General features: G+C 45.8%; 1 protein-coding gene across 1 annotated transcript; it reads right to left on the reverse strand.

The window, feature by feature from the left end:
• Window positions 1-20,498: 20,498 nt before the first annotated feature.
• LOC115466873 (oocyte zinc finger protein XlCOF7.1-like) lies at window positions 20,499-55,351 on the reverse strand. Its single transcript, XM_030198445.1, has 4 exons — window positions 55,245-55,351; window positions 54,980-55,093; window positions 37,269-37,381; window positions 20,499-22,739 (listed from the first exon to the last, which is right to left on the reverse strand). The coding sequence occupies exons 3-4, from the start codon at window positions 37,318-37,320 to the stop codon at window positions 21,118-21,120; spliced, it is 1,674 nt and encodes a 557-aa protein (XP_030054305.1). The 5' UTR covers window positions 37,321-37,381; window positions 54,980-55,093; window positions 55,245-55,351; the 3' UTR covers window positions 20,499-21,117.
• Window positions 55,352-72,089: the final 16,738 nt, after the last annotated feature.

A 72,089-nucleotide genomic window follows, 5' to 3' on the forward strand; every position in this document is an offset into this window, starting at 1 on the left:
CTGGTCTGTAGGGGCCAGATCTCTTACTGGTTGGTGGGGGATCAAATACTTATTTCCCTCTGCAGAATGCAAATAAATTCATATACTTTCCACAATGTGATTTTCCGGATTTAATTTGTGATGTGCTATCTCTCACTGTTACCAATAACCTACCCTTCAATTATGGGCTGCTCATGTCTTTGTCAGTGGGCAAACTTACAAAATCAGCAAGGGATCAAATACTTATTTCCCCCACTGTAAATATGTCAGAATAGATGATACAAATTGCATTAGAGTAAGAATGATCATAGCTTAATGTTGTAGCTTTTAGATTTAGGGATGAGTGTTACAAAATAGGAGTAGTTGTAATATGTATTACTAGTAAAAAAAGGCCCGTTTCTCACAGAAATGAAACGGGCACTAGCAAGGTTATCATGTAATGGCGATTCTCCGAGGACAAGCAGGCTGCTTGTTCTCATGACTGGGTTGACGTCCACGGCAGCCCCCACCAACCAGAAGAAAACTTTGTGGGCGGTCCCGCATGCAGGGCACGCCCACCGCGCATGCGCGGCCGTCTTCCCGCCCGTGCGCGACCGTTCCCACTCAGTTTTTTCCTTTCCGCGCTGGAGAGAGACGTGTTCACGTCTCTCTCTTAGTCAGACCCGGAAACCGGATTGCGGTTTTTCTTTGTCGTGTACGCTTTCGCGTTATTTAAAAAAAAAAACGAAAAAGAGTTTTCCTCATCGTTCCTAGTCGCGAGGGCGCTTCGTCGCAGCCTTGTGGCCGTGCGGTCGTTTCTTTTTCGGGTGTGCTTTTCACCGCCACCATCGACGATTTTGACTTCGCCGACGCGATTTTTCCATCGATGTCCTCGAAGGTCCCGAGCGGATTCAAGAAGTGTGGTCGGTGCAGCCGGCAGATCTCACAGACCGATGCTCACGCTTGGTGCCTCCAGTGCCTCGGCCTGGAGCATAATTCCAAGACGTGCACCTTGTGTCTCAGCTTAAGAAAGCGGACGCAGGTGGCGAGGCAAGTTCTGTGGGACCGTCTTTTTGGAACTTGCGCCGGCCCTTCGACGTCGACCTTGACGGCATCTGTGTTGACGACCGGGTCTTCGGTGCCGGTACCGATGTCGACGGCGCCGACTATGGCATCGACCCCAGGAGCACAGGTACCTTTGTCCCGCCGGCCTGCCGGCGGTGGTGAGCAGCCGCGCGGGCAGTCTGCTCCGGCCACTCCCGCTGCTCAGGGCCATCGGGACCGAACCCTGTCGGATCTGATACCTCGAGGCTGGGGGGGCTCCACCTCCTCCTCGTCTCTTCTGCGGAGCGCTGATGACGGACATTGCAAGAAAGCCAAGAAGCACAGTCATCGGTCGCCCATGGCGCACGAGACTGGCAGCTCCGGGACATCGAGGGACGATTCGACACCCAGGAAGTGGCAGTGCCGGGAGGAGCGTTCCCCCTCAGTCGAAGAGGTGTCACTGCGTGGGTCCGCGGGTATCTTGGTACCGTCTCCTGGACCCGAGCAGCTTCCGGCACCGGCACCCACACCGGCCCCCTGCCTTTCCCGACAGTGGGCCTTGACGAGTGCCTCCAAGCCATCCTTCCCAGGATCCTGGAAGGGCTGATGCGCCAGGCTCTACCGGCACCGGGGGTGCTTGTGCCCCCGGCGCCATTGATGGAGGCACCGGTGGACTCTGGCCCAATGCTAAGGCCTCCGACGCCGACGCCGCTTGCGGCACCGGTGTCAACCGCCACTCAGGTGGAGTTCCCGTTGACGTCGATGGAGGAAGCTTCATCCCCGCCGGCGCGGGAGTCCACCGCTCGATGCCATCATCGAGGACGTGGTTCCTCGCAGTTGAGACGGGCCCGGTTGAGGTCTGAGCTGAGAGAGCTCATGTCTGACACCGAGGAGGAGGCCTCATGGGGGGAGGAGGAGGACCCCAGATATTTCTCCCCAGAGGAGTCTGTGGGCCTTCCCTCCGACCCCACTCCTTCACCGGCGAGGAAGCTCTCGCCTCCTGAGAGCCTCTCCTTTGCCTCTTTTGTCAGGGATATTCCCTTCTCCGTGGTTACTGTGGATGAGCCGAGGGCGGAGATGCTCGAAGTCCTCAACTATCCATCACCACCTAGAGAGTCTTCCACAGTGTCGTTGCACAATGTCCTTAAGGAGACACTGCTTCGGAACTGGTTGAAGCCACTATCTAATCCCACCATCCCCAAGAAAGCGGAGTCCCAATACAGAATCCACTCAGACCGAGAGTTGATGCGGCCTCAATTGCCTCATGACTCGGCGGTCGTGGACTCTGCTCTCAAGAGAGCACGGAGTTCGAGGGATACCGCCTCGGCGCCCCCTGGGCAGGAGTCTCGCACTCTGGACTCGTTTAGGAGGAAGGCCTACCAATCTTCCATGCTCGTGACCCACATCCAATCATACCAGCTCTACACGAGCATCCACATGCAGAATAATGTGCGGCAACTGGCGGACCTGGTCAACAAGCTCCCTCCAGAGCAGTCCAGGCCTTTTCAGGAGGTGGTCAGGCAGCTGAAGGCGTGCAGAAAGTTCCTGTCCAGGGGTATCTATGACACCTGAGATGTGGCATCTTGAGCTGCGGCCCAAGGTATAGTGATGCGCAGACTCTCCTGGCTGCGTGCCTCTGACCTGGACAACCGCACCCAGCAGCGGCTGGTGGATGTCCCTTGCCGGGGGATAACATTTTCGGCGATAAGGTCGAGCAGTTGGTGGACCAACTACACCAGCGGGAAACCGCTCTCGACAAGCTCTCCCACCGGGCGCCTTCAGCATCCACCTCTGCAGGTGGACATTTTTCTCGGGCCCGGCAGGCTGCACCCTATGCCTACAGCAAGCGTAGGTACACCCAGCCGGCCTGTAGGCCTCCTCAGGCACAGGGACAGTCCCAGCGCACTCGTTCCCATCAACAGCGTGTGCCTAAGCAGCCCCCTGCGCCTCCACAGCAAAAGCAGGGGACGGGCTTTTGACTGGATCCATGGGAACATAGCCGCCATCAAAGTATCCGTGCCGGACGGCCTGCCGGTCGGGGGGAGGTTGCAAGTTTTTCACCAAAGGTGGCCTCTTGTAACCTCCGACCATTGGGTTCTCCAAATAGTGCGGTGCGGATACACCCTGAATTTGGTCTCCACTCCACCAAATTGCCCACCGGGAGCCCAATCCTTCAGCTCCCATCACAAGCAGGTACTTGCAAAGGAACTCTCCGCCCTTCTCAGCGCCAATGCGGTCGAGCCCGTGCCACCCGGGCAGGAAGGGCAGGGATTCTATTCCAGGTAGTTCCTTGAGGAAAAGAAAACAGGGGGGATGCGCCCCATCCTGGACCTGAGAGGCCTGAACAGGTATCTGGTGCGAGAAAAGTTCAGGATGCTTTCCTTGGGCACCCTTCTCCCCATGATTCAGAAAGACGATTGGCTTTGTTTCCTGGATTTAAAGGATGCTTATACTCACATCCCGATACTGCCAGCCCACAGACAGTATCTCCGATTCCGTCTGGGGACACGTCACTTTTAGTATTGTGTGCTGCCCTTTGGGCTCGCCTCTGCACCACGGGTGTTCACGAAGTGTCTTGTGGTGGTTGCGGCGTACCTACGCAAGCTGGGGGTGCAAGTGTTCCCCTATCTCGACGATTGGCTTGTAAAGAGCACCTCAGAGTCAGGCGCTCTTCGGTCCATGCAGTGTACTATTCACCTTCTGGAGCTGCTGGGGTTTGTGATAAATTACCCGAAGTCACATCTCCAGCGAGTTCAATCTCTGGAATTCATAGGAGCTCTGCTGAATTCGCAGACGGCTCAGGCCTACCTTCCCGAGGCGAGGGCTCAGAATCTCCTGTCCCTCGCTTCCCAGACCAGAGCGTCTCAGCAGATGTTGAGACTCCTGGGCCATATGGCCTCTACGGTCCACGTGACTCCCATGGCTCGTCTTCACATGAGATCTGCTCAATGGACCCTAGCTTCCCAGTGGTGACAAGCCACCGGGAATCTAGAAGATGTCATCCGCCTGTCCATTAGTTGCCGCGCTTCGCTGCACTGGTGGACAAATCGGACCAATTTACGTTTATTCCAAATTCCGCAGCCCACAAAGGTGCCCACGACGGATGCATCTCGCCTGGGGTGGGGAGCTCATGTCGATGGGCTCCACACCCAGGGGGTGTGGTCCCCCCAGGAACAGGATCTTCAGATCAACCTCCTGGAGCTCTGAGCGGTCTGGAACGCACTGAAGGCCTTCAGGGATCGGCTGTCCTACCAAATCATCCAAATTCGGACAGACAATCAGGTTGCAATGTATTACATCAACAAGCAGGGGGGCACCGGATCTCGCCCTCTGTGTCAGGAAGCCGTCAGGATGTGGCGTTGGGCCTGCCAGTTTGGCATGCTTCTCCAAGCCACATACCTGGCAGGCGTAAACAACAGTCTGGCCGACAGGCTGAGCAGAGTTATGCAACCGCACGAGTGGTCGCTCCATTCCAGAGTGGTATGCAAGATCTTCCGAGAGTGGGGCACCCCCTCGGTGGACCTTTTCGCCTCTCAGACCAATCACAAGCTGCCTCTGTTTTGTTCCAGACTACAGGCACACAGCAGACTGGCGCCGGATGCCTTTCTCCTCCATTGGGGGAACGGCCTCCTGTATGCTTATCCTCCCATACCTTTGGTGGGGAAGACCTTACTGAAGCTCAAGCAAGACCACGACACCATGATTCTGATCGCACCTTTTTGGCTCTGTCAGATCTGGTTCCCTCTTCTTCTGGAGTTGTCCTCCGAAGAACCGTGGAGATTGGAGTGTTTTCCGACTCTCATTTCGCAGAACGACGGAGCGCTTCTGCACCCCAACCTTTAGTCTCTGGCTCTCACGGCCTGGATGTTGAGGGTATAGATTTTGCTTTGTTGGGTCTGTCTGAGGGTGTCTCCCGTGTCTTGCTTGCCTCTAGAAAGGATTCCACTAAAAAGAGTTACTTTTTCAAGTAGAGTCATTGTCGTTTGGTGTGAGAGCAAGCCCTAGAACCTCGTTCTTGTCCTGCACAGAACCTGCTTGAATACCTTCTGCACTTATCGGAGTCTGGTCTCAAAACCAACTCAGTAAGGAATCACCTTAGTGCGATTAGTGCTTACCATTATCGTGTAGAGGGTAAAGCCATCTCTGGAGAGCCTTTAGTCGTTCGATTCATGAGAGGCTTGCTTTTGTCAAGGCCCCCTGTCAAGCCTCCTGCAGTGTCATGGGATCTCAACGTCATCCTCACCCAGTACTACTACTACTATTTAGCATTTCTATAGCGCTACAAGGCGTACGCAGCGCTGCACAAACATAGAAGAAAGACAGTCCCTGCTCAAAGAGCTTACAATCTAATAGACAAAAAAATAAATAAAGTAAGCATATCAAATCAATTAATGTGAACGGGAAGGAAGAGAGGAGGGTAGGTGGAGGCGAGTGGTTACAAGTGGTTACGAGTCAAAAGCAATGTTAAAGAGGTGGGCTTTCAGTCTAGATTTAAAGGTGGCCAAGGATGGGGCAAGACGTAGGGGCTCAGGAAGTTTATTCCAGGCGTAGGGTGCAGCGAGACAGAAGGCGCGAAGTCTGGAGTTGGCAGTAGTGGAGAAGGGAACAGATAAGAAGAATTTATCCATGGAGCGGAGTGCACGGGAAGGGGTGTAGGGAAGGACGAGTGTGGAGAGATACTGGGGAGCAGCAGAGTGAGTACATTTATAGGTTAGTAGAAGAAGTTTGAACAGGATGCGAAAACAGATAGGGAGCCAGTGAAGGGTCTTGAGCAGCTGATGAAACCTCCTTTTGAGCCACTGAATTCTTGCCATCTGAAGTACTTGACCTGGAAGGTCATTTTCTTGGTGGCAGTTACTTCAGCTCGTAGAGTCATTGAGCTTCAAGCCCTGGTAGCTCATGCTCCTTATACCAAATTTCATCATAACAGAGTAGTACTCCGCACTCACCCTAAGTTCCTGCCAAAGGTGGTGTCGGAGTTCCATCTTACCAGTCAATTGTCTTGCCAACATTCTTTCCCAGACTGCATACCCGCCCTGCTGAACGTCAGTTGCACACATTGGACTGCAAGCGAGCGTTGGCCTTCTATCTGGAGCGGATACAGCCCCACAGACAGTCCGCCCAATTGTTTATTTCTTTCGACCCCAATAGGAAGGGGGTTGCTGTCGGGAAATGCACCATCTCCAATTGGCTATAGATTGCATTTCCTTCACTTACGCCCAGGCTGGGCTGACTCTTGAGGGTCATGTCACGGCTCATAGTGTTAGAGCCATGGCAGCGTCGGTGGCCCACTATTGAAGAGATTTGCAAGGCTGCGACGTGGTCATCTGTCCACACATTCACATCACATTACTACCTCCAGCAGGATACCCGACGCGACAGTCGGTTCGGGCAGTCGGTGCTCCAGAATCTGTTTGGGGTTTGAATCCAACTCCACCCTCCAGGACCCGAATTTATTCTGGTCAGGCTGCACTCTCAGTTAGTTGTTCTTCGTAGGTCAATTTCTGTTATGCCCTCGCCGTTGCGAGGTTCAATTGACCTTGGTTCTTGTTTTGAGTGAGCCTGAGAGCCTGTAGCAGGTGTTCTCCGAGGACAGCAGGCTGATTGTTCTCACCTACCCTCCCTCCTCCCCTTTGGAGTTGCGTTTTTCCTCATTCCTTTGCTTGTCATTCAACTGAGTGGGAATGGTCGCGCACGGGCGGGAAGACGGCCGCACATGCACGGTGGGCGTGCCCTGCGTGCGGGACCGCCCGCAAAGTTTTCTTCCAGTTGGTGGGGGCTGCCGTGGACGTCAACCCAGTCGTGAGAACAATCAGCCTGCTGTCCTCGGAGAACACCTGCTATAGGTATGTATCATTTGCTGTATGTTTCTAAGGGAGCCGTTAGGAGAAATGTTCTGTAATGATAAGTAATAATTGGGAAGGGTGGATAATGAGTAGTATGCTCCAGGGTTATGAGATACGGATTGTTTTATCTATGTTTTTTTTTTTAAATCTTTCTTTTTTTGTGATTTTTATTTATAGTATTTTTAAAAGATAAAGAGTAGGCAGACTCCATCCATGTCCAACATTTCTCCTCTCTTCCCTCCCCTCTATTCATGTGCATCTCCTTCCTGACTTCCCTCCTCTCCATCCATCCATGCCCAGCAACTCTCCATTCTCCCCTGCCCTCTTCTCCATCCACCCATATCCAGCAAATTTCTCCTCTCCCCTGCCCCCTCCATTCATCCATTCATGTTCAGCAATTCTCCTCTCTCCCCTGCCCTTTCTTCCATCCATCCATGACCAGCAACTCTCCATTCTCCCATGCCCTCTCCTCCATCCATCCATCCATGTCCAGCAATTCTCCTCTCTCCCCTGCCCTCCTCTCCTGTCCAGCGATCTGTTCTCCCCTGCCCTCCTCTCTAATCCCAGCCATTTCTTCTATCCCCCTGCTCTCCCATCCATGTCCAGCGATTCTCCCTGCCCTCCCTCAGCTCCCTGATCGAAAACCCTCCTCTCTGTTCCTCCCTCCCCCCCCCCGCCCGCCCGCCCGCCCACGCGCGCGTTTAACCCTTTTACTTTCAGGCACAGCGACGGCAGTGAAGCGGACAACACAGCTTCTCCCTTCCCTCACAGTGTCCCGCCCTTGCGGAAACAGGAAATGCATCATCGCAGAAGGCAGGACACTGTGTGAGGGAAGGGAGAAGCTGGAGGCAAGCCCACTGTGTTGTCCTCTTCACTACCGTCGCTGCACCTGAAAGTAAAAGGGTTAAATATGCGCAAGAGGGGGAGGAACGGAGAGGAGGGCTGTCGATCAGGGAGTTGAGGGCAGGAAGGAGCAGAGGGATCATCCGAGAGCTGCCTGGCTGCAGTGCTGCTGCGCCAGGTAGCCCTGCATTTGGGGGGGTGCAGCAGCCAGGAGAAGGTCACGGTTGGGCTCCCAAGCCTCTTAAACAGGGCACCTATGACTGTTCTCCCATCTCATCCATGTCCATCAATTCTGCCCTGCCCTCCCCTTCTCCCTCCCCTCGATGTCCCGCGATTCTCTCCTCCTGACATCATCTCGCCTCCAGCATTCCCTACCCCCTCATTGTTCCACCCTCTGATGTCATTACGTTTTGACGCGAGGGCAGGGCAATGAATGGGAATGGATATTACGAACCCAGGCATCCAGACGTAGAATGTTGGAGGTTCAAATTATTATATAGGATGGTTGTAGGGACATTGTTTAGTGTCTACATAAAGTAATCTGTTTTAGTGGGTTTTCTAACAAGTTAGCCAAAGTAATGTGATGCGTGGAAGAAAGAGACTATGTAGAGATGAAGGCCATTATGATGGATGTTGTAAAAAATGATTCTTTCAGGAAATCATTATGACACTAGGAGGAAATTTTCAATCTGGAAAACAGGGTTAACATTTATGTCTTAAAAATATAAAGAAATGGCTTCTTAGTGAATTGTGAAGTAAAATGCACAATCTCTGTTAGTCCCACTGAAATCAGGAAGAGACCCAATTAATGAGAACAGTGAGCAGAGGGTTTCAAAGTATCGTCAACAATGACTCCTAGATCCTTTTCCTGGTCGGTGACTCCTAACGTGGAACCTCGCATCACGTAGCTATAGTTCGGGTTCCTCTTTCACACATGCATCACTTTGCACTTGCTCACAATAAACATCATCTGCCATTTGGATGCGTAGTCTCTTAGTCTCGTAAGGTCCTCTTGTAATTTTTCACAATCCTTTTGCGATTTAACAACTTTGAATAAGTTTGTGTTGTCAGCAAATTTAATTACCTCACTAGTTACTCCCATCTCTAGATCATTTATAAATATGTTAAAAAGCAGCGGTCCCAGCACAGACCCCTGGGGAACCACACTATCAACCCTTCTCCATTAAGAATACTGACCATTTAATCCTACGCTCTGTTTTCTATCCTTTACCTAGATTTTAATCCACAATAGAACACTACCTTCTATCCCATGACTTTCCAATTTCCTCAGGAGTCTTTCATGAGGCACTTTGTTAAATTCTTTTTAAAAATCAAGATACACAATATCAACCAGCTCACCTTTATCCACATGTTTGTTCACCCCTCCAAAGACGTATAGGAGATTGGAGAGGCAAGATTTCCCTTCACTAAATCCATGTTGGCTTTGTCTCATTAATTCATGATTTGAATATGCTCTGTAATTTTGTTCTTTATAATACTCTCTACCATTTTGCCTGGCACCGAAGTCAGGCTCACCAGTCTGTAATTTCCTGGATCACCTCTGGGACCCTTTTAAAAAATCAGCGTTATATTGGCCACCCTCCAATCTTCCGGTATCATGCTTGATTTTAAAGATAAATTACATATTACTAACAATAGTTCTGCAAGTTCATTTTTCAATTCTATCAATACTCTGGGATGTGTACCATCCAGGCCTGGTGATTTGCTACTCTTCAATTTGTCAAACTGCCCCATTACATCTTCCAGGTTTACAGAGATTTTATTCAGTTTCTCTGACTCGTCAGCATTGAATACCATTTCTGGCACGGAAACTCTCCCATATCTTCCTCGGTGAAGACCGAAGCAAAGAATTCAATTAATCTCTCCGCTATGGCTGTGTCTTCCCTGAGTGTCCCTTTTACCCCTTGATCATCTAGCGGCCAACCGATTCTTTTGCTGGCTTCTTGCTTTTAATATTTTACTTCGCATTTTGCCTCCAACACAATCTTCTTTTCAAAGTCTCTCTTTGCCTTCCTTATTAGTGTTTTGCATTTGATTTTCCATTCTTTATGCAGTTTCTTATTATTTTCAGTTGGATCCTTCTTCCGTTTTCTGAAGGATTTTCTTTCAGCTCTAATAGCTTCCTTCACCTCACTTTTTAACCATGCCGGCTGTCATTTGGTCTTCCTTCCTCCTTTTTTAATAAACGGAATATATTTGGCCTGGGCTTCCAGGATGGTATTTTTTGTACATCATCCATGCCAGATGTAAATTTTTGACCTTTGCAGCTGTTTCTCTAAGTTTTTATTTCACTGTTCTTCTCATTTTATCATAGGCTCCTTTTTGAAAGTTAAATGCTAACTTATTGGATTTCATGTGTGTACGTACTCTAGCGCTTATATTATGATCACTGTTATCAAGAGGCCCCAGCACCATTACCTCCTGCACCAGATCATTTGCTCCACTGATGACTAGGTCTAGAATTGTTCCTCCTCTTGTTGGCTCCTGTAACAGCTGCTCCATAAACAGGGCCACCGAGAGACTGGGCTGGGGCAAGGCCGCCCCCGGGGCCCTGCCGCCGCCACCGGGCCGGACCCCCTGTATTGAAATCACAGCGCCTCACCTGTTCCGCCCTCGCGGAAGTTACGTCAGATGAGGGCGGGACACAGGGAGGCGTTCTAACACTGCCTGCTGCGCTTTCACACGGCGGTGAAGCGCTGTGATTTCTATGCAGAGGGCCTGGCCCGGTGGCAGACGACGGAGCCGAGGATGGGCAGGTGGGACTGTGGCGCCGGCCCCCCCCCCCTCTCGGCGGCCCTGTCCATAAAGCAGTCCTGATTTCATCAAGGAATTTCACCTCCCTAGCATGCATTGATGTCACATTTATCCAGTCAATACTAGGGTAATTGAAATCACCCATTATTATCGTGTTCTCCAGTTCGTTAGCCTCACTAATATTTGATAGCATTTCTACATCTGTCTTTTCATCCTGGCCCGGTGGACAGTAGTACACACCTCTCTCTATCCTTTTCCCCTTTACACATGGAATTTCAATCCATAGGGATTCCAAGATGTGTTTTGACTACAAAATATATACTAAGATCCTCTGCCAAAGACTGGAGTATGCCATCACAGAGTGCATTCACCCTGATCAAACAGGATTCATCTGACATCGATATGGTTCGTATAATATTAAGCGCCTCATTAACATAATTTATCACACCTCTAAGAACACTGAAGACCTGGCGATCCTCTCTTTAGATGTTGAAAAGGCATTTGATAATGTAGAATGGCCTTATCTATTTTGTGTCCTCCAGAGCTTGGGTTTTGGTTCACACTTTTTGTCCTGGATACAAGCGATATACCTAAAACCCTCTGCATCTATTATCGTTAATGATGCTCTTTCCCAGTCTGTTCACTTACACAAAGGGACTCATCAAGGATGCCCTCTTTCGCCAATCCCATTTGCTTCAGTGCTGGAACCTTTAGCTATCTTCAGATGATTGACCCAGATGATTCAGGGTATTAATAGCAAGACCCACAAAATCTCTTCATATGCTGATGACATTACTTTACCTGAGTGACCTTCCAAACTCTAATTTTTTTTCTGTTATAGACAAATTTGGATCTGTCTGGTCTTGTCATCAATTTCAATAACTCTGTCATTATGCCCTTTAACCTGCATTCTAGATTACATCATACCTTTCCTGGTTTGAAATGGACCTCCAACTTTTGATACCATAACTGTTTCAAATCACCTAGATTGTTTATATGATCTTAATTATATGTCACTCTTGCGTTCCTTACAACTAAAAAATCTCTCCACCCAGAACCCCGACTACTTCTTTTCATGGTTGGAAAGAATTAATATTTTTAGAAGCTTTATATTTCCCAAAATTCTTTTTTTTAATTTGTGAGTTTGCCGATTTCTCTTCATAGAAATTTCTTTGTGAAATTAAGATCAAGCACCGTATGTTATGTCTGGTATAAGAAAAGGCCCCTTGTCAAATCTCATCTACTTTTTACACCCAAGCAACTCGACAATTTGGACCTACCAAATCTGCAATGGTATTATTGGTCTGCCTGTTTAAAAGCACTTCATTGTTAGATAAATCCCTTTGCTCAGTCACATTAGGTCCGATTGGAGAAGTCTCTAACCTCCCCTTATACCCTTTTAGCTTATCTTCTTGCCAACACACATATTGGTTATCAGATGATGGTTAGAGAGGGGAAGAACTGAGGCACAGGAACCGGAGAGTGAGCAATTGGAGAAGAAGATAGTGGGGAAACTCCTTGTAACCACTCTTGTTTTGTACATCATTTAATCCATTGAGTACACTTTTAAACTCTTTGAGTCATGGATTTAGCCTTACTCTAGACCTGGGGAAGACCCGGAGGTTACACAATACCAGCTGTCCAATAAAACAGCTTTTCTATTTTTCTAATACCTAGGCCTTGTGTCCTTTCCTCTCAGTGTTTATTATTTGGAGTGTTCTGAATTTGGAGTGCACGAGTGGGAAGTTTGTGATCTAACCCCAGAGTGCTAAGTTACAATTATTTGTCATATTTGTAATTTCCTCTCTTTCCCTGCTCTCTAACGAGGCACGGTAGTTGTGTTTAGTCCCCACAATGCTATACTAAGGTTTCTACTTTTCTTGATGGCTTCATTCAACATTAACTGGTCTTTCATTCTATATGCTCCTCTCTTATTGCCCTTCTGCTCTACTTCCATGATGTAAAAGAACTACCTGTTCCAGAAATGGTTTTCAAAGGTGACGATGCGGAGGACCTGAAAGAAATGTTGGTGAACTTGGAAGTACTAAGCCAAACTGACAAGTTAAAGAGTGATCTTCTATCCAACCAGGATCTTCAATCCAACCAGTGGAGTCCTTTTGTTATCTGAGGGTAATTCTTGATTCTCATCTGACATTTACTCCCCCCAAACCTCTAATATCTGCAGGTTGGGGTTTTTCATTCTCAGGAAGCTTCCTTCAGTACGCCCTTACTTTACTACTGATATTTTTCACTCCCTCATTCTTGAACTGTTGACTTCTCATTTGGACAACTGTAATATTGTATATCTTGGCTGTACCCATTCCAATCTAAAAAGACTACAATCTTTGCAAAACATGTCTATTAGGTTACTCTGCCATGCTCAACATAGGGACCACGTCTCCCCACTATTTCAGAACAGTGTCATAGCTACAGGAGGCCTCAGGGGCCTGCCCCCCCCCCCCACATTGGCTCCAGGGCTCCCGGTTTGGCTGGCAGGGGTACCCAACCCCCGCCAGCTAAGGTATTTGTCCCACACAGGTCTTACATTGCCTGGTGCCCTGTCCTGTTTTCAGCGTCGTGCACACTCATTTTAATGAAATTGAGTACGCTCGCGCAAAATTATTATCTCTTTTACGGCTCCCTCGGCTCGTCTCCTGCGGTCTTTTAATAATCACCGACTTGTATTACCAGGCCCTAAGTTTGCAAAATTGGAGTTCACCAGAAATCACGCCATGTGTTTTTGCTGCATGCTGTTTTTGGAACTCTCCTTCCTCTCCATATCCATGCTGAGACTTCATTTAAGGCTTTTAAACCTGCACTAAAGAGCTCTTCGTTATTTTTGTATGTCAACTTCATTTTCTTCCTATTCTATACTTTAATAGCGAGTTGGTTCTTACCAGCATGTGTTATCTTTCCTAGCCAAATTGTAGTTCCATTCTATTTTCTATTTTTTATATTTTATTTAGTGTAAACCACTGAGACCTGCAAGTTAGCTTTAGTGGTATAGCAAATTTTAATAAACCATAAACCAAATCACCTGGACCAGATGGTATACACCCCAGGGTATTGAAAGAACTCAAACATGAAATTGCTAATCTACTAGTGATCTGTAACCTGTCATTAAAATTATCTGTAGTAACTGAAGACTGGAGGGTGGCCAAAATGATGCCAACTTTTAAAAAGGGTTCCAGGGGTGAACCAGGCAAAAAAAAAAATGGAAACTATTATAAAAAAAATAAAATTGCAGAACACGTAGACAAACATGGTTTAATGTGATAGGGTCAGTATGCGTTCAGCCAAGGGAGGTCTTGCCCCACCAATTTGCTTTGAAGGCATGAATAAACAAGTGGATAGAGGTGAGCCGGTTGATGTAGTGTAGCTAGATTTTCAGAAAGCTTTTGACTTCATGAAAGACTCCTGAGAAAATTGAGGAGTTATAGGATAGAAGGCAATGTCCTTCTGTGGATTAAAATTGGTTATTGGACAAAAAAGAGAGGGTACGGTTAAATGGCCATTTTTCTCAACAGAGGAGGGTGAATAGTGAAATACCACAGGGATCTGCACTGGGACCGGTGCAATTTAACCTATTTATAAATTATTTGGAAATTTAAACGATGATTGAGGTGATTAAATTTGCAGTTGACACAAAACTATTCAAAGTTGTCAAAACACAATCGGATTGTGAAAAATTACAGGAAACTGGGTATCCAAATGGCAGGCAAAATTTAATGGAGACAAATGCAAAGTGATGCAAATTGGAAAGAATAATCCAAATCATAGTTATCTGATGCTAGGATCCACTTTAAGAGTCAGTACTCAATAAAAAGACCTAGGTGTCATTGCAGTTAATACGCTGTAATCTTCTGGCCAGTGTCTGGCAGCAGCCAGAAAAGTAAACAGGATGCTAGGAATAATTAGGACAGGGATGCAAAAAAAAAAAAAAAAAGACCACAAATATTATACTGCCTCTGTATCACTCCATGGTGCGACCTCACCTTGAGTATTGTGTTCAATTCTGGTTGCCATATCTCAAAAAAGATATAGCGGAATTAGAAAAGGTTCAAAGAAGAGCGACCAAAATGATAGAGGGAATGGAACTGCGCCCATATGAGGAAAGGCTAAAGAGGTTTAGGCTCTTCAGCTTGGAAAAGGGATGGCTGAGGGGGGATATGATTGAGGTCTATAAAATCCTGAGTGGTGTGGTGTGGGTGGAGGTGAATCAATTTTTCACAGATTCAAAAAGTATAAAGATTAGGGGACACACCGTGGAATTGAATGGAAATATTTTTAAAACAAATAGGAGGAAATATGGTTGTTTGTTTTTTTTTGTGCAAATTTTTCTTTATTCAAAAATACAAAGAAAAACTGTACAGTGTGACTTTTGTCATCAAATATTACAGTTATGTAACAATAAAACAGTCATCAAACAACATTATCACCCCCACCCTCCCCCCCTAGCTTTACTCCTCTCGAGAAAACATAATACTACGTATTGCAATAGTTCCTCAAGAGATGTCTCTCCATTGACAATATGGTTTCTACATAGCATGAAAATGTCCCATCCGATCATATCTCAAAGCAGTCAGCTTGGACATCAAATATAGATTGTCAATTTTTTGCAGCACTTGGTCTTGGGTGGGAGGCTCTGGCCTTCGCCAAGCAGCCGCCACACAAAGGCGAGCTGCCGACACCACCAGTGCCAACAACTGTCCCTTACTGTCTTCCCATTGAGTTGGATAATCATTAAGCAAATAACTCAGGATCATCGGCAGCTATGAAAGTCCCGATATCTCTTGAAACATTGTAGAAACCATCTCCCAGTATGGCTGAATTTTGGGTCAGATCCACCAAATGTGTGCAAAGGTGCCTTCAACAGTACAACCTCTCCAGCAATACCCTGTCCCGGTACCAAATATATTTTGTAAACTGGCTGTGGTATAATACCATTGGAATAAAACTTTATAACCATGTTCAATATAATTAGATGCAATAGCAACTCAAGTAAGTTGTTTGGAAATTCTTTGCCATTGTGCAGTCGATAAAGCAACATTGATCAATGTCTCCCACCTCTTTTCATATTGTTGGACTACTGGCTTACTAAATAACAGTGCTTGATACAACCTGGAAATTAACCCTGTTCCTACTCCCTTATGAAAAGCAGGCCTTGATCTCACCTTTCTCCACATAAAATCCTACAACTGCCCATAAAGCAATCACCTTCCCTTAAACCATACCTATCCTGGAGCAGAGAAAAAGGAATCACAGTGCTCTTAACCACCAACTGACTTAACGTCCTACAACCTTACTTCTCCCACCTATGAAAGGCTCTGGTGTGGGTTGATGCATCAAATCCAGAGGCATGCACTATTGGAGTAGCTGAAAAATATTGCCGTTTAGGAAAAAGAGCCATCCGGATGGAGTACCAGAGAGCTAAAGTGAATGATGCCCCATAAGGGACCTGCGCCAATCTAGCTTGCAGCTCTGGCAATGAAAGCCATGGTATGTATTGCAGTGGCATCTCCTAGAGCAGCACCTGCTCCAGCGGTACCCAACGCTTACTTGGAAAGGCATGCCATTCAAAAAGGGCTGCAAATTGGGATGCTCTATAATAAGTGAGAAAATCCAGTACCTCCATCCCACCCTGTTCTCTAGTCACATACATATCTCCTCTGCCAGATATAATGAAACACTTTCCTTCATAATTTAATCAAAAACCCCTTAGGGATGGGACATGGGAGGCTGGAGCAATAATATAAAAAGCGAGGTAACACATTCATCTTCACCGCACGAATCCTTCCCACCCAAGATAAGCTAAGCCCCTCCCAGCGGTCCAAATCGGCCAACACCCGATTCAGTAACGGTGGATAATTCAGCGAGAATAGGCGATCCAGATCCACTTGAATAAACACTCCTAAATACCGAATACTGTGAGCAGCCCGCCTAAATGGAAATTGAGAATGCAAGGTCTGGAAAGTATCGCCGGGCATGGTAAGTTTCAAAATCTCGGACTTGGCAGAATTAGTGGTAAATCCCAACACCTGGCCATAAAGAATGGTAAGTCCATAAATGTTTCCAAGGATGTACAGGGGATTCAACAGTGTAAAAAGGATATCATCAGAATAGAGAAAGATCCTATGATCCTGCACCCCTACTGTAATCCCAGGATTATCCCGGATGGAATGGGCCAACGGTTCCATAATCAACACAAACATGAGTAAGGATCGTGGGCATCCTTGCCTCGTACCTCGAGAGATTTGGAAAAGTTTTGTGTATAAAGTTCCCCGAAAAACCAAACCATCGAAGTGTGGCAAACATATACGACCAGGACACCCAATCAAATGCTTTCTTGGCATCTATACTAAGAACCACTGCAGGAAGCGGTCTTCGATGGGCTGCCCAGATCAGATCTAACAAATGTTGTATATTATCTTTGGGTTGTCGCCCTGCAATGAATCTCGATTGGTCACCACGCACCAACTGTGGCAAAAATTGCTGTAGTCTAGCCACCAAGATCCGGGTAATTTGTAATCCACCCCTAACAGAGATATTGGACAATAAGAGCCAGTCAGCTGGATCCTTCCCGGACTTGTGCAGCAAAGTCACTCCTGCCTGTCGAAAGGAAAGCGGCAATTGTGATTCTGTCAATAATTATAGCAATGGGTCAACGGCTCTACCAAAAGCTGAACAAACTCCTTATTAAAAAAAAAAATTGAGAAGCCATCTAAAACTGGGGCTTTATATGTCAGAATGACCCCCTCCACTTCCTCTATAGAAATTGGGGCTGACAACAAGCTAGGTAATGTAATTCTATCTAGACAGCTCTCAACCATAGTATCTAGCACCCCTTGATCTGCGGCACACAATTTTTCATACCGGACAAATTCTTGTCCTATGGCTTCCTCACCCTAAACCACATTGCCATTTGAAGTTTTCATCTGCATTTATCGCATTTCGAGCTTGCTGCTTTCAAATTTTGGCCACCAATAGACATCCTGCCTTATTGCCCCCCTTCAAAATATTCCTGTTGTACCTGCTCAAGAGGCTAAATCTTCCAAATCTAGCTCCTGCAACTCTCTCCAACATGGACTTAATTGCTGACTAACGGCGCAATGGGACGCTCCAGGTCTCCCAAACACTGACAAAGCTGTAAGCGATGCTGACTTTTCACCCTATTACAAAAGGCCTGTTTCGGTATACAAAGACCACGAGCAAAATCCTTAAAGCTCTCCCAAAGACAGACGGGCCCTAAAGCAGTGGTTCCCAGACCTGGTCTACAGTAACTATTGCACAGTGGGTGTGGTCAGAACACTTGCCGGTATCGCTGGTGTTAAACCATTCTCGGGTGCAGTGTGGCTTAAAGTTTTGGCGGCTCAATGATAAGTTGCTGACAGACCCTCAACTTTTTGCGCATTTGGAAACTGAGTTTTGAGAATATTTTTTGAGAAACACGGACACTGTATGGCAGTGGTTCCCAAACCTGGTCCTGGAGGCATCCCAGCCAGTCAGGTTTTCAGGATACCCATAATGAATATTCATGAGAGAGATTTGCATGTACTGCCTCCACTGCAGGCATTAGATAACAAATACAAGTTGATATGGTGGTCAGATAAAGGTACATGCGTTTCAGGTATTGATTTGTCTTTTGTCAGCCTCTACTTTTGTCTACAATGGTACACAGTACCATAAAAGCAAGCGCCAAATCCGGTAGAGAAACAAATACAAGGTGATATTGTGGTCGAATAAAGGTACATGCGTTTTGTTTGCGCCTTTTCGTGCTGCGTTCCAGAGCCCAATCTAACCAGCAGTACTTGCGCAGACAAATCCTCTCAACTGGTATCTTAGAAACCTGGACAGCTGGTTAAGTCTAAATAACAACTAGAAACAAAAAGAAGAAAAAATCCAAAGAAGCTTCTTGGGGTTAACACAAGTTTATTCTTTATCCAAAAATAGGATAAATAATAAGAAATAGAATAGATACAGATCAGAATAGAAAGAAGAGCATTTTACAGAAATGGAAATACAGTGGGAAAGTGGTCAGGACATTCTGTCAGTCCCTGGCTTGGGGCCAACAGAGATGTACGCTGACCACTGGCCCTGTCTTACAAGGAAGTTTAAATAGGGTTTTCTTTATCTTACAGTAAAAGGAAGGGGGAGGTTTCTCTCCCCCCCTTGTCAGCATCTTGTAATTACAGTCAGGATCTTCTTTATGATATCAATAAAGAAATACATAGCATATGTTTACATTTTCTTAGAAGATGCATTTGGTCTGTTGTCCAAATGTTTTGGATCATTATCTCTCTTCTATTCATCTTTACAGCTTTTCTCATAAAAGAATATATTTGTCAGAACCTTTTGGTCTATTGTCTCAGTATTTTCCTATATCTTATTCTAAAGAGAGAAGACAAGAGTTAAACTGTTTCCTTATAGAGGTGTTAGATTTCTCTCTTGCCAGCCCAGACCCAGTGTTTTGTAAACATGTCAGAACATAGATTCTTTTGTGTTCAAGGAAGTACATAATAAAAGACTACTTTTACCTGGCTCCAGAGATCTATTTCTTAAAGTGAGATCCATGCCTTCCTTTTGTGAGATGCAATATTTGATCTATTGTTAAAGGCAGGAAAAGAGTTTCTACAAGTGTTATTCAATTTTCTGTAAATGATGTTTTTCTCATGGTTACAAAAAGGGTCATTCTCTATTGCTTTGAAGTGCTTCCTTACAAAAGACATGGGAAAGACCTCTGTCTGAATTCAATTCCCTGAGGCCTGTCCACACTTATGGGAGAGATCCTGGGCAGTCAGCTTTGCAATTACCTGGTTAAGGGGTGGGGGGGGGGGGGGGGGGGGGGGGGTTGAATGAATTGCTTCCAGCAATATTCATTCTCATGGTCAGAAAGAGAGAAATCTCCATTTCTCCCTGTCTAAAAATGAAACATTAATTCTGTGCATGGAATACTGGAGGCCTTCTTTATGCCTCCTCTAACAGTTTCAGGTAGAATGGGGACCAGGAGAGGGAAGGTTATGTGGAGGGGCATAATCGAACGAAAACGTCTATCTCCATGGGCGTTTATCTCCGAGAACGGGTCCGTGAAGGGGCTGACCGAACCGTATTTTCGAAAAAATTAGACGTCCATGTTTTATTCGACAATTTGTGAGCTGGGCGTTTTTGTTTTTCAGTGATAATGGAAAATGAAAGCGCCCAGCTCAAAAACGAATAAATCCAAGGCATTTGTTCGTGGGAGGGGCCAGGATTCGTAGTGCACTGGTCCCCCTCACATGCCAGGACACCAACCGGGCACCGACTAAGCATTAAGCAGCACAATTGTAACAGGTAGGGGGGGATGGGCCTGGGTCCACCTGCCTGAAGTCCACTGCACCCCCTAACAACTGCTCCAGGGACCTGCATACTGATGCCAGGGAGGTGGGTATGACATTTGAGGGTGAAAATAAAAAGTTGTGAAACATCATTTTGTGGTGGGAGGGGGTTAGTGACCACTGGGGGAGTCAGGGGAGGTCATCCCCGATTCCCTCTGGTGGTAATCTGGTCATTTAGGGCACTTTTTGGGGCCTTATTCGTGTAAAAACAGGGTCCAGGAAAAGTGCCCTAAATTCTAGCTACAAACGCATACTTTTTTCCCATTATGGTGATAACCATGCCCCAGTCCCGCCTTCACCACACCCCCGTCAACTTTGTACGCTTCCGTGATGGAGTGCAGTTGAAAACGTCCAAGTTCGGCTTTCGATTATACCGCGTTATTCGTTTTTGTGAGATAAACGTGCATCTCCCTATTTAAGTCGGAACTTGGGCGTTTTTCTCGTTCGATTATAAGCAGGATAGTGTCCATTACGAGCTTTGGTTTTGCTGTGTTGCAGAGTATAGGTATTTATGTTGGGCCAGTGGGGTATGCCTTTTTGAACAGGTTGGTTTTTAAGTGATTTCCTGAAGTTTAGGTGGTCGTAGATTGTTTTCACAGCTTTTGGCAATGCGTTCCATAGTTGTGTGCTTATATAGGAGAAGCTAGATGCATAGGTTGCTTTGTATTTAAGTCCTTTGCAGTTTGGGTAGTGCACGTTTAGGTATGTTCGAGATGATCTAGTTGTTTCTGATTGATAGGTTTATGAGGTCTGTCATGTATCCTGGGACTTGGCCGTAGATAATTTTGTGGACCAGGGTGCAGATTTTGAAGGTAATACATTCTTTGATTGGTAGCCAGTGCAGTTTTTTCGAAGGGGTTTGCCACTTTCGAATCACGATTTGCCAAATATCAGCCTTGCTGTTGTATTTTAAGCGGTCTAGAGTTTCTTAGTGAGTTGTTCTTTGCATCCCGCATAGATTCTGTTGCAATACTTTCTCTCCCATATGACATCTTAAATGCATTGTCAGCTTGTTCTTCTTGCACATTATTACATACTAAACATTGAAATGTTTTTTCTCCTAATGGTTTCTCACCCAAATGAGTCCTTATATGAACTGTCAGCTCAGCTTTGCATCTAAAACATTTATCACATTGTTTCTCTCCCCTATGACATCTTAAATGCATTGTCAGCATGCTTTTGAACATTGAAATGGTTTTTCTACTACTATTTATCATATCTATAGCGCTACAAGGCATACGCAGCGCTGTACACCATACATAAAAAAAGACAGTCTCTGCTCAAAGAGCGTGTATGACTCCTGTATGACTCCTTTTGTGAATTGCCAGTTCAGATTTGCATCTAAAACATTTATTACATTCTGAACACGGAAATGGCTTCTGTTCAGTCCTTTTGTGCCGTTTCAGCTCAGACATGCTTTTAAAACATTTATCACATTCTGAACATTTAAATGGTTTCTCACCCGTATGAATCCTTACATGAATTGTCAGATCAGATTTCCATCTAAAACATTTATCACATTCTGAACATTGAAATGGGTTTTCTCCTGTATGAGTTGTTTTGTGAACTGCCAGTTCAGATTTGGCTCTAAAACATTTATTACATTCTGAACATAAATATGGCTTCTGTTTAATCCTTTTGTGCCGTTTCAGCTCGGACATGCTTTTAAAACATTTATCACATTCTGAACATTTAAATGGTTTCTCACCCGTATGAGTCCTTAAATGAATTGTCAGATCAGATTTCCATCTAAAACATTTATCACATTCTGAACATTTAAATAGTTTCTCTCCCATATGACATCTTAAATGCATTATCAGCTTGCTCTTGTACATAAAACATTTATCACATTCTAAACATTGAAATGGTTTTTCTCCTGTATGACTCCTTTTGTGAATTGTCAGTTCAGATTTGCATCTAAAACTTTTATTACATTCTGAACATGGAAATGGCTTCTGTCCAGTACAAATCATTTTGTGGCGTTTCAGCTCAGACGTAGTTTTAAAACATTTATCACATTTTGAACATTTGAATGGTTTCTCTCCGGTATGAATCCTTTGATGATTTGTCAGTGTGTACTTATACATAAAACATTTACCACATTCTGAACATTGAAATGGTTTTTTTCCTGTATGAGTTGTTTTGTGAATTGCCAGTTCAGATTTGCATCTAAAACTTTTATTGCATTCTGAACATAGAAATGGCTTCTGTTCAGTCCTTTTGTGCCGTTTCAGCTCAGACATGCTTTTAAAACATTTATCACATTCTGAACATTTAAATGGTTTCTCACCCGTATGAGTCCTTATATGAACTGTCAGCTCAGCTTTGCATCTAAAACATTTATCACATTCAGAACAGTTAAATGGCTTGTTTCCTTTGTGACTCATTTCATGCAGTTGCATATAGGCTTCATTTTTGAAACATTTAAATACTTTATGTCCCATATGCACCATTTTATCCAGTTGTACATTCCTTTTCTCACTCACACAGTTTTCACATTCAGAACTTTTAAATGGTTTTTCACAGTATCCAGATAGGTTAGTTTTGTGTGTACCACCAGAATCATGAACTTCAGTTCTAAGCCTGCTTATGTGGTGCTCAATAACATTTGAGTCTGGGGTAAAGGTTTCCCAAATATCATCACTTTTAAAATCTCTGTCACATTCGAGTCGTCCAGGTTGTACACATTTTGGGCAATAGTTGCAGTTTCTCTTTTCTCTGTCTAATTTTTCTCCTGTCTGGCCTTCTGCTTTAACACTGCTCGGTATTATGGTACTGATACTTCCCTGACAGTCAGCTGAAGGATCGATGCCGTCTCTGGAGGGGTCTTGGTGTTTCCATTCCTTTTTTTGCTGTTTACTGCACATTCTCACTGTTTCACTGTCATTCCTAAATCCATCATCTGTTGGATTAAAAAAAAAAAATAAGAGTATGATCCTTAATTTTACAGCTATGAAAAGCAACATACTTAAAGGCCTGTATGGGTGCTGTGCTCCTACTGCAGAAAAGCCAGTGGAGCGCCTGGGACAGAGGCAGACCTGAGGAAGGAGAAAGAAAGGAGGAAGCTTTTTCAGGAGGGTGGGAGGGGGCTCAGGGGGTTCAAAAAAAAAATTTTTTTTAAGCTATGCGGCTGCCAGTCCAAAACTCAGTAGCTCATGACCTATGAGAGCCAGTTGGCAACTACAAAACCCTGTGCTCCTCCGAAATGCCACCCCCTGTACTGCCCCTGACCTGGCCACTTTTTTTATGAGCAGTCAGAGGCCATATTCAGTGGTACTTCCTGCTTTAGTGCCAATAAATTTCAGGGGTTAGGCAGCCCAGGGGATTTAAATCGGAAGGAGCCCCTGCTGCCCATTTAAATATTGGGTCTTAGATGTCCACAATTACAAACTCACTGAACAGAAGGAAATATCTCCAGATATGTCTGTAAATACCTATATTCTGACTATGCGATATTTTGAAAATATCCTCTTAACTTTCACAGGTGGAAATTTGGTCTTCCCTGATCATCTTTTTCCATTAGTTCCTCCAGAACAGTTCAGATGAGTGGGTTTTGCACTCCTACCAGCAGCTGAAGACTGAGAAAACACTAGCCTCAAACTAAGCCTTTAAATACCCTGTGCGCATTCATAGTAACATAGTAGATGACGGCAGAAAAAGACCTGCACGGTCCATCCAGTCTGCCCAACAAGATAACTCATATTTGCTGCTTTTTGTGTAAACCCTACTTTGATTTGTACCTATGCTCTTCAGGGCACAGACCGTATAAGTCTGCCCCGCACTATCCCCGCCTCCCAACCACCAGCCCCACCTCCCAACCACCGGCTCTGGCACAGGCACAGACCGTATAAGTCTGCCCAGCACCATCCTCACCTCCCCAGCCCTGCCTCCCAAGCCCGGCTCTGGCACAGACTGTACAAGTCTGTCCAGCACTATCCCCGCCTCCCAACCACCAGTCCCGCTTCCCACCACCGGCTCTGGCACAGACCGTATAAGTCTGCCCAGCCCTACCCCCCGCCTCCCAACCTCCAGCCCCGCTTCCCGATCTTGACTAAGCTCCTGAGGATCCATTCCTTCGGCACAGGATTCCTTTATGCTTATCCCATGCATGTTTGAATTCCGTTACCGTTTTCATTTCCACCACCTCCCGCGGGAGGGCATTCCAAGCATCCACTACTCTCTCCGTGAAAAAATACTTCCTGACATTTTTCTTGAGTCTGCCCCCCTTCAATCTCATTTCATGTCCTCTCGTTCTACCACCTTCCCATCTCCAGAAAAGATTTGTTTGCGGATTAATACCTTTCAAATATTTGAACGTCTGTATCATATCACCCCTGTTTCTCCTTTCCTCCAGAGTATACATGTTTAGTTCAGCAAGTCTCTCCTCATACGTCTTGTATCGCAAATCCCATACCATTCTCGTAGCTTTTCTTTGCACCGCTTCAATTCTTTTTACATCCTTAACAAGATACGGCCTCCAAAACTGAACACAATACTCCAGGTGGGGTCTCACCAACGACTTATACAGGGGTATCAACACCCCCTTTCTTCTGCTGGTCACACCTCTCTTTATACAGCCTAACAACCTTCTAGCTACTGCCACCGCCTTGTCACACTGTTTCGTCGGCTTCAAATCCTCAGATACTATCACCCCAAGATCCCTCTCTCCGCCCATACCTATCAGACTCTCCCCACCTAACACATGTCTCCCGTGGGTTTCTACTTCCTAAGTGCATCACTTTGCATTTCTTCGCATTGAATTTTAATTGCCAAACCTTAGACCATTCTTCTAGCTTCCGTATGTCCTTTTTCATGTTTTCCACTCCCTCCGGGGTGTCCACTCTGTTACAGATCTTAGTATCATCCGCAAATAGGCAAACTTTACCTTCTAACCCTTCGGCAATGTCACTCACAAATATATTGAACAGAATCGGTCCCAGCACCGATCCTTGAGGCACTCCACTACTTACCTTTCGCTCCTCCGAGCGAATTCCATTCACCACCACCCTCTGGCGTCTGTCCGTCAACCAGTTCCTAATCCAGTTCACCACTTCGGGTCCTATCTTCAGCCCCTCCAGTTTATTTAAGAGCCTCCTGTGGGGAACCGTGTCAAAAGCTTTAAGCCAGTATCTTAATAACAAAGTTAGATAACTGGCCCCTCAAGCCTTTCACTATATTACTAAGATTAAGTCATCAAGAATGGGAACATTTCGTGTGTCACTTTTTTCTTTTCAAATGTGCCCAGTTCATGGTCAATTTTGTTTTTTTATTTCTACTTCCAATCTGCACCCAGTAGACCATTTTCATCAAGTGCCTTGAAACACACAACCCTGGCTTGGTTCTGAACTGCTCTGGAGGAACTAAAAAACAAACAAACCTATGAGCACAGGTCTCCTTCCTTAGCATTCCTCCAGAGCAGTTCAGATGAGTAGCACAAGGGTGGGACAGCCAAATCCACAGACCACACGCTCTATCCAAAGACTGCATTCTGTCTTGCCTGCAAATCCAAACTATAATGCCTTAAAAAGCAAAAAAATGCCCAGGACGCCTTACAAATTTCTAGATGTGCCACCAGACTATTTCCTGCTCAGCATGGGGTTTGTCCCCTCATAGCAAGCACATTTAACACTTCTGACACCAGGCAACCTTTAAGGCAGCTGTTCCCAAACTGTGGGTCATTTGCAAAATCCTCATGTGGGTTAAGAAGCAGTTAGCACAGCATTGGCATTCTCCTCTTTCCCGCTACCACCGCTGCCGGGCAGCTGCCTCCCTGGGTTGGCGGCAGCAGTGGTGAAAGTAGCAACAACCCACCAACTATAATAACCCCACCACCTTCTACCCTCCCAATCCCAACAATAGCTGACTTCTACTACCCCAAGGAATCCTAATCCACCCTGTTAAAATGACCAAGGGTACAAAATACAACCCGTTCTGTATGCTCTAGAGGGAAGAAATATGCCCTATGAAGCACCGTTATGATTTTTTAATCTGCATAGGAATAAGAAGTCATTATTAATCTCAGGATTCAGTCTAGCTCTCATGTCTTCCACAGTCCCTCCTGCAATAGAAGATGTCTTTTTAGAAGATGTGCTGGTAGCAGGATGTACAGGATCCCCCATGCAAATTTTGCTAGTTGTGGCCAGCATGTTTGCTTGTTTTTCGAAAAAATTAAAATATTGTCATCTACATCAAACCTAAATAACAGTCTAGTTCATTAACAGGTTTCAAAGCAGAAAGTGACACAGGGACAAAGTGTGTCTCCATCCTCATGGGCTCTCTCATCATCCCCATTCCTGCAGTTACTGCGGGTCCCTGTCCCTGTATCATTCTCTATTGCAAATATTGTCTAAATAACAGCTTTTCTATTTTTAGTAACATTTGAGCCTTGTGTCCGATCCTCTTAGTTTTCATGTTTTAGGACTGCGAGTGGAAAGTTGATCTAATTCCCAAAGTGCTAATTTACCATTATTTCTTTATTTTTGCTTCTCACTTGTTCCTCTCCTTGAGTTTGGCAAAATGTAATTTGCTCCCTAGCCAGTCAGATTTTCAGGAACTCCAGAATGAATATTCATGAGAGATTTGCATGCACTGCCTCCACTGTATGCAGATCTCTCATGAATATTGACTTTCCCCAGTAACTCTGATTATTTTAAATATTTAACAATTCTTTGTTTATTATACCATCATAAATTTACAAATCTGTAAACACTCCCGTCAATCATTCACACCATACACCACACAAATCAAAAGAAAAAAAAGCAGATCAAAAAAGACAAAAATAGAGCAGGAGGGTAACAGAAGAAGTGGTTTATTACAAGTTACCCGACGTGGCCACGTTTCGCCCTCAGGCTGCGTCAGGGGTAAAAAACCTAATAGGGGTAAAAAGCAAAGTAAACCCCTAAAAGTAGTCATACAACCACCTTACATAAGTGCTTCCCAAGCTTACTCAGCAAACTTCGCAATGCTATGCTGACTGGCAGCCAGTCAACATAGCATTGCGAAGTTTGCTGAGTAACCTCTCGTTAAATTTTCTGGCGATTTGCACCGTTAAGGCAATCGGAAAAGGTTAGTGCATCTCATTACAATAGGGTTTCTACACAATTTGCTCATCTGCATTCCGTTTTCGTTTGCTGCTGGTTCAAAAGTTGTTCGTTAAAGGGTTGTTAAAGTCATGTTTAGTTTAGTGCATCTGCCCCTAAAGCCTAAGAGGCTCTCCCTTTTTGAATAGTCTCTTATCTTGTGTTGTTTTCTTTTCTCAGCAGGTTGTTAATTGCCTCATTCTCTACAGTTTCTTTCAGGTTCAGTAGATTTCCATCCGAAGGCTGCTACTCCAGCCGTTTCACTTAGTTAATCTTAGTACAGCTCTATAAGCTTCAGCAGAGCAGCTCCTGGATTCACATCACACTGTGTTCTCTTTGATCAAACAGAACACAGTGTGATGTGAATAAGGAGGCTTGATCAAAGAGAACACAGTGTGATGTGAATAACGAGAAGTGATACTGTGAATCCAGGAGCTGCTCGGCTGAAGCTTATAGAGTTGTACTAACATTAACTAGGTAAAACGGCTGGAGTAGCAGCCTTCTGATGGAAATCTACTGAACCGGAAAGAAACTACTACTACTAAACATTTCTAGAGCGCTACTAGGGTTACGCAGCGCTGTACAGATTAACAAAAGGACAGTCCCTGCTCCAAGGAGCTTACAATCTAATGAGCGAAATGTCAAGTTGGGGCAGTCTAGATTTCCTGAATAGAGGTATTGTGGTTAGGTGCCGAAGGTGACATTGAAGAGGTGGGCTTTGAGCAAGGCTTTGAAGATGGGCAGGGAGGGGGCCTGGCGTATGGGCTCAGGGAGTTTATTCCAAGCATGGGGTGAGGTGAGGCAGAAAGGGCGGAGCCTGGAGTTGGCGGTGGTGGAGAAGGGTACAGAAAGGAGGAATTTGTCTTGAGAACGGAAGTTACGAATAGGAATGTAAGGGGAGATGAGGGTAGAGAGGTAAGGAGGGGCTGTAGATCGAGTGCATTTGTAGGTTAGTAGGAGAAGCTTGAACTGTATGCGGTACCTGATTGGAAACTAGTGAAGTGACTTCAGGAGAGAGGTGATATGAGTGTACCGGTCTAGGTGGAAGATAAGACGTGCAGCAGAGCTTTGAACGGACTGAAGGGGGGATAGATGGTAAAGTGGGAGGCCAGTGAAGAGTAGGTTGCAGTAGTCAAGGCGAGAGGTAATGAGAGAGTGGATGAGAGTTCGGGTGGTGTGCTCAGAGAGGAAAGGGCGAATTTTGCTGATGTTATAGAGGAAGAAGTGACAGGTCTTGGCTATCTGCTGGATATGCGCAGAGAAGGAGAGGGAGGAATCGAAGATGACTCCGAGGTTGCGGGCAGATGAGAAGGGAACGATGAGGGTGTTATCAACAGAGATAGAGAATGGAGGGAGAGAAGTGGGTTTGGGAGGGAAGACAATAAGCTCAGTCTTGGCCATGTTGTCTTGGCCATGTTCAGTTTCAAGTGGCGGTTGGACATCCAGGCCGCAATGTCGGCTAAGCAGGCTGATACTTTAGCCTGGATTTCTGCAGTGATGTCTGGTGTGGAGAGATAAAGCTGGATGTCATCAGCATAAAGATGATATTGGAGGTGCGGAGTCCAAGATGGCTGTTGACTGAGTCAGACCTGTTTTTCTGAGCTCCTGTGGTTTTCACTTTAAACTAAAGTTATTTCCTGAGAATGCCGAAGAGACGAGGCAGAGCAGCTGCTACTGCATCCCAGCAGCAAAGACCTTTAGTCTCATCAGGCTTGATTGATTCTTACCTTCAGAGAGCTCAAATTTCGGAAGTTACGTCATCGATGAGCGGTTCGCTGGTTCAGCCCGGGACAGTAGACCTAGAGCTGAACCCTGAACTGAAAGTCTCCCTGAGCCCCGACAGAAGGGCCCCTCCCCCACAGCCTGTGGGAAGCAGCTCTCGGTTGGCAGCGTCCTCAGCCCTGAATACTGAAGTGCTTCAGGGCGGGCATGGACGGGAAGCAGTTGTAGCCTTAACAGAGAAGATGGGAAAATTAGGTTCTTACCTTGGTAATTTTCTTTCCTTTAGTCATAGCAGATGAAGCCATTACATATGGGTTATGTCCATCAACCAGCAGGGGAGATAGAGAGCACTCAAACCTTCACAGTGCCCTCTTGGCCAGCTAGCTCCAATGCCTCTTCAGTATTTGAAGCTTCCAAAGCAGTATGGCAAACCGCAATAGGAATCACAAGAGCTTTCCTCACAGCAAACGATGGCCCATCACAAGGGCATGAACTCATAAAGGAGGGAATGCACATCCTCCTGGAGGGAATAAACTCATCCTCCTTATTGTATAAGTGGAGGGGAACACACGCGCCTCCTGGAGAGAATCAACACATCCTCCAAAAAAAAACATGCTGGAGGGAATGAACACATCCTCCTATTTATAGAACTGGAGGGGAACACACGCGCCTCCTGGAGAGAATCAACACATCCTCCAAAAAAAACATGCTGGAGGGAATGAACACATCCTCCTAAATTTAAACTGAACATGAATCCTGAAGATTGTTTTCCAACTTTCTCCCAAGGAAGGAACTAACTTCAGGAAATTAGAACAGAACCTGAAAAACAGATTCCCAGCATACAGACAATCATACAGGGAGGGCTCATGGCTTCATCTGCTATGACTAAAGGAAAGAAAATTACCAAGGTAAGAACCTAATTTTCCCTTCCTTGTCATCAAGCAGATGAAGCCATTACGTATGGGATGTAACAAAGCAATCCCTAGATAGGGTGGGAACAAGCCACACCACGCGCTAGCACTTGTGCACCAAAACGCACATCCCTCCTGGCAGCCACATCCAGCCTGTAATGTCGGGCAAAGGAGAGCTTAGAAGCCCATGTTGCTGCACTGCATATCTCTTGAAGAGAGAGTGCTCCCGTTTCAGCCCAAGAGGAAGAAATCGCTCTAGTAGAATGTGCCTTAAAGGCTACAGGCGGAACCCTGCCGGCCAGCAGATAAGCTGAAAAGATAGTTTCTTTGAGCCAGTGGGCAATAGTGGCTTTAGACGCTGGAGACCCTCTGCGAGAACCGGATAGCAAAACAAACAGATGATCAGAAGTCCTGAAAGAGTTAGTAACTCGCAGATACTGCAGCAGAGTCCTGCGCACATCCAAAAGGTGCAGCTGCCCAAAAGATTCTGGAAACTCTTCCTCTGAAAAAGAGGGCAAGAAAATAGGCTGGTTTAAGTGAAAGGCTGAAACCACCTTAGGCATAAAGGAAGGCACGGTCCGAATCGTGACTCCGGACTCTGAAAATTGCAGAAATGGGTATCTACAGGACAGCGCCTGGAGCTCTGACACCCGTCTCGCCGAGGTAATGGCCACCAGAAAAACGGCCTTCAGTGTCAAGTCTTTCTCCGATGCTCGCCGAAGCGGCTCAAAAGGAGATGCCTGCAGGGTTTTCAAAACTAGCCCCAGGTTCCAAGCTGGACAGGGTGCTCGCACTGGAGGTCGGAGCCGAAGCACCCCTCTAAGAAACCGTGCCACATCTGGGTGAGCAGCCAAAGACACGCCTTCCACCTTACCACGAAGGGAGGCCAACGCTGCCACCTGCACCCGCAGGGAATTATAGGCCAAGCCTTTTTGTACACCTTCCTGCAAAAAGTCCAGAATCGGCGAGACAGGAGCCCGCATTGGAACAATGGCTCTGGAAGCACACCAAGACTCAAACAGGCACCAAATCCTGGCATAAGCCACGGAAGTGAACCGCTTGCGGGCTTGCAGGAGAGTGGAAATAACTTTATTGGAATAACCTTTATCCCTCAATTGCGCCCTCTCAATAGCCATGCCGTAAGACCAAAGCGGCCGGCGTCCTCCATGGCTACCGGTCCCTGAGTCAACAGGTTCGGTACCAGAGGTAACGGCAGAGGAGCCTCCAGGAGCATCTGTCGGAGGTCTGCATACCAAGGTCTCCTTGGCCAATCCGGGGCGATGAGGACCACTTCTCCTGGGTGCAGCCGAATCCGCAAGAGCAGGCGCCCTATCAAGGGCCATGGGGGAAACACAAAGTAGACCCGGAGGCCAGGGTTGAGCCAAGGCATCCAACCCCGCCGAGCGAGGATCTCTCCGTCTGCTGAAGAAGCACGGGACTTTGGTATTGGCACTTGTCGCCATTAGATCCATCATGGGCTTGCCCCATTTGGCACAGATCTGCAGGAATACTTCGTCTGCCAGATTCCATTCTGCTGTATCGATCTGATGCCTGCTCAGATAATCGGCCTGCACATTGCTCTGACCTGCAATATGAGCTGCCGACAGACACTGAAGATGCAGCTCGGCCCAGTGGCAAATCAGTTCGGCCTGCGCGGCTAGTGCTCTGCACCTTGTTCCGCCTTGTCGATTTATATAGGCCACCATTGTCGTGTTGTCCGACATCACTCTGACAGCCAATCCTTCCAGGGTCACTTGAAAGGCCAGAAGCGCCTGAAACACCGCTTTCAACTCTAGGCGGTTGATGGACCACTCCGACTCCTCGGGTGTCCATAGACCCTGGGCATGCTTCCCCTTGCAGTGTGCGCCCCAGCCCTTCAGGCTGGCATCTGTTACCACTAGGCACCAAACGGGGAGCGTCAGCGGCATTCCTCACCGCAGCATGCTGTCCGAGAGCCACCACTCCATGCTGAGACGGGCCGCAGGGAGCCAAGTAAGTCTGCATTGGTAATCCTGAGAAATAGGGGGACCATCTCCGGAGTAGGGAATACTGTAGAGGTCTCAGGTGCGCTCTCGCCCAGGGTACCACTTCCAGCGTGGCTGTCATCGATCCCAGCAGCTGGACAATGTCCCAAGCTCACGGGCGGGGCATCCTCAGGAGCAGACGGACCTGATTCTGAAGCTTGCACCGCCTTAGCTCGGGTAGGAACACATAGCCCGAGACTGTGTCGAACCTGGCCCCCAAAAACTCTAGAGATTGTGAAGGGGACAGGTGACTTTTGGCCATATTGATGACCCAGCCTAGAGATTGCAGTACTGAGACCACTCTGGCTGTAGCTTGTAAGCTCTCTGTTGCAGAGTCTGCTCTGATGAGCCAGTCGTCTAGGTACGGGTGAACCCTGATACCTTCTCGCCTGAGAAAAGCAGCTACTACCACCATTACTTTCGAAAAGGTTCGGGGAGCTGTGGCGAGGCCAAAAGGCAAGGCCCTGAACTGGAAATGTTTCCCAACACCGCAAACCTCAGAAACTTCTGGTGCGGGGGCCAAATCAGTATGTGCAAGTAAGCTTCTTTCAGGTCTAGAGACGTGAGAAACTCTCCTGGCTGAACCGCCGCAATGACGGAGCGCAGGGATTCCATGTGGAAATGCCGCACTCTCAGGGACTTGTTCACTTCTTTTAAGTCCAGAATAGGGCGAAAGGACCCACCTTTTTGCGGCACCACAAAGTAGATGGAGTATCGGCCGCAGCCTTGCTCGGCGGGAGGCACCAGGGTCACTGCCCCTAACTGAATCAGACCTTGTAAAGTCTCCTCCACCGCCGCCCGTTTGACGGCAGAACCGCATCGGGACTCCATAAACACGTCTCTTACTGGGGCGTTGAATTCTATTCTGTATCCATCTCTGATCAGGTCCAGAACCCACTGATCTGAGGAAATCTTGGCCCACTCCTCGACAAAGAGGGAAAGCCGTCCTCCGATGACAGGCATCGAGGAGAGGGCCGGCGCACCATCATTGAGAGGGTCGCCCCTGAACTCCTGGTCTTGAGCCACCGGCTGCGGAACGCTTGTCCGAGCGAAAGGAGTTCCTCTGCTGACCACGGGCACATGAAGTGAACCCAGCAGAACGCCCCGGGCGGTACCTTCTAGCTTCACGGAAGCGAGGTCTGTACGAGAAGTGGACCGCCTGGCCCTTAGAGGAAGGCCTCTATCTTCGGGCAAGCGCTGGGGTTTTGGATCACCCAGGCCTTTCACAATTTTCTCTAACTCCTCACCAAATAGGAGAAGTCCTTGAAAAGGCAACTTCACCAACCTTTGCTTAGAGGCCATGTCCGCTGCCCAGTGTCGTAGCCACAGACGACGGCGAGCCGCCACTGCTACTGCCATTTGTTTAGCCGAAGCTCTGACAAGGTCATAAAGGGCATCAGCCAGAAAGGACAAGGTCACCTCCATCTGCGGAGCCACATCCAAGAAGGGCTCCGCTCCATCTCCGGGCTGAGCCACTGCCTGTTGCAGCCAAGCTAGGCAGGCTCTCACAGCATAACAGCTGCATGCAGACGCCCGAACAGTGAGACCTGCAATTTCAAAGGACCGTTTCAACGCTGTTTCCAGCCTACGGTCTTGAACGTCCTTCAGGGCAACACCTCCTTCAACAGGGAGGGTAGTTCTCTTTGTCACCGCAGTGACTAGGGCATCCACTGTAGGCATTTGAAAATGAGCCATATGTCCCTCACGCAGAGGGTATAACTGCCCCATAGCCCTGGAAACTCTCAAAGGTCCCTCGGGGTCAGCCCACTGAGCCGAAACAAGCTCTAGGATGGAGTCATGCAAAGGGAAGGCCCGAGCAGCTTTCTTGGTACTAGCCATCCTGGGATTACCCGAGGAGGCCATGCCACTGTCAGGATCTTCAAGCGAGAGGGCCTGCAGGGTATCTGAAATAAGCGCTGGCAGCTCATCACGGTGGAAAATCCTCACCACGGAGGGATCATCCAGATCCTGTGGTAAATCCGCACCCGACTCTGGTTCCTCAGACCAAGAACGTCTGTCAGAGTTCTACGAATCCTCACACCCCGACCACGGGGGGGGGGGGGGGGGGGGGGGGGGGGAAGGTGCACCACAATCTGAAGGGGAATTAACCCTTCTGCACTTATCTTTAGGCCAAGCATCCGGGAAAAAAAGCCTCACTGGGCAGTCCCAGGCCAGAATCCATCGGGGGGGGGGGGGGGGGGGGGGGCGGAAATCAGAGGAGCCTCAGGCGACCCTTGAGGAAGGGCTCTTTTCATCATGTATGCTTTATGCAGCAAAAGCACAAAATCCGGGGAGAAAATCTCACCCTGGGCACCCAAATCCTGTCCGGTGCTAGCCACTCCTGAAATAACCTCATCTCGAGGTGCCCCACCCGGCTCAGGTCTCTCCGTGTCCACGGAGGCCGCGCCATGCGGTGTAAGCAAAATGGCGCCCGCTGCCAGCTCAGAGCGGGAAGAAACATCGCTCACCATGCTCGGGCCGGCTCCTACGCCAATACAGCACGATTTGCAGAGCCCTGCTGCTGATTTGCGCTTGCCATGTGGAACAGCGCTTTACATTGTCCACAGCCATCGCCGAAAAACGGCGGTAAAATCCAAAATGGTGGTTCACGCCAAAATTGCCCCGATCGCTGGCCCACCCCGGAGGAGTTGGAAAACACTCTTACCTCAAAGGATCTAGTGTACAACTACGATCCTGCTGAAAATCAGGTCAAAAACCTCTGTTCCAGCGTCTCTGCGTTTAAAAACGCGACGCGACTTTTTTTTTTTTTTTTTTTTTAAGCTGTGAGGAAAGCAGAGGTATTGAAGACTCCGGAGGCTCAGATGAGTGGGAAAGGCAGGGAAAGGGTGAACCTATATGCCTGCATCCACTGTTGGTGGGTAAGGACAGGGAAAGCAAGGCAATAGGTCCACATCCACAGAGGTATGGGTAAGGCAGGGAAAGGGCTAACCTATGTGCCTTTAAAGTGAAGCTGCTATAGCCTCCAACACCCCGGTTAACAACTGGCAAGCCAGGAACCACCTCCCGGCAGATTTTTCTGGAGCTCGAACAAGCTGCAGCCACCCTGCTAAGCAGGGTTGCCAGGTGGAAATTTTTTTTTCCAGCCCAATCCAGGCCAAAAAACAGCCCAAACACCTGCCCAAACACAAACCCCGCCCCTGACACCCCCACCCCCGCGTCATCACCCCCGCCCCCGCCGTCATCACCCCCGCTGTCACCGGCCCCGCCTCCCACGTCATCGGCCCCGCCTCCCACGTCATCAGCCCCGCCCAAAAACGTCACTAACCCCGCCCAAAAACGTCACTAACCCCGCCCCCGCGGCCGAAAAAGGCAAAAAGCCGCCCAAAAAACCGCCCTGAAGCCCAAAAAGCAGCCCAAAAAACCGCAACCCGCCGCGGGCAAAAATTTCCCGCGGCGGGTCGCGGAAAACCGCCCAATTGGGCGGTAAAACCGCCCACCTGGCAACACTGCTGCTAAGGGAGATACAGAATACTGAAGAGGCAGTGGAGCTAGCTGGCCAAGAGGGCACTGTGAAGGTTTGAGTGCTCTCTATCTCCCCTGCTGGTTGATGGACATAACCCATACGTAATGGCTTCATCTGCTTGATGACAAGGAAAGGAGTTTTTACAACTAGCTCCCTGATGTCCCACATGCAGGAGGAGATGAGAGAGACATTGGGAGGTGAGAGACATGTTTCACAGGAAGAGAGTGAGGCTTTAGCATTTGCAAAACTTTTTCAAAAACCACAAGAAGTGCTTTAGATAATCTGTGGCTGTTAATTGCAGAAATGGGGAAGACTTTATGCCCCCAAATGAGAAAAATATCCAATGAAGTTGTGATGTTAGATGGGAAATTAAAAAAAATAGAAAATGAGGTGAAAGCTGTTAAAGAAGACATGGTGAAACAGGAAAAAGTCTCCTCAGAGTCACAGACTTTGCAATCAAACAATGCTTAAAGATTGATCAATTTGAGGAGAAAATCAGAAATGTTGGAGAACACCTCTAGAAGTAAAAATCTCCGTTTTATTAATTTCCCGCGACAACCTTTAATTTCACCTAGAGAAATGTTGAAAAATTACTTTAAAGAAATATTAGAAATAGAAGACAAAGATATACCACCCTTTTCACAGGTCTTTTATATTCCTGTGAGAGTTTTGGACAATCAACAAAGGAATAATATAAAAAATGATCAACCACTTGATGTTTCAGCTTTGCTCGAAATGTCAGATACAGAGCAAATAACAGCTACTACTTTGTTGGCTACAGTAGCGTTACCCTCTGTCAAGATCTGGATTTTAAAAAAATTCTTTCAGAAGATAGATAAAACTTTTCGTGGTTTGCAAACTCGTGTTTTTCCAGATCTAGCGATGGAAACGCAAAGGCGACGGAAATTTTTTTTGCAAATGAAACAGGAGGTACTCCAAATGGGAGCAACTTTTTATCTTAAATACCCATGTAAATGTTTAATTTCCTACCAGTCAGTGAAATATGTATATTTTGATCCTGACCAATTGTCCTCCTTTATAACAGCTAGAAGAGCTCTTATATAAGAAAAAACCGAATACAAACCTGTCTGAAACTCAATTTGATGTAGTAGATTATTTTCCTTTCTCTCCTTTATAGGACTATTGGACTCTGGTAGTGGACTTATATGAAACTATAGAATTATTTGTGTACAGATAATTTTCCTTAGAATTATTACCATAGTGGAATTTTTCTTTTGCAAGTGATATGCTTGTATAAAATGTATAATAATAAAGAGATTAAACACACACACAAAAAAGATGATACTGGAACCCATGAAAGGAGATTAGATTGAGAAAAGAAGGGGTCCAAGGACAGATCCCTGAGGAACTCCAACAGAGAGTGGGATGGGGGTGGAGTAAGAACCATGAGAATGTACTCTGAAGGTATGGTGGGAGAGATAAGAGGAGAACCAGGAGAGGACAGAGCCCTGGAACCCAAATGAGGACAGTGTGGCGAGAAGTAAGTTGTGATTGACAGTGTCAAAACCGGCGGATAGGTCGAGGAGGATAAGGATGGAGTAGTGACCTTTCGATTTGGCAAGGAACAGGTCATTGCAGACTTTAGATAGTGCCGTTTCCGTCGAGTGTAGGGGGCGAAAGCCAGATAGAGAATGAGGCAATTAACAACCCGCTGAGAAAAGAAAACACAAGATAAGAGACTATTCAAAAAGGGAGAGCCCCCTTAGGCTTTAGACTGAACATTCAGAACTATTGCTCGCACAGAAGTGCTCAGTGGATAAAACAAAGAGATCGTAATGATAACAGTATTGTCAGCACACAGGCTGGATTTCAAGCGGTGGCATACAGTTTGAATTGCTCACACTGTGTATTTAACGTTAGAGTGTAGTGTGGTGTATGAATGATTGAAGCAGTGAAGATAAGGGAGTGTTTACAGATTTGTAAATTTGTGATGGTATAATAAACAAAGAATTGTTAAATATTTAAAATAATCAGAGTTACTGGGGAAAGTCAATATATGTTCAGTGTAAACTTATTGAAGAAATTTCTCACAGGGGTAGGATAATGAATATTCATTGTGGATATCCTGAAAACCTGACTGGCTGGGGTACCTCCAGGACCAGGCTTGGGAACACTGGCACAGAATGTTTATCTGGCCAATTTTATAAAGATGAGTTAAGAACAAAATAAAAAGTAAATGTTATACTTGCCCTGTTACAGGAGAGTGAACCTGTTCAGATGTCTCTGATTCAGGATGATCCATGAGGGGGAGATCTTCCTCTTGTTTAATGTTCAATGAGAACACAGACGTACAATTGGGAAGCCTGTGATGAGAAAATTAAGGGGTATTCAGCGAGCCCCAATAAAATCTGTTTATCTAATATAACATTAATTTTCCACATCTTTGATTTTGAAGACTATCTCCTGTGATCTAAAAATGCAAAGCCCTTTAACTCCAAAACATTCACTTACTTGTGCTGGGGTCCTTCATGTTTTCATTTCTCTCCAGTTCAGTGTTGTGCAAAATTTTCTAGGGGGTTAAAAATGAACCGAGTTAACCCATTTTTGTATATCTTACACTACCACCATGAAATGACATACAAGAAAGAGAATGATTCCAGGACAGGGTCCAGTTAGACTGAACTTGTCACCAACTCAATTATGACGTCAACCTTTTTATAAGATCTTTGGAAATGCACTGGTGACTCAACATGCTTCGATTGAACGTGAACCCGCATACAACGCAAACAAGGAGGAGGGTTTTAGATTTGTTAGGAAATGGGCAACAACCTGGGGAAGGGGGAGCCTATTCCGGAATGATGGTCCCCACCTTAACCAGGGTGCGGCCAGGCTGCTGGCATCTGCATTTAAAAAAGAGACAGAGCAGCTGTTAAACTAGAAATTGGGGGAAGGCCGACAGTAATTCAAAAAGCATATGGTTCAGAACAAGATATTTTTCAAAGATGTCACCAAAACAGGGAAGACAGGACATCCTGATAGCAAGGTTGCAATAGAGACCATAGTAGGCCCAGTGTCTTTAGATAAAAAGCAGACAAAGATTGCAAGCTAAAATTGTCAACTGCTTAGCAAGATGTAAATAGGAAGAGCAAACATAGTTTGAAATGTCTATATGCGAATGCCAGTAGCCTAAGAAATAAGACGGGAGAGATAGAATATATTGACCTAGAGGTAAAATTATGTCTTACCTGATAATTTTCTTTCCATTAGTCCCTCAGATCAATCCAGAGACTTGTGGGTTATGCCCATCCTCTAGCAGGTTAGATAGAGAGAACTCAGAAGTTTGCTACAATAGAGCATGTGCAGCCAGCCTCACTTCAGTATAACGATACCAAAGCAGTAAGAACCATAGAACGCTCTCCTGTCTCTGCAAAAGCAGCATAAACTTGGAAGAAACTCTCCGAGCTGCTATAACTTAGAAATGTAAATATAAACACACACTAACAGCCTTACCTGTCCAGAGACAAAGGAACGTGAACAGAACTGACTGAAGTATACTGAATCCGATCAGAGATTACGAAAGCAAATCCCAGGGAGGGGCTCTGGATTGATCTGAGGGACTAATGGAAAGAAAATTATCAGGTAAGACATAATTTTACCTTCCATAGCGTCCCCAGATCAATCCAGAGACTTGTGGGATGTACCAAAGCAATCCTCATCAAGGGTGGGACCGGCCTACTCCAGCCGCCAACACAGAAGTCCCAACAAGCGCCTCTTGACGCTCAGCATCAAGACGGAAATGCTTAACAAAGGAATGCCAAGACAACCAAGTCACTGCTTAACAAATGTCCTCCAACGACACCAGACGACACTCCGCAAAAGAAGTGGCCTGAACTCTCTTGGAGAGTGCCCGAATGCGAATAGGGAAAGAATCCCCCAACAACAGGTAAGCCGACGCAATAGCCTCCCTAAGCCACTGATCGACCGTTGCCTTAGAGGACATGTTCGCTTTCTTATGACCTGCGAACAGCACAAAAAGATGATCTGACTTTCGAAACGAATTAGTCGCCTCCCAAATAAACACATCAGAGGTCTCCTAACGTCTAAACCCCGTACAGCTCGAAAATTGTGAGGGAAATCCTCTTCCTTTAAGGATGGATAGCAACACCACTCCCTGGTTAACGTGAAAACGCGTGACTACCTTAGTAACCAAGGACGGCACCCTTCGAATTGTCACTCCCGCCTCCGAAAAAAACAGAGAAAGGGGGCTCTGCACGAAAGAGCCTGAAGCTCAGACACCCGCCTGGCTGAAGCCACTGGCACCAGAAACACAGTCTTCAACTTGAAAACAGTCAAGATCTTTACTCAGGGGCTCGAAAGGAGACCGCCAAAACACCCTAAGGACCAGGTTCAAATTCTAATCCGGCACCACCGGAACCCAAGGAGGTCTGAGATGCCCTACACCGTGAAGAAAACGAATGAACTCCGGAAGAGACGCTAAGGACTGGCTCCCCGAACGACCCCTCCAGCAAGTCAATGCTGCTAACTGACCCCTTTAACGTACTTAGCGACAGTTCCTTATCCATCACTTCCTGCAAAAAGGCCAGAACGGACCCAAGAGGGGCTGATTGAGGGGAAATGCCTGCTAAGGAACACCAAGCCACAAACGACCTCCACACTCCATCATACGCCGTAGAACTGAAACGTTTGTGCGCCTGAAATGGTCCCAAAAACCGCTTCCGGCTATCCTGGGCGCCTCAGACGCGACCATACAAAGGCGAGACCATAAGCCCAAATGGAGTATGATCTTTCATGACTACCGGCCCATGATGGATAAGATCCGGCCAGTGAGACAGATGGAACGGTTCGTCGATCAGGAGGCGAATCAAGCCCGCATACCAAGGACATCTGGGCCAGTCCAGCGCAATAAGTATTACCGGACCCGGAAGACGAGAGATTTCCCCACTACTCGACCGACCATCAGCCACAGAGGAAATACATATAGAAGCTCCAACGGCCACGGCTGAAGAATAGCGTCTATTCCTTCGGACTCAAACTCTCTGCCTCTTAATTGGTGTTGCTCACAGCTTTATTAGTAGTAACAGTGGGATTTGAACCGGCCACCTCTGCATTACAAGACCAGTGCTGTTACCACTTGGCCACAGCTGCCCTTTGCTGAAGAACCGGGTCACCTTGGTAGTGTAGAATCGAGCCATGAGATCCATCACTGGAGTCTGCCAGCGATCCAAAATCTGGCTGAAAGCCGGTGGAGAGAGCTCCCACTACCTGGCATCCAAGCGATTCCGACTGAAAATGTTGGCTTGTACACTTAGCACTCCCGCTATGTGAGCCGCTGACAACCGAACTGGACGCTACTCTGCCCCAAGAGACAGCACGGATGCCTCTTCTGCCAGCAAAGCACTTCGAGTTCCGCCCTGCCGAATGACGTATGCTACCGCCGTCACATTGTCGCAGAGAACTCGGACTGGTTGAACTCTCAACAACATCTCAAAAGCTAGGCGCGCCAACCGAAATGCCTGAAGTTCCATGAGATTGAACTGCAACCTGGACTCCAAGGGGGACCAACTCCCCTGAGGTGAGTGGCCGAGAACCACACGCCACTCCAACGCGGCGAGAGGCATGCCTCGAGTCAGTATCCGACCTGAGCCACCACCAGAGCAAAAGAAGCTCACGGTGTCCAGGGAAAACAAATCTAAGAACCTCGGAAAGACCAACGGCTGAGTAGATACCATTGCAAAGGCCGCATGCGGCTCCAGGCCCAAGGAACGTCCCCTGAACATAGTCCCACGCTGTTGGAGCCTTCAGCCGAATGAGGGAAGAAACCTGGCACAGCTTCGCTCATTGCTGTTCCAGAAGGAAAACTCCGCCCTGAGGGGTATCCAGTCGTACTACCAGTTACACCAGAGACAGATGGTGTAGCAGCATATGTCTGTAGTACCATTGCATGCTACAAAAGCAAGCTACAGTGGGTTGTGAAGCCGCACCCCTAGAGCTCAGTGCTTACTCTCAGCTGATTGCAATCACTATTAAGCTATCTCTATACTGAAGTAGCTCCTGGGCCACTCCTCATGAAATTTAGGTACCCCATAAGAAGCAATGAGAGGTACCGGGTACGCTGCAGTACCAGGTAGCTGAGGCTAATATGTAAACGTGTGGCCAGTCTCAGTGTGCAAAGAGAGAGAGAGAGAGAGACAGAGAAGAGCAAATTTAATACTGAAGAGTTCTGAAAATTGTTCCAGTCATGTAAGAACTACTTGTCCCAGCAAGCCATAAGAGATAATGAAATAAAATATGCCCCACTGGAAATTTAGCTGAGCCCACAGTATCTAATAGGATGGAAAAACCAGCCTTGAACCTATAAACCTTCAGGCTGAAAGGCCAGCTGCTCTCCTCAATAAAACTAGATTGATGTAAACAATACCCACAGAGCAAATGCCACCAGGGGAGCCCAGAAGGTGCAGGGTTACCAAGGAAACCGAGAGAAACCTGAGAGGCCTGCACTAACCTCAAAATGTAACATTTCCCACAGAAACATGTAGTCAACAGCAGTAAGCCTGACTACTAAAAACACTGTACTGCCCTGTCTGAGAAAGAAGAGTGGAAGAGTGAAAACCTAGAGTAGGATCCCTAATCCTGATCCCTTCCTTCCTTCCATTAAAGATGTACACACCCATTGAACCTTCTCAAGGAGGGTCCAGAAATATTCTTATGTACAAGAAGTGGAAGGACAGTGGTCCAGGCTGAAAGAACTAATAAATAGGGCCACAGACCTTTATGTAAGGAGAGTAAATAAAAGCAAGAGAAAAAGGAAACCGATATGGTTCTCCAAGCAAGTGGCTGAGAAAATAAAGGCTAAAGAGTTGGCGTACCAGAAATATAGAAAATCTCAAGAAGAGGAACACGGGGAGGAATACCGGATGAAACTGAAAGAAGCCAAGAGAGAGGTACGTCTCGCGAAGGCGCAAGCGGAAGAACAAATGGCTAGAAATGTAAGGAGGGGAGACAAAAATTTTTTCAGGTATATTAGTGAAAGGCGAATGACTAAAAAGGGAATTGTGAGACTAAAAGATACAGAAAAGCAAAACAGCGAAGATGAATAACAAAAACAAAAATAATCCAAAATTAAAAACAAAAAAAGATCAAATTTGTATTTAAAAATACAAATACATAAAAGAATTAAAAAATGAAAAAGACGACACTTGTTTATAAAAAAATTAAAACACTTTATTAACGAAAGGATAGCAGGGAGAAAGGGACTCGACACAGCTGTGTTTGGGCCGTGCAGGCCTGCGTCAGGAGTCTATTCAAATGAAAACATATAAATAACATAAGATGAATAAAAGCATATAATATAAAGAGACATTACCATATTTAAAACATCCACCTATTGCAAGAGAGGTCATCACATGAACATAAAACCAAAATATGATGGTCGAATATTGACTAGACTGTCCTATTACATATCAGAACTAGTCATCCTTCTGGAGAAATACAGAAGTAAAATAGGAATAATATATGGTTAACAAAAACAGACTGGTTCTTCAAATATATTCTATTAACCATACACAAGATGATATAAATATCTCTCTAGTGATTATCAAGCACAATGGGCAGTAAACAATGTACAATTTAAAAACTGATCAGAATCGAATCAATGTCAAATAATAATAGGAAATTAATAATTATTGTAAAGATATTCATAAATTTTTATATGAGCAGTATTTGAACATTGCATATTAAGGCTGTGTATAAGAAATATAATAAATAAATATATAGCAGATATTACCTTCTCACCGTGTGTTGATTTAAATTCTATCCAATTATAAAGAAAATTCTTACCACTAAATTGAGAAACCTTTTACATACACTTGACGACATGTTTTTTTATCATTTCAAGCTTAGGATGGGAGTCCTTATAAGTTACCATAAGATTTACTTTTTAATATTTCACCTCATTAAGATATTTGTATTTCCAGATTAATTCATTGGGTTTTACATTTTTCATCATGGTATAATCTTTTTTCAGACACACATATTTTCTTTATAATTGGATAGAATTCAAAATCAACACACGGTGAGAAGGTAAATATCTGCTATATATTATATTTCTTATACACAGCCTTAATATGCAATATTCAAATACTGTTCATATAAAAATTTATGAATATCTTTACAATAATTATTAATTTCCTATTATTGTTTATTTGACATTGATTCGATTCTGATCAGTTTTTAAATTATTCATTGTACATTGTTTACTGCCCATTGAGCTTGATAATCACTAGAGAGATATTTATATCATCTTGTGTATGGTTAATAGAATATTATTTGAAGAATCAGTCTGTTTTTGTTAACCATATATTATTCATATATTATTCCTATTTTACTTCTGTATTTCTCCAGAAGGATGACTAGTTCTGATATATAATAGGACAGTCTAGTCAATATTCGACCATCATATTTTGGTTTATGTTCATGTGATGACCTCTCTTGCAATAGGTGGATGTTTTAAATATTGGTAATGTCTCTTTATATTTATATGCTTTTATTCATTTTATGTTATTTATATGTTTTCATTTGAATAGACTCCTGACGCAGGCCTGCACAGCCCAAACACAGCTGTGTCGAGTCCCTTTCTCCCTGCTATCCTTTAGTTAATAAAGTGTTTTAATTTTTTTATAAACAAGTGTCTTTTTTTAATTCTTTTATGTATTTGTATTTTTAAATATAAATTTGACCTTTTTTTGTTTTTAATTTTGGATTATTTTTGTTAGTCATCTTCGCTGTTTTGCGAAGACTGGTTTCTTCTGTTTTTTGTACTAAAAGATACAGCAAACCGCTATGTAGATAATGATGAAGAAAAAGCCAATTTGCTAAATAGATACTTTTGTTCTGTTTTCACTGAAGAAAATCCTGGAGAAGGACCACGAGGGACTGGCAAAAGTACACCTGAAAATGGAGTGGATAGAGCACCGTTCACGGAAGAGTGTGTGTATCAACAACTTGGAAAGCTAAAGGTGGACAAAGCCATGGGACCGGAGGGGATCCACCCCAAAATATTGAGGGAGCTCAGAGAGGTTCTGGCGGGTCCTCTTAAAGATTTGGTTAATAAATCCTTAGAGAAGGGAGAGGTTCTGAGGGATTGGAGAACGGCGGATGTTGTCCCTCTTCACAAAAGTGGCGATAGGGAAGAAGCTGGAAACTACAGGCTGGTAAGCCTCACTTCGGTTATTGGAAAAGTAATGGAAGCGATGCTGAAGGAAAGGATAGTGAATTTCCTGGAAGCCAATAAGTTGCAAGATCTGAGACAACATGGTTTTACCAGAGGGAAATCGTGCCAAACGAATCTCATTGAATTCTTTGATTGGGTAACTGGAGAATTGAATCATCGACGTGCTATAGACGTAATCTACTTAGATTTTAGCAAAGCTTTTGACACGGTTCCCCACAGGAGGGCTCTTAAATAAACTTGATGGACTGAAGATAGGTCCCGAAGTGGTGAACTGGATTAGGAACTGGTTGACGGACAGACGACAGAGGGTGGTGGTAAATGGAGTTCACTCGGAGGAGGGAAATGTGAGTAGTGGAGTGCCTCAGGGATCGGTGCTGGGGCCGATTCTGTTCATTATATTTGTGAGTGACGTTGCAGAAGGGTTGGAGGGTAAAGTTTGCTTATTTGCGGACGATACTAAGATTTGCAACAGAGTGGACACCCGGGAGGGAGTGGAAAGCATGAAAAAGGATCTGAGGAAGCTAGAAGAATGGTCTAAGGTTTGGCAATTAAAATTCAATGCGAAGAAATGCAAAGTGATGCACTTAGGGAGTAGAAAACCATGAGAGACTTATGTGTTAGGCAGTGAGAGTCTGATAGGTACTGAGGGGGAGAGGGATCTTGATGTGATAGTATCCGAGGATCTGAAGGCGACGAAACAGTGTGACAAGGCGGTGGCTGTAGTGAGAAGGTTGCTAGGCTGTATAGAGAGAGGTGTGATCAGCAGAAGAAAGGAAGTGTTGATACCCCTGTACAAATCATTGGTGAGGCCCCACCTGGAGTATTGTGTTCAGTTTTGGAGGCCATAACTTGTGAAGGATGTTAAAAAAAATGGAAGCGGTGCAAAGAAAAGCTACGAGAAGGTAAAATTATGTATCATACCTGATAATTTTCTTTCCATTAATCATAGCTGATCAATCCATAGACTGGTGGGTTGTGTCCATCTACCAGCAGGTGGAGATAGAGAGCAATCCTTTTGCCTCCCTATATGTGGTCATGTGCTGCCGGAAACTCCTCAGTATGTCGATATCAAAGCTCCAGCCGCAGGACTCGGCACTTAGAGAATTACACCCACAAAGGGACACTCTGCCCAGCTCACCACTGCCGAAACGGGGGAGGGGAATCAACCCAGCTCATCCCCACACAAGTGGGGGAGGGGAATCCGTCCAGCTCATCCCCACGGAGCGGGGGGATCTGGCTTATCCTGCAACCGCGGGAGGAGCTGACTGACCCCAACACCGCCGAAGCGGGAGGGGTACAAAGCTGCCCTACAGCCGCACGAAGCGGGAGGGAGCGCCGGCAGAATTTAGGTCTCAATCCAGGGGAGAGGAATGCAGCAGCTCACTGTAACACAAAATCGTCTCAACTCCAGAAGAATTCAATTGAAAAAACTTGAACACAAAGATTCTCCTGAACAGGAACAGAAGACTAAACTTGAACCTGAAATGCAACCAGAATATAAACAGAACAAATACCTGGGAGGGGCTATGGATTGATCAGCTATGATTAATGGAAAGAAAATTATCAGGTATGATACATAATTTTACCTTCCATATCATCATGCTGATCAATCCATAGACTGGTGGGATGTACCGAAGCAGTACTCACCCAGGGCGGGACATAGAAATCCCTGACCGCAACACTGAAGCTCCAAACCGGGCCTCCGCCCGAGCAGCCACAGTCAAGCAGTAATGCCTGGAGGAGCTATGAGCCGATGCCCAAGTTGCCGCCTTGGAAATCTCTTCCAAGGAGACAGACCCGGCCTCTGCCATCGAGGCTGCCTGTGCTCTAGTGGAGCGAGCCTTCAGCTGGATAGGCGGTATCTTCCCCGCGGCCACATAAGCCGCTGCAATGGTTTCCTTGACCCATCGTGCCACTGTAGGCTTGGAAGCCTGCAGACCCTTACGAGGACCTGCGAACAGCACAAACAGATGATCCGACTTCTGGAAATCATTGGTCACTTCCAAGTATCTGATGATGACTCGTCTCACATCTAGATATTTGAGAGCAGAGTACTCCTCTGGGTAGTCCTCCCTACGAAAGGAGGGTAGGCAGAGCTGCTGATTCACATGGAAGTGAGAAACAATCTTGGGCAGGAAGGAAGGCACCGTGCGAATAGACACTCGTGCCTCAGTAAACTGCAGGAAGGGTTCCTGACATGATAGCGCCTGGAGCTCGGAAACTCGTCTGGCTGAAGTGATAGCCACCAAAAAAAGACTGCTTTCAACGTCAGGTCTTTCAGAGATGCCCTCAACAAGGGTTCAAAAGGCGGCTTCTGCAAGGCTCTTAGCACCAGATTGAGATTCCACGCAGGAACCACCGAGCGCAGAGGAGGGCATAGGTGATTAACTCCCTTGAGAAAGCGCACCACATCTGGCTGCGAGGCCAGGGAAGCACCCTTCAGGCGACCCCTGAAGCAAGCCACAACCGCTACCTGGACTTTAAGGGAACTGAGCGACTGGCCTTTCTCCAGACCTTCTTGCAGGAACGCCAACACTGAAGAAATTGGAGCAGTGAAGGGAGAAAGAGAGCCTGCCTCACACCACGATGCAAAGGTACGCCAAACCCTGGCGTAAGCAGTAGAAGTAGAGCGCTTCCTCGCTCTCAGCATAGCGGCGATGACCTTGTCTGAGAAGCCCTTCTTCCTCAGACGCTGCCGCTCAATAGCTAGGCCGTAAGGCCAAAGGGGGAGGGATCCTCCATCACCACGGGACCCTGATGCAACAGGCCCTGCTCCGCTGGCAGCCGCAGAGGGCCGTCCACTGAGAGCCTGATCAAGTCCGCATACCAGGGATGTCTGGGCCAGTCCAGACCCACCAGGATTAACCGGCCCGGATGCTTTGCCACCCGGTCTAGCACCCTGCCCAACATGGGCCAGGGCGGGAACACAGAGAAGCTCCTGTGTCGGCCACTGTTGGAGAAGAGCATCTACTCCCAGAGATCGAGGGTCCCGTCCTCTGCTGAAAAAGCGCGGCACTTGGCAATTGGCCGATGACGCCATCAGATCTAGGCTCGGCTGGCCCCAGCGCTTCGTAATGTCCAAGAACGCCTGAGCCGATAGCTGCCACTCTCCGGGATCCAAGGTATGGCGACTGAGAAAGTCCGCCTTGACATTCATGACTCCGGCAATGTGGGCCGCCGACAGCTGTTCCAGGTTCGATTCCGCCCACTGGCATAGATTCATGGCCTCCTTGGCTAGAGGGGCGCTCTTGGTACCTCTCTGGCGATTGACATAGGCCACAGCCGTGGCATTGTCCGACAGGACCCGTACTGGCTTCAACGCCAGTACCAGGAGAAACTCCAAAAGCGCCAACCAAATGGCTCTGAGTTCCAGGAGGTTGATAGACCACTTTGCCTCTGCAGGAGACCAGAGCCCCTGCGCTGTCCTTCCCAAGCAGTGGGCTCCCCAGCCCGACAAAGAGGCGTCCGTTGTGACGACAACCCACTCCGCGGTCAAAAGAGGCATTCCTGCGGACAACTTGTCTGTCCTCAGCCACCAGCTCAGCGCCTTGCGCACCGCTGGGTCCAAGGGAAGGCGCACAGCATAATGCTCCGAAACTGGAGTCCAGTGCTGCAGCAGAGTGTTGTAGTGGTCTCATATGAGCCCTGGCCCAGGGCACTACTTCCATCGTGGCCGTCATAGAGCCCAACAGCTGCACATAGTCCCAAGCCCGAAGAGGAGAGGCTACTAGGAACTGGTCCACCTGAGCCTGAAGCTTGACAATCCGATTGTCTGGCAGGAACACTCTGCCCACTTGGGTGTCGAAACGAACTCCCAGATATTCCAGGGACTGAGTCGGGCGCAGCTGGCTTTTCTCCCAGTTGATGATCCACCCCAGGGAGCTCAAAAGAGCAATCACCCGGTCTACAGCCCTGCCGCACTCTGCATAAGAGGGGGCTCGGATCAACCAGTCGTCCAGATAAGGATGGACTTGTACTCCTTCCTTTCGTAGGAAGGCCACGATGACCACCATTACTTTGGAGAAGGTGTCGGCCCAGGACTGCAAAACGCAGAAAGCGTTGATGAGGAGGCCAGATGGGAATATGCAAGTAAGCTTCCTTGATGTCCAAGGATGCCAGGAACTCCCCTGCCTTCACTGCCGCTATAACAGAGCGGAGAGTCTCCATTCGGAAGTGCTGAACTTTCAAGGCCCGATTGACCCCTTTGAGGTCGAGGATAGGCCGTACAGAACCTCCTTTCTTTGGTACCACAAAGTAAATGGAGTAACGTCCCTTGCCAAGCTGATCTTCTGGCACCGGAACAACCGCACCCAGGCGGATCAGATTGTCCAAAGTCTGCTGCACTGCCACAGCTTTGACCGGAGACTTGCAGGGAGAGTGCACAAACCCGTCTCTTAAGGGTCGGCAGAACTCTAGCTTGTAGCCGTCTCTGATGACTTCCAGCACTCAAGCGTCTGAAGTTACCCTGGTCCACTCGCCCAGAAACGAGGACAGGCGTCCTCCAATATGCACTGGGCCATGGACCAGGGCCCCATCAGTGTGTACGAGGCCCTGGGGGAGGACCGGAGGACGCACCTGCGGGACGGCGGTCTCTGTGAAAGAAATGCTGCTTGGGGGAGAAGTTCCTCTTGAAGGAAGAGGGGGCAGAGGAGCCCGACTTGCCCGGGCGATACCGACGGGCTTCCTGAAACCGTCCTTTGGAGGAACCGGGGCGAGCACCACTGGCCCGAGCCCTGACCTCTGGTAACCTCTTGCCCTTAGACGTGCCGAGATCGGTCACAATTTTGTCCAGCTTGACCCCAAAGAGCAGCTTGCCTTTAAAAGGCAACTTAGCCAGGCGAGACTTAGAGGCGTGGTCAGCAGACCAATGCTTCAGCCAAAGCCAACGCCGTGCAGAGACTGTCTGAGCCATACCTTTAGCTGAGGCTCTCAAGACATCATACAGCAAGACTGCCAAATAAGCCAAGCCCGATTCCAGGGCCGGCCAATCAGCCCTCAAGGAAGGATCCGAGGGGGAAGCCCGCTGCACAATCGTCAGGCACGCCCTGGCCACATAGGAGCCGCAAACTGAGGCCTGCAAACTTAAAGCAGCCGCCTCGAAGGACGACCTTAAGGCCGCCTCCAATCTTCTGTCTTGGGCGTCCTTTAGGGCCGTGCCACCTTCCACCGGCAACGCCGTTTTCTTAGTCACCGCAGTGATTAAAGAATCCACGGTAGGCCAAAGAAAGGCCTCCCGTTCACCTTCAGGCAGAGGATAGAGGCGGGACATAGCCCTAGCCACTTTGAGACTCGCTTCTGGGACATCCCATTGAGCCGAAATCAAGGTGCGCATGGCCTCATGCACGTGGAAGGTTCTAGGCGGGCGCTTCGTCCCTAGCATAATGGCGGAGCCAACAGAGGCTGAAGGAGAGACGTCCTCCGGAGAGGAAATCTTCAAAATGCTCATGGCCTGCACTAACAGGTTGGGCAAATCCTCTGAGCGAAAGATCTGCGCTGCAGAGGGGTCATCCACTCCATCCGAGCGGGAATCCGTCTCCTCCAAGAAATCCCCAAAGGACCGTTGGGAGAACTCAGATATGCTGCCCTCATCTACATCAGAGGAGACAGAGTCCTCTAGGGCCTGGAAATCCACCCGAGGGTGTTTGCTTCCGGAGGCCTCAACCCCTTTATCGGACAAGGGAGCAGGGGCAGCGTTTTGCATAAGGAAAGCCTGATGCAGCAGCAAAATGGAACTCAGGGGAGAAACCCCCCAGACCGTGCACTTCTGCAGCCTGGGCCTCGGCCCTAGACGCACCCTCAACCGACGCTCGCGAGAGCGGGGAAGAAACAGGCTGCGCATCCAAAATGGCATCCAGCGCGAAACTCCGAGAAGGAGCCACGCGGGAAGAACGGTGCTTAACTTTGGCCGCTTTTTTGCCGTCGCCCGAATCAAGGGCGACCATAGTATTAACGTCTCCCACCTCGAGGGCGGCCCAAGAAGAAGCCGTCCGAGCAGCGGGGGATGGGCGTTTATGGCGGGAAAAACCGCCGCACTGGAGGAAGAACCGGGACACTGACCGGCCTCCAAACTGACGCCCAAAAAAGGCGATTCAGGTTTTGAAACCCCCGCATCCCCGCTAGATGCGCACACGCGGTCCGGGGAGCGATTCTTCGCGCCCTCACCCTCCGACGCCATAGGCCACGTGGAACCCGATCGGGGAACCCCCCTGCCCGCTACAAAAGGTAAAAATTACCTGCTTCTCGTTCCGAGCTGTAACGAACTGGTGTCCCAGTGAGCAGCTGCAATAAACGCTGATATAAACGTTGAAATAAACGCCCTTAAAGGACGTCCACATTTTTTTTTTTTTTAAACGGAGCCAGCGGGAGGGGGGAGAAAAGGAGGGACCTGGTGCCACCAGGTTTGCACTTGTTCAAGAAGAGCCCTCAACTCCAGGTACTCAACAAAACCTAAAAATTAGGCTTGGAGACCTAGCCAGAGCTGCTGCTGTGTGTGACCACCACCTGCTGAGATAGAGAACATACTGAGGAGTTTCCGGCAGCACATGACCACATATAGGGAGGCAAAAGGATTGCTCTCTATCTCCACCTGCTGGTAGATGGACACAACCCACCAGTCTATGGATTGATCAGCATGATGATATGGAAGCAGGGATTTGAAGATGGGGAGGGAGGGGGCCTGATGTATGGGCTCGGGGAGTTTGTTCCACACGTGGGGTGAGGCGAGGCAGAAAGGGCCAAGCGAGAAACGATCCCTTCTGGCGCTGTGGTGTCCAACAAGCGATCCCCTGATCCGCACTAGGACTCACTACCGTCACGGAACAAGACTCTCAGGGAAGTGACGTGCCACAGTGCCCCGTAGCGTGAGCTGCGCTTAACGGACTCCGACTAAATGGACATAGCCCCAAAAGCCTTACCTTCTCTGTAGTCCCAGCCCTGCTCACGTTCCAATTAAGCTGAACAGAGAATTGTTCCAAGCGCCAAGCAAGCCAAATTGAGGCTGGACTAGAGAATCGTTCCGTCTGGTTCTTTCTTTCTTTTTTTTTTTTAAGAGACAGGAGAGGAATACAGCCAAAATACTCAACAGAATTTAAGTAAGCTGACAGGGGGAGAAGGGTAGGGACCTGGCACCACCAGGTGTATCCCAGAATGTGCTCCAGCACCTCAACCCCAGAGAAAGCTCAACACACCCGAGGGAACGGGATAGGAGCCTCAGGCCACAGAGCTACACTTTATGCTCCCTTCTACCTGCTAGATAGAGAAAACACTGAAGTGAGGCTGGCTGCACATGCTCTATTGTAGCAAACTTCTGAGTTCTCTCTATCTAACCTGCTAGAGGAGGGGCATAACCCACAAGTCTCTGGATTGATCTGGGGACGCTATGGAATGAAAAATTAGATTATAATAGGCATCTCTGAGACCTGGTGGAAGGAGGATAACTAGTGAGACACTGTCATACCAGGGTACAAATTATATCATAGTGAAAGGGTGGATCGAATTAGCGGTGGGGTAGCTTTATATGTTAAAGGAGGATCTTGAATCAAATAGACTGAAAATTCTACAGGAAACAAAAGAAATCTTGAAATCCCTATGGACTGAAATTCCATGTGTAAAGGGGAAAAGGACAGTGATAGGGGCGTACTACCATCCGCCTGGCCAGGATGAACAGACCGATGTAGAAATGTTATCAGAAATTAGGCAAACAAACTAGACAACACAATAATAATGGGTGATTTCAATTACCCTGATATTGACTGGGTAAATTTAACACTGGGCATGTTAGGGAGGTAAAATTCCTGGACAAAATCAAGGACTGCTTTATGGAGCTGCTGGTACAGGAGCCAACAAAAGGAAGAAAAAAACCCTCTAGACCTAGTTCTTAGTGGAACACATGATCTGGTGCAGGAGGCAATGGTGCAGGGGCCGCTTGATAACAGTGATCATAATATGATAAGATTTAATATTGGCTTTGGAGTAAGTACACACAGGAAATCCAATATGTTAGCATTTAACTTTCAAAAAGAAGACTATGATAAAATGAGAAGTACGGTAAAACAAACAAACAAAAAAATTAGAGGAGCAGCCGTGAAGGTCAAAAATTTACATCAGGCATGGATGCTATTCAAAAATACCATCCTGGAAGCCCAGGCCAAATATATTCTATGTATTAAAAAAAGGAGGAAGGAAGACCAAATGACAGCCAGCATGGATACAAAAATGAGGTGAAGGAAGCTTATAGAACTAAATGACAATCCTTCAGAAAACGGAAGAAGGATCCGACTGAAAATAATAAGAAACATGATTAAGGAATATCAAGTCAAACGCAAAGCACTGATAAGGAAAGCAAAGAGAGACTTTGAAAAACACATTACATTGGAGGCAAAAACATAAAAGTAAACATTTTTTTTACGTATATTAAAAGCAAGAAGTCGGAACAAGAATCAGTTGGACTGCTAGATTACTGAGGAGTGAAAGGGGCACTCAGGGAAGACAAAGCCATAACAAAGAGATTAAATGAATTCTTTACTTTGGTCTTCACTGAGGAAAATTTGGGAAAGACACCGGTGCCAGAAATTGTATTCAAAGCTGACGAGACAAAACATAGTAGACAAAGAACCTGAATGAAATCTCTACAAACCTGGAGGATGTAATGGGGCAATTTGACAAACTGAAGAGTAGTAAATCACCTGGACCGGATGGTGTTCATCCCAGAGTACTGACAGAATTGAAAAATGAACTTGTATTATTAGTAATATGTAATTTATCTTTAAACTCAAGCATGGTACCAGAAGATTGGAGGGTGGCCAATGTAAGACGATTTAAAAAAAATGTTTCAGAGGATATCTGGAAAATTATAGACTGGTGAACATGACGTAAGTGAAGGCCAAAATGGTAGAGACTATTATAAAGAATAAAATTAGAGAGCATATTCTACATTTTGGAACGTTACAAGATTGCTACCAACTGGCAATTAGAGATGTATTCCTTTACCTTCAAGTTAAACATTTCATTCAGGTAGAACAACTAGTACCAGGGGGTGGAGGCCTTAAGTTGGCTTTTGAAACATCAGTGGGTGGACAAGTTGGTAGGGGGTTATATATCTTATGTTTATGGGCTCCCCAACACCTTACATAAATGGAAGGCTACCTACAGGGGGGTATGAGAGAGGAATTTAAATAGAGAGTTTTTTGAGGAGGTCTGGAAAAATATCTCTCTGCAATCTCATTAATTGTCATATGCACCTCAGATTATTGAGAACCGCTACTAAATGGACTTGGGAAAAATCCACAATTCCAGGAATAACATGTATAGAATGTTTGTACGTTTGGGAAGCTTGCCAGGTGCCCTTGGCCTGGATTGGCCGCTGTCGTGGACAGGATGCTGGGCTTGATGGACCCTTGGTCTTTTCCCAGTGTGGCATTACTTATGTACTTATGTACTGGTGAGATGACATTACAGGTCATTATGAGGAAAGGGAATGGTTTATGTTGAGTATAGTTCCCCTCCAGCCACACCCTCACCATCGGGTGGGAATGTCCTAAGGCAGTGGTTCCCAAACCTGATCCTGGAGGCACTCTAGCCAGTCAGGTTTTCAGTATATCCACAATGAATATTCATGAGATAGATTTGCATGCAGTGGAGGAGGGTACATGCAAATCTCTCTCATGAATATTCATTGTGGGTATCCTGACAATCTGACTGGCTGGGGTGCCTACAGGACCAGGTTTGGGAACCACCGTCGTAAAGTCCAGAAATTATGGAAGGAGGTATTTGCATATGAGCAACAGTTACTCGAGACTCGTATACCGTGCAGTATGGAAAATGCCCTATTAAGTGGGAAAGTGGAAGGGATAACGGGAGCTCTGGATAAATTAATGCTGTTGGCTTTTTACAGCAGCCTAACTGCTGATTGCTTCACGTTGGAATACACGGGACATGCAAACTACAGAGATGGTTAAAAAGGCACTGTGTGTTATATGCAAATGATATAGATTGACTGCCTTACAACATAATAAATGGAAATATTATCAAGAAATGTAGGGAAAACTTCTCCAGTTGGAAGGACATTCTGTGAGTTTTGGAGAAAGGAGTGGAAGGGGGGAGGGGGGAGATAAGGGATGGAAAGGGTCTATTTTTAGTTTTTAATTATTGGAGTGGCAGTTAAGTAGTAGTAGTAGTAGTATGTAGCAAAATGCACACTTATTCTTAATTTTTTTCTGTTAATAGATGCTGACAGTTATTTTGCTTGAAAATTCATAAATTTGAAGTTACAGAAGAAAATGGCAGCCGAGACTGCTGTGGGAGGTTGCGGCCTCAATTTTGGAACTGGGAATGGCATCATTACAATAAACTGCATTATGTACTTTGATTTGCGCTCATCTATCAGCAATACAAAATGTCCATGACTAAGTCAAACTGCACCATGTTCATCAGTCATGTTCCTTCACAACAGTGCAGAAGACTCTCCACCTCCAGTAGCCCTTTCTCAACCCCAAGACACTCTAGGTTCAAGGGTTTTGCAGACCTGATCCCACCCCTTAGATACCCACCTCTATCAGTGCCTCCTCCACCTCCACAGATTGTTTCCTTATTTTGGACAGATTAAACTGGCAGTGGAAGAAGAGGAGGAGATGACAGCCTTTTATCCCACCAGCACTGAATTCATGAATGATCCCAGCTGACTTAAGATGTGCAGGAGGAATTTTATACTTACTTGTTACAGAAGAAGGAGTCTGTTCCGACATCTCTGATTCAGGAAGATCCATGAAGGGGAGACTTTCCTCTTGTTTAACACTCAGCGAGAACACAGACATTATGACTGGAAGGCCTGTGATGAGAAAACACATTTACAAGAATCAACCAAGTATCTGATAATATTAAAATAGGAAATTGATTTAAGTGTCCAAATGTTTGATGTTTTACATCATCTCCTGTGATCTCAAAATGAAAAGCCCATTAAATCCAAAACATTTACTTACTGTTGGAGTCATTTGGATTTTCTTTTGCCTCCCACTCAAATTGTTGAGTGAAATATTTCTCATTTTCCTTTTTAATCTTGAATATAACATCAGGATTAACAATTGAATAACCTGAAAATAAGAAGTAGGAAAATTACTGGAGAGGTTCTTTCTCTGATGGAGCCATGTGTGATGTGTGCATGGAGGTGTGTGTATAGATATGTTGGGGTATGTGTATTTGTCTGGCAAAGCTTGGAGAGAAGAGGTAGAAGTGGCCTGATACTTGATTAGATTATATCAGAGTTTTCCTGGTACAGACATTTCTCTTCATAGCCTTCCTAGCCAGACTTGTGTGCAGCTGATATGTAATCACCTTATGCAGATGTCTCAGAAGAAATGAGAGGTAAATCCTCTCTCTGGTCTTCTGTGCCAAAATATTTTGTATAGGAATGGGAGGCCTCTAGTTTAAGGTCTACATTTTATCTTACAACAGAGAGCAGCATCTTTTGCAGATCCTGTAGCAGTGGAGTCTTTCACAGGCTCCTATTGCATATGGGATGGTATCAGAAGCCAGGATCTAAATTTCAGCTGCCCATGATATCTAGTTCCTGTGATTTTTACAACACTGATCCCATTATGTGCTTGTGTGGTAGATAACAGAGAAACATATTCACCTCGTGAGATGAGGATGTCATGAATCTCCTTGATAAGCTTCTTGTACAGCTCCTTCTGCCATTCTCCCAGAAGGTCCCAGTCCACTTCCGAGAAATAAGCAGCAACATCCTGGACTGTGACCAATGCCTGGAACAGCAAACAGGACACCTACATCAAAGTGTTATTAGTTTTTCATTTTATTTTATTAAATATACACCTATCAACATACTTCTACATGGTTTACAACATGTAATATTTCACATTAAAAAAAAAAGAAAGAATAAGAGAAACAGAAAATCATTCAAAATGAAATGGGTAAGTAAAAGACAACAGTCAAGTCAAGCCTTTATCTTAAAAAAAAAAAAAAAAAAAAAAATCAAATAATGCTACACACACCACAACTTCAAAGGTACATAAGTACATAAGTACATAAGTAGTGCCATACTGGGAAAGACCAAAGGTCCATCTAGCCCAGCATCCTGTCACCGACAGTGGCCAATCCAGGTCAAGGGCACCTGGCACGCTCCCCAAACGTAAAAACATTCCAGACAAGTTATACCTAAAAATGCGGAATTTTTCCAAGTCCATTTAATAGCGGTCTATGGACTTGTCCTTTAGGAATCTACCTAACCCCTTTTTAAACTCCGTCAAGCTAACCGCCCGTACCACGTTCTCCGGCAACGAATTCCAGAGTCTAATTACACGTTGGGTGAAGAAAAATTTTCTCCGATTCGTTTTAAATTTACCACACTGTAGCTTCAACTCATGCCCTCTAGTCCTAGTATTTTTGGATAGCATGAACAGTCGCTTCACATCCACCCGATCCATTCCACTCATTATTTTATACACTTCTATTATATCTCCCCTCAGCCGTCTCTTCTCCAAGCTGAAAAGCCCTAGCCTTCTCAGCCTCTCTTCATAGGAAAGTCGTCCCATCCCCACTATCATTTTCGTCGCCCTTCGCTGTACCTTTTCCAATTCTACTATATCTTTTTTGAGATACGGAGACCAGTACTGAACACAATACTCCAGGTGCGGTCGCACCATGGAGCGATACAACGGCATTATAACATCCGCACACCTGGACTCCATACCCTTCCTAATAACACCCAACATTCTATTCGCTTTCCTAGCCGCAGCAGCACACTGAGCAGAAGGTTTCAGCGTATCATCGACGACGACACCCAGATCCCTTTCTTGATCCGTAACTCCTAACGCGGAACCTTGCAAGACGTAGCTATACTTCGGGTTCCTCTTACCCACATGCATCACTTTGCACTTGTCAACATTGAACTTCATCTGCCACTTGCACGCCCATTCTCCCAGTCTCGCAAGGTCCTCCTGTAATCGTTCACATTCCTCCTGCGACTTGACGACCCTGAATAATTTTGTGTCATCGGCGAATTTAATTACCTCACTAGTTATTCCCATCTCTAGGTCATTTATAAATACATTAAAAAGCAACGGACCCAGCACAGACCCCTGCGGGACCCCACTAACTACCCTCCTCCACTGAGAATACTGGCCACGCAATCCTACTCTCTGCTTCCTATCTTTCAACCAGTTCTTAATCCATAATAATACCCTACCTCCGATTCCATGACTCAGCAATTTCTTCAGGAGTCTTTCGTGCGGCACTTTGTCAAACGCCTTCTGAAAATCCAGATATACAATATCAACCGGCTCCCCATTGTCCACATGTTTGCTTACCCCCTCAAAAAAATGCATTAGATTGGTGAGGCAAGACTTCCCTTCACTAAATCCGTGCTGACTTTGTCTCATCAGTCCATGTTTTTGTATATGCTCTGCAATTTTATTCTTAATAATAGCCTCCACCATCTTGCCCGGCACCGACGTCAGACTCACCGGTCTATAATTTCCCGGATCTCCTCTGGAACCCTTCTTAAAAATCGGAGTAACATTGGCTACCCTCCAGTCTTCCGGTACTACACTCGATTTTAGGGACAGATTGCATATTTCTAACAGTAGCTCCGCAAGTTCATTTTTTAGTTCTATTAATACTCTGGGATGAATACCATCAGGTCCCGGTGATTTACTACTCTTCAGCTTGCTGAACTGACCCATTACATCCTCCAAGGTTACAGAGAATTTGTTTAGTTTCTCCGACTCCCCCGCTTCAAATATTCTTTCCGGCACCGGTGTCCCCCCCAAATCCTCCTCGGTGAAGACCGAAGCAAAGAATTCATTTAATTTCTCCGCTACGGCTTTGTCCTCCTTGATCGCCCCTTTAACACCATTTTCGTCCAGCGGCCCAACCGACTCTTTGGCCGGTTTCCTGCTTTTAATGTATCTAAAAAAATTTTTACTATGTATTTTTGCTTCCAACGCTAATTTCTTCTCAAAGTCCTTTTTTGCCCTCCTTATCTCCGCTTTGCATTTGGCTTGGCATTCCTTATGATCTATCCTGTTACTTTCAGTTGGTTCTCTTCTCCACTTTCTGAAGGATTGTTTTTTGGCTCTAATGATTTCCTTTATCTTACTGTTTAGCCACGCCGGCTGACGTTTAGTCTTTTTTCCCTTTTTTCTAATACGTGGAATATATTTGTCCTGAACCTCCAGGATGGTGTTTTTAAACAGCATCCACGCCTGATGCAAGTTTTTTACTCTGCGAGCTGCTCCTTTCAGTCTTTTTTTTACCATTTTTCTCATTTTGTCGTAATCACCTTTTCTATAGTTAAACGCTAGCGTACTTGATTTCCTAGTTTCACTTTGTTAATATATGGCCTGGTTTTAGATCTACCACAGGAATTGTGATGGACAAAGCCACAGAGCCAAAAACATCTGAAAAAGTACTGATTAGGCCAAACAAGTAACAAATGAATTAATATTTGAGAATCTGCAGAAAGCAGGTCTGAACAATGAGTCTTAACACAAACAGGTACAATATTCGAATAAAATGTAGCACCTGTAATGAAAGAATGATGGATAAAATGGAAAAAAATGTGGCTCTCAAAATGGGGTTTATTTTTTATATTAATGTATAAAATGATACAGAGATCAGAAGATGTGATGAGAGGTGTTGCAAAAACATTATGTGAAACTGGTATCTCAACAGAAAAATATGTTAGTAACCGCAAAAACAGTTTGTTCTAAAAACATGTTGACATAACCGGAAAATGTGGCAACCTGTTGAAATAGATGGAACGGAAGGAGCTGGGTACAAATGCACAGATGGCAGGACGCGAAAGTATAACCGCAGAAATTGAGAAATAACTGACAAAATTGTACCCCTCCATAGACTTCTATGGAGAGGTAAGTGTATAAAAGAAGAGAGATTTTGGCTTAATTTGAGAAGTCGTCCTCAGCACTTCTCAGACGGCGGAGCGCTGTGCTATTGAACCCAGAATCTGTCCGATGTCTGTACTGAATTGAAACATTGGTAAGAATAAATATCTTTCTATCTGAAATCTATTTCTGTCTTTATTTTCAAGTATTCCTTATTTTACTAACTAAACAAAACTAAACACACACCAGACACTCATTTGGTGCATAAAATACTGATAGATTCTAACAGACTATATGTGGGAACATAAATGGCCCAGAATATGCCTAGATCCAGAAAGACAGAAAGCAGTAGTTATGGGAATTAGTTTCGAATTGCGGCTGTTGATGCCTGCCCAGACCAGACCCCCATGGGACTGGGTGACAATGGAAGTAAGAAAAACAATTCAGAATCTTCTGGATGAACTTAGTACGTTCAATCCTCCACATGGAATAGCCCAAGGAGGACGAAAACGAGGTCAAACAAATAAGTAACAAAACAGTGGTGAGCCCCGGTCGTTGAGCGTACTCGCTGACCTTCCCCCCCCATTTGAACGCAAGAGGGGATGTTTAATCTGTGCGTTCAGTGTCCTATGTTTTCTTTCTGTCACCTTAATTTTCTTTCTATTTCTCTCTCCTACTTTTCTGACCTATCTCCCCGGCCATTATCTCTATCGTGTCCCTCCTCTGTCATTCCTTCATTTTTTCTCTCTTCCTCTCTCTCCTTCTGCCTCTTACGGACATTGCCCTATTGCGGGGTAATGGGCACTATGTTCTGTCCGTTTCTTTTTCTCACCCCTGCATTAAATACTCTCCTATTTTTCTGCCTTCTTCCTTTGTCTCCTGCATTTCTTATTCTCCTGCACTGGATTAACACACCTGTTTCTTTGTCTTTGTATTATTCTGTCCATCTGACGGTCCTTATCTTTCATCTTGTATTCCTCACCTATATACTGTTCCTTTTGAGTGTTTGCTGTATGAAAGAATCTGAATGCCATCTCGATTCTAAGTTTTGGGAGACCATACTTAGCAGATGGTGACTGTATTTTCTCTTTCACCACGATTGTCAGTGTGCGGTCTAATGCGGGCTATTCTTGGCCTAACGCCTTGACATTTCGTGTCTTTCGTCTCTGTCCCACATTTGTTTTTCTAGCCTATATTCCTTATTTTCTGCCTGTACCCCTGTGTATTTTACCCTTATATGTTTGCCTTCAAATCATTCTGTTCTCTCTCTATCTTCTATCATTCTGACAGCCCATGGCCCCCCCCTCTTCCTGCCCAAACACTTCTGTTTCACTTCTCTTTGGTGCCCTTGCCTGCCATCTAAAAACACTTCGGCTTCGCTGAAACCTGTGATTTGGGTTTTCCCCTTCTTTCAAACTGTATTGCAGCTTTTCTGTGAAAATTAACTTTATGATTCTTTGCTATCTTTTCTGCTGATACGCCCATTTCCTGGTCTTTACCTTCTGTCCTCATCTTATCGTTTGTGGGCGAGCGCCCTCCCGTTTGTTTTTTCTATATGTTCCACGTCTCTTATGTCCGTCTAATCTAATTTTTTCCCTAATCGGTGAGCCTACGGGTCCACCTCTGTTTTACTTATTTCTTATAGCATCCTTACATTGCTTGTTTTCTCACTATAAAGCGCATTTCCTGTTCCTTCTTTAAGGCGTTGTCCTACTGACCTCTTTTTCACAACTGCTTTGTTCTACATTTTTTTTTTTACTTCTTGGGCGTTGTTCTTGTCCCCCTTTTGTCTGTTTTCGTCGGAATTTTACTTCGTTTGCAAGCTTACAAGACATTAGTATGACCTTTCAATTTTGCTGCCCTGCAAAGCTATTCTTTTTGCAGCCCCATGTAACACAGTTTTTGTGCTTCCGGAACTTCGCTTAATACATTGCTAGTTGCAGTCATAATTGATATATAGTTATTTCCTGTTGAACTAACTCTTTGCTTGCCAGTTACAGAAAAACATATTCTTCTTTCCCTTATACTTCCCTTTATAGGATGCCAGTAGTTGTTCTTGGTACACTGATACCGTGCCCACATTTTATAAAAATACTGGATGCCATTGTTTCCTGTGGTATCGCATTTACCGCTTTATACATGTTTAATCTGCTTCATCTGAATGTTAGGTACCTTTTCTCTGCAAGTATCAAAGTAGTAAAATTACTTATCTTTCGATGGCTCATGTTGCCGAGTTCAGTATATGTGCACTTCTGTGCATGTAGCAATGTACGGAAGTATTTTCTTGCTTTCACTTTTAGGACTACGGCACAGCCTTTTAGGGTTTTAAAATCATAATATAACACTAATCTATAGCCTATTTCCTTTCTTCTTCTCTGCATTTCTTATGTCTCATCTCAGTACGCCATAACTGTATGACTGTAGGAAACACCTGCTTCCTCTTAAGCTATTATAGTCTGTATTGTATAGTGAACGTATCTTATCCGAAGAGCTTACATATGCTTACTTTGCTTTAAAATTTTTTGTTTCTCTCTCTCTTTGTCTAACATCGGACATTTCTACATATTGTTCATTCTTTCCGGATGGAACCTGGTCCTTATAAGTCCTTATAAGTCCCGTCTTTCTGTTTTTCTCTCCTTTTTCCTTTCACATTAAAAGTGCGTAGATGCTCCACTTCTCCTTTTTGGGCGGTGGCCACTTCCTCAATATTCTCTCCCTCTTGACTCTGCTAATCTTTAGCTTGGGCATCTCTTGTAACATTTTGTTTAAAAATAATTTCTGTTATAACTTCTTGCCCTGCACTTGGTACCGCTTCCGGTGTTTCCCGCATTGGAATCTACTTTTTCTCTTGCCTATATTCCCTGCCCTTATGTCAGCAAGGTTACGTTCTTATCTCTGTCTGTGATTTCTTTGCTATATCATTTTGTTACTCATTGCTTTCACTATACATATTTCTGGTGACAGGTCTGTTGCAAGTTTAAGTATTGTCAGCCCGTATTTTTATTTTGTCTTTGAGAGCTTATTGTCACGTCGTACGTTGTAGAGATTGTGTGTCATCACTTTTGACAGACTGCTACCGTCTTCCGTGCTGTTAATTATTTTTCTTTCTCTGCTAAAACTCCCATTAGGGGTATTGCCTGCCACCTGGCTATTATTGTATCTGAAATGGACAATGCTATTCTCTAATTGCTATCGTACGCCACAGTTTGCATACTAAGAATTTTAGACCTGCATCTGTTTGACCTTGGAGCCTAACTTAAACGGTCCTTTTCAAACACTTGCTTTGTTTTTATTGGCCGCTGATGCATGCACTTCGGGACTGAGCTTCTGCCATGATTTCTGCTTGGCATGATTAATATGCACTCATTTCCTGTAAAACTGCTTGCCCGTAACTTTCCTGCATACAAGTGATTTAAGCTTACGATACTGTGCCTGCGTTCTATAAATAGATAGTGTACGGCAATGTTCTTAGTCCAATCATATATTTACTTCTCTGCAAGTTTAACCCTGTTTTATGATACATAGTCTCAGTATATGACAAACAGCAGTGTTTGAATGCTTTCGGTTTCAATTTTAGCGATCGTAGCGCTACATCTTTGCTTGTCTAGAATGGGTTTTGTTTTTGCAGTATAATATTATGCGAGCTCCATTATAATGATTTATAGTTTGTTTTTACTAGGGGATTTTTTGTTTCATTACTTGAAAATCCAATTTTGTTGTACAGTTTTTTTCCTCCTCTGATATGGTGAACAGACGAAGGTTGTTGTTCATTGGTTTGCTCAGCTTGTCCATCAAATTCATTTTTTTTCCTCTTTCTTTCCAAGTCCCACCTACTCTCCTACTTTGCTTCTGTCACTCTTGTGTTTAACTTTTATGCATGTTTATGCTGTGCAACAGTGTGAATGATTTTATTTTGTATTGTGTTGTCCTGGTTTTGCGGGCCTCTTCACTGTCGGCTGTCTTATTTTAATGCTTTTGAGTTCCTTTTTAAGAATTATTTAATAAGCAAATCTTTTGTCTTGTTACTCTTTCATGGTACCATCCCCCAAGAGCTTACATACGTTAAGTGTTACAAATCTTTCTTTTAAGTTCCTTTTTTTATTATATCTATTTTATCTTTATTATCTTTGTAGTTTGTTTCAGGGACTCTTCCCTGGGATAGGCTATATTTTTATTCTGCTTTTTATTTTCTTGCATACCAGTGTCACGCTATAACTATTGGGCTAGATACCGATGTCTGATGTCTGGGACTCACACCCATTTGAGGGCCACAAATCCTTCAATGGATGACGGTATCTCAATTATTAGATTTTAAGCAGACTTCCATTCCATCTTCGGAGTGGCCTGCGGTTTCGGCATTATTGCCCACCTATGAGTTACTTGTACAGATGACCGCGGGGTTAATAAAGAGACGTCTAACGACTTTCGTTGCGATTGTGTACAGGTGGACTCGGGCACTCCATATTCTTGAATGGTTAGTTTAAAATGAGAGGTTTCCTAACCTTTCAATGTTCTAAGATGGTTAGTTGTATATGAGAGGTTCCCTAACCACAAATTATTGAATGGGTTGTTGTATATGAGAGGTTCTCAACTCACTGCAGGTCCCTTGGGGAGATTAGTCGCATATGAGAGGTTCCCTAATCTGCGGAAACCCTTCGGACCGCTGCTCCTCCACTCATGAGACCTTATTCGCTGGTCTTGTGAGTTCTTTATGGGAGTGTTCGCAATGCCCCTTTTTGGGGGCTCTATCATGGGCTGGAACTCATGGCCACTTATCTGGGAGAGGTTTTGGCAGGCAGAGGAATTCAGTTTCTTTATGTCTTTAGAAGCACACTCTGGGGAGTAGTTTTTATTAATTAGGGGTAGAGTAGTATGCACACTGACACTATTTTCTTAAATACTCTGTTCATCTTTGTGACTTTCATGCGTCTGTTCATTTAACTTGCGGCTAAAGCATTGAGCTTTCCGCCAATTAGTAATTTCTGTTCTAGGTTCCGCCACCGGGACGCTCTTGAAGACGCGTGAGTATAAGTGTTTTTTTGTACGCATGATGCATGTTTTTTTGTTTAGATAATTTTCCCGTGCATGGTTTTGTTTAGTTGCCCCTGTTATAGACCTCTGAATTTTGACTTGAACCGTCTTACTTAAAGATATTGCATTATATAGAATACACTCTTTCATGAGTTCCTATGTGGATTGTCTTCCCCCTATTTCAGATCCCACTATGTCCTCCTCCTCATCCCCTAGTCCCCTGGACAGAGTCCTTAATTTCTTTCCCGCTGATAGAAAAGAACTTACCCGCTTATGTCAAACCTGGCATACCGGTTGGTCCGCTAAGGATCAAGGACTGGAATGGCCATCAAAGGGCTCATTTGATCAGGGCAAACTCCAAGCTTTGGTCTGCTACAATGAGTCCCACAAAACAGGAAAATCTAGGGATAAACATTTAGCTGCCATTAATAAATTCATACTTATTGCACAAAACCAGAACGATAGGAGTTTAGGTAAGTCCGATTGCGACCAAGCCCCCTACCAGGAGGCAGTAATACCTACTGCCCCACCACCTTATGATGCTGCTACCGCTGCAGGTACGACAAAGCTTCTACCATGTGCAGTGGGATATACCCCGATACCCCCAGGATATTGTGATAAACCGGTCACAAGTCCTCTGCTGCAGAATTCTCAAGGATCTCAGACAGTAACACTCCCGCTACCTGCAGTATCTCCCGCTCCTATGATATTTGACCCACCCACTACCGTGCACATTGCCGGTGTTGTTGATCTATCTCTTCCCTCACCACAACAAAACTCAATCCCAATATCTCAGGGGTCAGCACAAACTCAGACGCCCTTAACCCCTTCAGCAATACCAGTGGCTCAGACTGTTGCCCAGTCGCCCACGGTCACGACTGCCCCAACGTTGCAAGCAACCACCCAAACGCTAACTCCACAACCTCATGTCTATCGTACTATTGGGGGTTATGAGATTGACATACCCCCCCCCATTATTGAACATTACCCTTGTGTCCAGGACCCTTTGGTTCCGGTCACCATTCACCACCCGGCTACCAGTCAGATTGATGCGGCTGCCCAGACCTCCACCTGTCCTGTGCCAGGATCAGGATTGACCTCACACATGACTACTCAAACGGCTACCTACCCATACATGGGACATTCAACTCAGACATCACCTCCACCGCCACATTTGGACTCCTCTGTCCAAACTGGTTCCTTGCCTCCCGCATCCCTACATTACCCTATCCTGTCTCAGTTACGACAGATGGGCTTCATTCCATGTAGTCCTGCTACACAAACACGGGCTATTTGTCAGGAACTCTATGATCGGGGTTTTATTACAGCGCCCCCTGTTCCAGTGAACCCTTCCATGCCGACTCTAGAACCTGAGTGTTCTACTCCTCCTAGATGGGAGCAATTGGGTGCACGCCCCAAGGGTAAAATTCCCCAATTAGCAGAGGAACTGGCTCGTCTCCGCCGTCCTCTCATACTTCCAGCCAAACCAGGTACTGGGGATCTACCAAAAATAATATCCTCCCCATTAGACGAAGCATGGGAAGTTTTACAACAACAACTCCCAGCTAAATCTGACCTGGAGGATATTCGAAATGAACCTCCCCCAGTGCTAAATTTCTCCTCCTCGGTGGAAGGAGATTCATCGCACCTTGAACTACCCAAGACCCGTCCCCCTGACACTCACATTCCTTCAGGGGCATGTTGTATGCCACAACATGGCACCACATTGGCCAGTATGGGAGATGACCTCGCATTCGTTTCAGAAGGACTTCGTTCCTTACGTAAGTCCATTTCAGTACTCCCGGATACTATTGCATCTGCTGCATCAAAATCCAAAATACCCCAACAACATGATGTTATTTCACATCATACCAGACAACGCCACCCTCAAAGTTATCTTACTGACGAGGGATCTAGTCGCTGCCTTGCAGTCATTGACGGTCCCCGTCACCCTACAGGTCTGAACATTGATACAGAACCTGGCTTATCTGGTCCACCTAGCACACCCGCCCAATATGTAGCATTACATGAAAATTCATGGTATTATGTCCAGCCATGGATTGATACTCTTGCAGGATGGTCTGAAGCGCTTCAGCCCCAATCCGCCCTCTTCCCACGTGAAGGATCCTTGCGGTCTGACAAACTCTCACTAGTGAGAGATCTTATTTATGACCACCCTGACCCCCATTGGGATCAGAAAACAACCCTCTACCTAATCCAAGGTCTCCAGGTTTGGAAAAAGTACGAGAATCAATTTCCCCCAACCGCATCAATCGATCTCCTTACATCTTCATTGATTAAACCCTTTGAAAAAGTAAAACTTTTTCCCTTGTTAAATAAAATGTCAGGTGGTGTTTCTCATACGGAATACACACCACTTTCAGCTGTTGAATTAAATAGCCTCATACTGCAACTCCCGGATATTGCAATGGGAGGTAACCGATGGTTAAAGAAATTTCAGGACATCACACTAGGTACCACTCTGTCAGTAGGTGACATGAAAGCGTTATTGGGCAGAACCCCACACGCCAGTGTCACTGACATATTCACCCAATCAGGATATGCCAAATTTGTAACAGATACTCAGTACGATGGCAATCCTTTAACAGAGATTCAGACCAAAGTTTTCCAGGAAATCCGGACCATGTATCCGACCCTTAAAGATTTCTCAGTTATCACTTCCCAAAGGTGGGAAATGGATTCAGAGCCTATTGAGGCTTATTTACTCAGACTCCAAGAACTCTATAAAGAAGAGACAGAGGAGACATTTGACTCCGATAATGCTCTTCCGGTGTTCTATCATTTACTTAAGGGAACCCTACCTTCACAGATAAAAAACAAACTAGAGGACACAGTTGGTCTCCAACTAGAAAAATGGCCAAAGATTCGTGAACACATCCTTCATCATTGCAGAAAGCTTATTAAAAACAAGCAAGATGAAGCCCAACATCGTAAGACAGTACACACTAACCTGGAAGTGCTACAAACTGAAGATCTCAAAGAAAAGAGAGCCTCTAAGAGCTCTGACACAGATCCCAATACCCCCGATACCACTCCCCCTGTTATTGTTATGTATGCTGATCAACGCTATGACAATAACACCCGAACTCAGGACCCACGGCCCTATCACCCAGACCGCAGAACTAATTACCCAGAAGAACGAGGTCGTCACGCTCAACCGCAGCGAGGTCCCCCAAGGGGCCCTAATGATGACAATCGACGACCAATAGATTATCGTTCTCGACCTAGTCCTGATCGCTATTTCGATGTCCTATGCTATCGTTGTCATCAGTATGGTCATTATGCACGGGAATGTTCGTTACCACCACAAAATAGACTTAGAAATCAAATGCGCAAAAATCCTCCTGAACGCCAATCATTCCCTTTATGGAACCCCGACCAACGCCGCCCACAGTGACTAGGCGTGGTCCACACTGCTGCAGGATTGGATGATCCCATGATCACCTTGTTAATCTGTGATGTCCCCGTTCCCTTTTTAATAGACACAGGCGCCTCTCGCTCTGTGCTAGCCCATGTCCCGCACAAATTGCAGACACTTCTTAAAGTTTCCCCTAACAATATTACCACCACAGGCTTTGATGGTGTCCCTACAGACACACCCCTGCTTGAGCCCTTGCCAATTGCCTATGCGGATCAAAAACTATCTGCTCCCTTTTTGTATGCTCCGTTGTGCCCTGTCAATTTACTTGGGAGAGACCTGTTGACATTGTTTCACTTTGAAATCCATTTTGATCCTTCCCCTAATGAAACCACTTCACTCATTATGGCTGTCACCTCTATGGTTGAGAAACAAATAGAGGTCGCTCTGAATGACCTACCAAGTTTTCTTTGGGCCACACCTGAGAAACCCTATGGTGAGGTTAAAGGCCCTCCCCATCGTATTCAGCTGCTACCGGGTTGCAAAGGCCCTAAAATTGCCCAGTATCCACTAAAACCTGAAGTTATTGCTGGTGCTCAGGAACAAATTGATTCCTTATTACAGCAAGGCATCATTGAAAAGTGTAATTTACCATACAATACTCCATTATTCCCAGTGCCAAAGAAAGAGCCTGGCGCCTTCCGTATAGTACAGGACTTACGCGCACTAAATGACCTCACTTACGCGGTATTTCCAAACGTGGAAAACCCAACTACACTCCTCAACAGTATTTCCTTGCAGACATATCATTCCACCATTGACCTATCCAATGCCTTCTTTTCCATCACCCTTGACCCTGTAAGCCGCCCGCTAACGGCTTTCCAATTCAATAACACAACATATCAGTGGACCCGTCTCCCCCAGGGATTTACTGACAGTCCAACAGTCTTTTCGCAAACTTTAGCAGGACACATACAGGAATTCAAACAGTACCGATACGATCTCCCACCACAAACCTCTATTGTACAATATGTAGACGACATGCTCATTACCTGCCCTGACTTTGACACATGCGTCCAGGTCACCTGTGACTTCCTTGGCTTCCTTGCTACGAAAGGCTATAAAGTTAACAGAAAGAAATTGAAAGTAGCTCAGACACATGTTACCTTCCTTGGACACCACATAGGCCCCCGTCAGAAGGGCCTAGGTCCCGATACTCTCCAACATGTATCCTCCTTGCGAATGCCCACTACCGTTTCTGATCTCAGAGGTGTCCTTGGCATGTTGAATTTTTGTCGCCTTTGGATACCCAATTATTCAGCTCGAACACAGCCATTTTATATAAAACTACAAGGTAAACAGAAAATTAAACGAGAACCCATTAACTTCACAGCTCAGGAAACATCAGATCTTATGGCTCTTGTAAAAGATGTTATGCTTTCCTCCCCATTGGCAACTATTGATGTTTCTCAGGATGTACACCTTTGGGTTGTGCATACTGAGACTACTTGGTCTTGCCTAATCACTCAAGAACATGATGATCTTGCCTGTGGTTACCTTTCAGGTACTTTTTCCCCTGTTGAAAGAGCCTTTGCCACTTGTGAGAAAGGCCTTGTTGCCGCCAGCACAGCTGTCACGAAATTATACAGCTACATTCCTCACCTTCCGGTGATTCTTCACACGTCCCATGATGTAAAATATCTGTTGGACAAACAGATTAGTCACATGACTGTCTGCCGATTGCAAAAGTATCAAGTACTTTTGTTCAGTGTAGTGCACTCTATTCACCCATTAACTTTAACTGACCTTCAACGCCTAGATCCATTACTCACTGTAACAGAGACAGCACAGAATGCAATCTTTCCCCATGAGTGCACTACCCAATTGTCTGTTCCCGAATCCCTCCATCTGCATTCAGAAATCTTGCAGAGTGGTGAGGTTTGGTTTACAGATGGTTCTCAGCAAAACGGAGTTGCTGGTTTTGCCGCCCTCCATTATACACCGGAAGAACACATTCTGGATCCTATACAATTCAGGTTACCAGATGCATTTACAGCCCAAACCGCAGAACTTGCAGCGGTTTTATACGTCCTACTGTATAAAGCACTACACTCTGATTTGAGCATTGTCACCGATTCAGACTATGTTTTTGCTTCCTTGCATTCCCATGTTCGCAAATGGAACCAGAGGGGTATGATTTCCTCTACGGGACAACCTCTCAGTCACTTACCTTTGTGGACTGCACTTTTTGATGCGTTGGAGAAGCGCCATCAAAAAGGCCTCCGCACCAGTATCTCCTGGATTAAAGCTCATCAGGAGACAGTTTTTTCTTTCGCCATTAATGGTAACCATGCTGCTGATGAACTAGCCCGTGAGGTCACTTCCTTTTCCAGCCTTCCTTCTGAGTCCCCTACTGATGTGGCGCTTCCTGTACTTGCTACCGAAGTGCCTCCCCTTGACACACCTCCTTCTACTCCTTCGGACTCCACACACTCTGAATCCTCCTCTCCAAACACCCCACCTACTTTCCCTGTACCTCCTGTCATAACCTCTTTATTATCTCCTGAATCAGAGCCCCCTGTTCCGTCCCCTCCCTCTGAATCCCTAACCTCAGACTTCTCTACTACCCTCACTTCCTCTCTTTCACAAGCAGAACTCACTTTGTGGAAGCAAGCTGGATGTTTTCTTAATCCAAATGGTCTTTGGACCCATCCTAATGGTCAATTATGTGTTTCACAGCATGTTTTATCCCTTCTTTTGCATGCCCTCCATTATCCTTTACATTTAAATGCTAATACACTGTATGATCAATTGTCTTCCAAGCTATGGGCTCCCCAAATGATGCCCATGTGTCACACCGTAGTTCATAATTGCTACAAATGTTTTCTGTATACACCTAAACGAGGACCTGTCATCCCTTCCGGTCATTTGCCTGTTGTCCAGGGACCTGGCCAACATTGGTATATTGATTTCACAGATATGCAGACACCTGTTCGTGGTAAACGGTATCTGCTTGTCTGCGTGGACAGTTTCTCTAAGTGGGTGGAAGCTTTCCCTTGCACTAGAGAAACCGCACAAACCATGGCACAGTCACTGTGTAATGAAATTATTCCTCGATTTGGTATTCCTGGCAAAATTACCACAGATAATGGTACACACTTTGTGAATGAACTCCTGCAGAACCTCCTTCCAGCACTTGGCATTACACATAGAACTGTCTGTGTTTACAAACCCACCAGTAATGGTTTGGTTGAAAGATACAATGGATTGCTTAAAACAAAAATGCGTCAGCTTATGGCAAATGGGATAAAGAATTGGCTTGATGCCCTCCCTTTGGCACTGTTATCTCTCCGTGCCACTCCATCCTCTTCCCTTAAACTGACGCCGTTCCAATTATGTACAGGTCGCCAGATGCGACTCCTACCTGGCAATCCAGACACTCAAGTACCCGATCAATACTCAGTATATTGGGATATCTTGCAGACTATTGTAAGTTCTCTGTCCTCAATTCCACAGGCCATTTCGGACAGAAGAGGGGATTGTGATGCCAATAGATCCCCCCCTTATAAAGTGGGCGATCTAGTGCACCGGCGTTATTACACGCACAAGACCTGGCGAGATCCCATCTACGTTGGGCCCTTCAAGATAGAAGCTCTGTCAGCCACAGCTGCCAAGCTTGAGGACCACACATCCTGGGTCCATCTGAAAGATATCCGCGCCTATCCAAATACCCAATCAGGCCTCCTGGATGTTTCCATTGATGTTTCCAGCACAACAGTCACTGGAGAGACCAGTCCCACCACAAACTCCATCTCCACCACCACTGAGCCCAAGACCACCGACCCCACATCCAACACTCTTGAACCATCTTGACCACCTCGACCAAAGACTTAACCACTTAATCAACTTAGACCATCCATCACCCGAATCACACCTCCTTGATCTGGCTGACATAGTCATCCAAGCCTTCGCTGATTCTCCAGAGTCACCATCTGAACAACCACCTGTATTGGAACCTGCTTTTGAGTTGCCGTCCTCACCTCTTCCTCCAACTGTTCCAGCACTCCCACTTCCATACGTAGATCTTCACATCCGTCTCATCCGAATCCGTAACCTTGTAGAAGATCTCACCCAAATCCGCAACTTAGCAGGACAATTGAATCCGGAAGAACAAGAGTCTGTTGCGGTTTCCACAGTACAGAATCTGCACAGCAACATCTGTGAGCTGCTTGACATTCTACATTTGTATTTCCCGAATCAAGTCAGATAAATGCCACAACAATTTCCGCCGATTTTCACTCCAGAAGAACTCATTCCCTTACAGACTATTTCTCTACATAAAGTTCCTATTCCAATACCACCTTTCCCAACCACTCCTGTGAAAGTGTTGATACCACCACCCTCCCCCGCTGGCAAGAGTCTCCGCAGGGAACCAACTGCTGAGAACCTTGCTGCCCTCGACAATATCAAGGAACCTGATCCACCAGACCCACTGGACATTGGACTTTACCCTGTTGATAAGTGTAACTCTGAGCAGGTATCTGAAACCAATTCCC

This window comes from Microcaecilia unicolor, chromosome 3 (assembly GCF_901765095.1).
Source record: "Microcaecilia unicolor chromosome 3, aMicUni1.1, whole genome shotgun sequence".
Taxonomy (NCBI): domain Eukaryota; kingdom Metazoa; phylum Chordata; class Amphibia; order Gymnophiona; family Siphonopidae; genus Microcaecilia; species Microcaecilia unicolor.

Excerpts from the sequence above, each read along its gene's own strand:
- LOC115466873 (XM_030198445.1), bottom strand. The coding sequence starts at position 37,320 with ATGGATCATCCTGAATCAGAGACATCTGAACAGGTTCACTCTCCTGTA. Across the intron at positions 22,740-37,268 it reads GGTTCACTCTCCTGTAACAG|ATGATGGATTTAGGAATGAC; the intron begins GGCAAGTATAAC and ends TTAATCCAACAG.